At 35.7% G+C, this 72,089-nt stretch overlaps 4 protein-coding genes, 1 long non-coding RNA gene and 1 pseudogene across 6 annotated transcripts; 3 read left to right on the top strand and 3 right to left on the bottom strand.

Annotated features, from left to right (window-relative positions):
- The first annotated feature begins 2,464 nt into the window (after window positions 1-2,464).
- On the top strand, window positions 2,465-2,912 carry LOC143549033 (uncharacterized). The gene is made up of 3 exons (XR_013138063.1): window positions 2,465-2,535; window positions 2,623-2,716; window positions 2,795-2,912. It is a non-coding gene; the product is annotated as an uncharacterized LOC143549033 (long non-coding RNA).
- Window positions 2,913-3,470: 558 nt separating this feature from the next.
- Window positions 3,471-4,507, bottom strand: LOC143549043 (uncharacterized). The gene is made up of 2 exons (XM_077040056.1): window positions 4,175-4,507; window positions 3,471-4,085 (listed from the first exon to the last, which is right to left on the bottom strand). Exons 1-2 carry the CDS (start codon window positions 4,505-4,507, stop codon window positions 3,471-3,473), a joined length of 948 nt encoding a protein of 315 aa, XP_076896171.1.
- Window positions 4,508-38,420: 33,913 nt separating this feature from the next.
- On the bottom strand, window positions 38,421-43,861 carry LOC143549053 (protein IQ-DOMAIN 33-like; annotated as a pseudogene). The gene is made up of 6 exons (XR_013138069.1): window positions 43,363-43,861; window positions 42,194-42,547; window positions 40,776-40,958; window positions 39,179-39,295; window positions 38,725-39,103; window positions 38,421-38,646 (listed from the first exon to the last, which is right to left on the bottom strand). The product of XR_013138069.1 is annotated as a protein IQ-DOMAIN 33-like (transcript).
- A 3,657-nt stretch (window positions 43,862-47,518) lies between these two features.
- LOC143549042 (uncharacterized) lies at window positions 47,519-47,944 on the bottom strand. Its single transcript, XM_077040055.1, has one exon. The coding sequence runs from the start codon at window positions 47,942-47,944 to the stop codon at window positions 47,519-47,521; it is 426 nt and encodes a 141-aa protein (XP_076896170.1).
- A 6,808-nt stretch (window positions 47,945-54,752) lies between these two features.
- Window positions 54,753-55,983, top strand: LOC143549032 (uncharacterized). The gene is made up of 2 exons (XM_077040049.1): window positions 54,753-55,064; window positions 55,551-55,983. The coding sequence occupies exons 1-2, from the start codon at window positions 54,962-54,964 to the stop codon at window positions 55,820-55,822; spliced, it is 375 nt and encodes a 124-aa protein (XP_076896164.1). The 5' UTR covers window positions 54,753-54,961; the 3' UTR covers window positions 55,823-55,983.
- An 8,640-nt stretch (window positions 55,984-64,623) lies between these two features.
- LOC143549031 (uncharacterized) lies at window positions 64,624-65,811 on the top strand. Its single transcript, XM_077040048.1, has 2 exons — window positions 64,624-64,770; window positions 65,335-65,811. The coding sequence occupies exons 1-2, from the start codon at window positions 64,671-64,673 to the stop codon at window positions 65,655-65,657; spliced, it is 423 nt and encodes a 140-aa protein (XP_076896163.1). The 5' UTR covers window positions 64,624-64,670; the 3' UTR covers window positions 65,658-65,811.
- The last annotated feature ends 6,278 nt before the right edge of the window (window positions 65,812-72,089 follow it).

Below are 72,089 nucleotides of genomic sequence, written 5' to 3'. Positions count from 1 at the left end.
GGGCGAATTATAGATGCTATGAAGGAGTTCTTGGCATCTCAGGGAGAGACAGGCTGTAGAAGCGACGAGTTAAGGACGAAGAAGAGAAATGACAGAGACGATGATCCCAATGCACCGAAAGGTGCAGGTGGTGAGTTGCCAAGAACTACTCAAGCTCTTGGGACTTCCACAGCTCAGGGGGAGTCTGCGGGTGCAGTTGGTGGTGATGAGGTGGTGATGGTTGATGATGATGTGATAGATGCGTTGAAAGAATTGAATGATGATATGCTAGAAGATGATGATATGTTTGATGATGATGTGCTGCCGATTGAGGAGATTGAGAAGATTGGCGCACAAATTGTGATTGAAGATGAGATTGAAGAGGGTGAGATAGTAGAAGAAAATGTTGAACACGAGATCCCAGATGTTGAGAAAGCCGATATTGGTACTGAGATGGAGAATGATGAGACAGAGTGGGAGGAGCAGCCTAGGTGGAAAGAAGGATATGCTCATTGGTTTATTAAGACTAAAAAGCCTGCTGTTCCAACCATGTTCAAGAAGAATTATAATATCAAAGGCTATGCTGAAGCGAAGAAAGGGATTATTTGCTGGATCTATGATGAGCAGTTGAAGCTCTTTGTGCTCAAACGGTATGACGGCGTTCAGTATTTTAAAAGAATGTTAAGGTCGTTGAATACACTGCCGGAATGTGAAGTGAAAGACTTAGCCAGATTGGGGTTAATCAATCGAAGTGACGATAATATGGCTAGAGTCATTGAGAAAATTGTTTGGAGAGAGAGTATAAAAGAGAAGAAGTTTGAGCTGTTGAAGCCACAAAAGGGAAAACTTGTTGAGGACAAGGATAGAGGTCTAAGAACTGATGGAAAACCTTGGATGGTAATGAAGTATAAACCGATCTGGTGCCTGAAAGAAGTACCGATGAAGCTAATGCCCAAGGATGTGCTTAAAGACCTAAAGTGGTGGTACGTGGATTGTGAGACAGCAGAGGCGGTGATGGAAGACGAGGATGAACAAGAGCTCCTTAGAGTTTACGATCCGATGCATTTGGTAAACTTATCGCAAGCTGATCTGAAGGTGCTTAATGAGAAGAAAATCTTTTATATTCCTGCTTGGAAGGATGAAGCGAGGAAGTATCAAAGAGTCGTGTCAGTTTGTGTTAGAGAAGGAGTGCATGCGTGAAGATACAGGATTACAAGACAAGAGCTTAAAGATCAAGATATGAAGCTACTGCCAAGGGGGAGTCTGTTGGTGCATAAATGTCAGTAGTTCATAGTCTAGTGTCTGTAATCGAGTCTGTAATGTTATTTATGTTTTTGTTTAAGCGAAGTTGTTAACAAGTTCGCCTAGGCGAACTTGTTGAACAAGCGAAGTTATGGACAACTTCGCCTGAATATATCAGGCGAAGTTGTCGTGTATTTATATTAGATGTTACGGCTTGATAGTGGTTAATCGAGTTGATAGTTGTTAGCAGTTTTGGTTAACGAGTTTGTTCGGTAACGTGAGTCTGTAATAGTGATATCGTATCACGTGTTCGGTTATCAATATAACGTGTTCGTTTATCGTATCGTGTTTGTTTGATTTGCTTTCTACACTCGTAACGATCTACGCAGGGATTCCGCACCTGAGTAGACCGCGATATCTCGTGTGATCCGTCCAGGGAACCTACACTCCTTACACATTGTTAGATAAAAAAAAGAAGCCGATAACCTCATCTTACATTTTCGATATTGCGAATGTCACATTTGATTTTCAAGAAGCAAAAGTAGAATCTTACTTCAAGATTGTTATTTAAAACTGTTAATATGCATATTGTGTTACTTTTTACGTTGTATGAGATAGTTACTTTAAAATAAGCGTTGCTTAACATATGGCTGTTACTTTAAAATAAACGTTGGACAAATTAAACAGTCGGATCCGATTGTTCAGAGTTTGTTTTCGTCGGAGTTGACTGTCTTCTACTCCGACGGTTCTTCAAGCTAATAGGTCGGCCGGAAGGTTAAATTGACGGATCCTACCGAACATGAGGCTACGTGGCGCGTCATGACTGGTTAATAATTCCGTCGGATTAGTTTATGCTTTGGTCGGATCTGACCGGAAAATATGGCTAGTTTGGGAATTTTTTTGGGTCTCCGACTATAATTGGAAAAGGTTGGTCAAAATTGGTTATTTTGGGAATTTTTCCCTAAAAGAATCTACAAATTTGAGAAATGAAAAAAAAATTGTTAGGCTATGTGTAGTGGTTTTTAAGCAAAGTCAATTTTAGTCACTGAACAAAAACTTGAACTGTTTTACTCCCTGTGGTTTTTAAGCGGGGTCACTTTTAGTCTCTTCGTCAATTTCAAGTTATTTTTTCCATCCAAATATGTCTGCATTTACAATTTTGCCCCCTGTTCAATAAAGTATACCATGTTAGTGAACTTTTAATCTTTTTCATAGTTACTAATTATGGGGGCGTGAATCTTTCAGGAATCGAGTTCTGGTCTTCGTTTTGTACAAGAAAGAAGCGTCCTGAGTGGAGAATATGCTACAAAGAAGGTGACTTTAAAAATTTTTGAACAACAGTTTCTTTTTAATAGTTGATATCAAGTTATCAATAATCTAATATCAATCTTGAATTTGTAGGGGTTGGAAGGTTGTTTCCATTAGTGGTGACAAACAACAAAAGGCACGAACAGATGCACTTCAATTATTCAAGGACGGTACTTCACCTCTATTGGTAAGTGAATTGTAAATTGTTTAATATTTGGATCAAAATCAAACCATGATTATTCATCACTTTTATCTGTTTGTGCAGATAGCAACAGATGTGGCTGCTCGAGGGCTGGATATTCCCGATGTGGAAGTTGTAATAAATTACAGCTTCCCATTGACCATAGAGGATTATGCTCACAGAATTGGAAGAACGGGCCCTGAAAAAGATTAAGCGGGGGCAAAATTGTAAATGCAGGCATATTTGGATGGAAAAAAGAACTTGAAATTGACGGAGGGACTAAAAGTGACTCCCGCTTAAAAAACACATGGAGTAAAACAGTTCAAGTTTTTGTTCAGGGACTAAAAGTGACTCCGCTTAAAAACCACGGGGACTAAAACAGTAATTTTCTCTCTATATATATATATCACACACACACAACAATAATATAATAATATTTTCTTAAACCTCGCAGGCGACATATATTCATCGCCCCCCCCCCCCCCCTAATTTCCCCAATTATCGCGCCGGGGGGTGGGGCTGGGGAGTGTCGGCCCCATCGCCTTTCATTGTCGCCCCACTACGCATAACCTTAGAAGAAGATAGATTAATTAAATGTAACTAACATTTTGCATCAAACAAAATAGCAAATACATTAACATCCCGTGAGCAAAATAATCAATATTAAGCTTACAAAGCAGTGCGTACCACCTAGAAAGAGAGGCCAGATGCTTAAATCCGGTGAAACATGTTCAACACAACATGATTATTACACAACAATTTACATACCAAAATCGAATACCCCCGCACGCCTAAAGATTGCACTTTCCCGATAAATTTTACAAGACTCGAGATAACTTTTCTTACCAAATATGGGGAAATATGTTGATCGGATCAAGTCTATGAGTAGGGGGAGCTTTATAGTAACAATGACTGAAATCGGCAAACAGGCAAATCCACATATTAGTGCCACAATCATCGTAGTTGTAGAGAGGAATAGCATGAAAAGACCAAATATCAACCTTTGTGGTAAGGTAACCAGAAAATCTCTTTCCGAAAACCTTGCAGTGAGGATTGATAAGAATAGCAATAGTGCTGTAGCTGCTGTAAATAGTGAGAATGCATTAGATATCGCAAAGATAGTGAAGGCAATTTCATTTTTGAACAAAGGGACGCCGGATTCTTGATTGCTTCCACCAGGTACAGTAATTGCTGCTGCAAATACGACGGTAACAGTTAATGCAGCGGTGATGCTACATGATTCCGCTGTTATCTTCATCCAATTTTCTCCTTGCTTTATTAAGTCCTGGTGCTCCCTTGTGAACAAAATTGCTGGTGTCTCCTTGTACATATTCTCTTTTTCAAGTTCCAAAGGTGACATAAGCTTCTCCATTTGCTGTAATATACAATCGAGTTAATTATAATTTTATGCAATTAGAGAGCAAAGAGAACAACATGATGTTTGGTATTTTATTTGTGACATACCTCACGCCATAAAAGCTCTTGTTGCAGTTGCAATGCTGCACCATTAGTGCGTTCGAGTACAAATGAAGGTGCCAATCTTCCGGCCAAGTGTACAAGATTATTCTTATAAGAATCTGTCATTGTTCTATAACGCTCCGATTGCACAATTATGCGATGAATTAGGTTGTATACTCTTTCGGAACGGGTTATTACAGCTAACTGAATAACATTATGCCCTTCTTCATTTTGGCAGTTGATTGTATTAGGTGCCCTACATAGAATCTCATCAACAACTTCATAAGCATCAAGACGCGCAGCTGCAAGAATTGATTCACTGTAAAAAGAAGACGCCATTAAGCCTTTATCACATATCAAGCTCAAAACCTTCCTTGCGTCTTTGTAGTCTTTTCTTCTCTATGTTTTTGATTGGACGCACTGAAATATAGGTAGTTAAAAAAATATCACGGTGACTAGACTTTCAGTGAAAATTAATTCAACTTCGTGTAATGCCTTACCGATAAATGCTAAAAACTTCCAAGAAAGGAAATACAACATCGAGAAGGGTAAACGAAGCATCAGAATGAGGAGACAAATCAATTGATATATTGGATATAGTGTGGCTATTGGGACTGCACATGAAGTAACCACAATTAAATACATACAAATTAAACTAGTTTCAACTGCATATATAGCTGAGTGCTCACCAAGTAATATCACGGAAATTTTCTCCAAGTGGTTGTAAAAAGTGTTATTACGGATATGCATTACGCGTGAGATGTCATCCGCACATTTATCCAAAAAACTAGAGTGAAATAGCAAAGAACCCCTCACGACTATTTTCTCACGCACATTGGAGAAAGCTGCAAGATGAACATATAATAGTAGCAGTACATGAGTGAAATTAAATATGTGTAAATTAATGTATCTACAAGGTACAAAGATATGTTTTTGAAAAATACATGGATAGATAAAAGATTCCGTGAAGCCAAGATCATCTGGGAAGGTTATTGTTATTGATTTCAATATCAATATACTTCTATAATCATATTTGGGAAATCTCTCGAGCAACGTCACTGCTAAATCTGCATAACTCAATTTGGCAAAGTATGAGAACATTTTAAATTATTCTAACGTCTACTCACACGAGTAAAAACCACGAGTTGTGAGTATTAATTATCTTACAATAAAGCAATCAGGTTTTGTTTATCGTTGTAATGCCAAATCCGTTTAATAAACACACACATTCAGATTGACATGTTTAAACACATTGATCCTTAAACCCAAAATCGTGGAGAACTAGGAACCATTTTGAAACCAATCCTGCTTAAACTCATTCCGGCAGCGTTTGAACCCGCTTGTCGAACACCAAAACCTGAAATCGTAAACCAAAAACCCTAACCCTAAAACTAAATTCTAAAACTAAACCCTATATACATATATACACACACACATTTAAGTTTCGACGACTCGGTTCATTGCTACTAGAATGAGTTAATCAAAGTTCGTTAGGTCTATGGTTTACGACTTTTTTTGTGGCTCCACACTGAATCTCTCTCTCTCTCTCTCAAGGTCGCAAAAGTCGCTAGACGAACCATAGATGACCAACTAGGGAGTTGGTGTACTTGGAGTACTCGAAGAGTACTCGGACATTGTAAATATAGAGAAAATTAATAAGTTTACTACTCTCCCCGTCCCATTATAAGCGTCCACATTTTCTTTTTATTTGACCCATTACAAGTGTCTAGTTTCAAAATTTCGTAGTCAATTTCCAGTTTACCCGTAAACATACACAACTAACATTAATAAACAATATTGATGGGCCCACTTTTCAAGGGCATTATTGTCATTTGGTAAGAAAAGAAAGTAATCATTCAATCCATCTTAAAATTTGTATTTTTCAAAATTTCGTAGTCAATTTCCAGTTTACCCGTAAACATACACAACTAACATTAATAAACAATATTGATGGACCCACTTTTCAAGAGTATTATTGTCATTTGGTAAGAAAAGAAAGTAATCATTCAATTCATCTTAAAATTTGTATTTTTCAAAATTTCGTAGTCAATTTCCAGTTTACCCGTAAACATACACAACTAACATTAATAAACAATATTGATGGACCCACTTTTCAAGAGTATTATTATCATTTGGTAAGAAAAGAAAGTAATCATTCAATCCATCTTAAAATTTGTATTTTTCAAACTTGTACACTTATAATGAGACGGATGGGGTAATATTTATAACCAAATATGTGAATAACAATATAAGTAAGGGAAATACATTATTTTTATATAATAAATTATTCTAAAAATTGTTAATCAATAAGAAAAAAAAATGATATTTATTCTTTATTATTATAGAAATACGAATTATGTTTTATTTTTTTAAGTCAAAATCAGCCCAAGTTCACTAACAATATGCGATTCTGGCTGAGGTTGAAAATCTTTGATCTTTTGATCGATTCTTAGTAACTAGGCGGAGTTATATATGCGTGTGTGTGTGTTAAAAAATAATTATATTTCTTAAGCTTAATATGCCAATTCATTTACAACGTGTTCAACTACTTGTAACTCAGTTTGATATTTTTGACACGAATAAATATATGGGTTATGTGAGATTCATCAATTCAACCCGCAAATCGAAACAGGTAAACCCAACACACTATTACCACTTCTATTATAAGTTCTCACCGTATTGTTTTGCATAAATAGCAGAAGCGATAGCAGTTTGCTGATAGTCAACCGAATTACTGCCTGAGTCAGAAGGCGATGCCGATTTTAGCAAATATGCAGATACTTTGAACTTCATATTGGCATACGCGATATCCAATGCTGACTTTCTACCATGGTCTAGAATCGTCAACAGTTCTATCCTCTTCAGAACCAAGAGTTGCGCCGCATATTCATTGCCAACCATTGAGGCAATGTGTAGGGCTGTTCGACCACTACGATTTCTCGTTTCAATTTGTTTTCCATCTTTTACAAACTCCAACAGTTTCTTAACGAAATAGTTCTGAACCATTTCAACTGCTAAGTGAAGGATGTTGTTGCCATCGACAGTAATGGCCTCTGTGGCTGCATTTGCATGGGTTTTCAATATGGATTTCGCTTTCCACCAACACCCTTCAACAACAGCATCAAACAAACTCTTCCTTGGAATGCTGTCTATATTTTTCATTACTGGATCGTCTTTTATTAATTCTTTATGTTGCATAAATACCAATGTTACTGTTAAGACATGCATTTCATTATTTAGAAAAGGAAATAAATTCAAGTAAAATAAACACGGTCATTTATATTGGAAAAATTCAAAGCAGGATTATTTAGAGAAAATTCCCGTTAAGAACAGGAGCATTCTCAATCCATTCATCAAATTATGTGAGTGAGATTTATATAATATATGAAGTGGTTTAGTATGTTGTGAGTGAATGCGAAAGAAAATATTTTGAATTTTCATTGAAAAGTTTCTGTAGCACCTCATAAATTTTTTAATATTTGTTAAAAGTGGTTGTGAGTATTGGAGATAGAAAATGTAATGATAAAGATATACAAAGTATTATTTAATTGAATAGTAAAGAAAAAATGTATTGATTTTTAGTGTAATTTTGAATTTGAAAACATAGGAAATGATGAGAGAATGCTATGAGGATTTCAAGGAAAAAAATATGGATGGCGTGGGAGATACTTGGGCATATTTTGCTTCTCTATTTTCCAACGATTTTAAGGGGGTGTTTGGCCTAGCTTTTTTATCAAAGCTTATAGTTTTTTTAGTTTTTTTTATAAAATAAGCTTCATTTGGTGTTTGGTTTAGCTTTTTTAGCTTACGCTTATAGCTTATATAAGCTAATTTGTAGAAGCTTATTTGAAGATGGTTATTTAGCTTATTTGAATAAGCTTATTTGTTTAAAGGGGTAAATTACTCATTTGTCTTCATATGGTGATGAATTAATAATATTGAAGTAACTTATTACTATAACAAATTAAAAATGATGGATTTAACAACTTACTAAGATGTATAATCAACTTGTAGAATATAAGCTAATCCAAACACTTAATAAAATGATATAAAATAAGCTATAAGTTTCAAAAAATATATAAGCATAAGCACAAAAATATAAGCTAGGCCAAACACCCCCTAAGTATATACGGGAAATCAAATACGTGATAGTTAATAGAGTACGTACGTTCTGTGTCCATGATGATCAATTTTGGTGGACAAAATAAAATTTCTAGTCGCTGCCATACATCTTGTGCGGAATTGAAGTTTAAGGCATCTTGACCTTTACTTTCTTCAAGTAAATCTTTGAGCACTTTTTCATTCATAGAACCGAAAATCCAACCTTTGACAAGTTTGTCATATCGTGAAATCATGTGGACACCCTTATCCTCTGGAAAACGATTTGTGGCATCAATCATATGAAGCAACACCTGACTCTCTAGAAGGCAGAGCATCTGAGCCTTCCAAATAGGATAGTCGTCGTTGTGGCTGGAAAGCTTCACTGATACAAAGTTGGAGACGTTAACATTTGATGTCTGTATAAATTGTATGTCTTCTGTCACATTCGGTGCCTAACCTCTATTTAAATTCAATATTTCAGAAGGGTATAAATTCAAAAGTTCAATAAAACCGAAATTACTTCACTCCCATTTCTACAATGGGAATCAAATACTAGGGTCGTCTCTGAGAATTTAAATACCTCGGCCAAGTAAAAAAAGGCCCATAAACAAAAGTTTTTTATTCGCTAATATACATGGATAAAACTTTTATCGACCGATTTATTATAAACAGAAACCATTCTGAGCATGTAATTATCTTATAAACATTGTAGATAACCTTATTTTTAACAAAAAAAAAACATATATATGTAATATGTATAAAAACTTATGTGCCCCCCGAAACTTATGTGTCCCGGCCGATGGTGCGTCTCCGCACCCTCAAAGCCCTCCCCTGTCAAATACGTGGTGATTAACGGAGTACATACCTTGTGTAATGTCTGATTCTAGTTTTGCCAGTATACCTCGGGCGGAAGTGATGTATACATAATTCTTGAGTAATATTTCCTTCATAGAACCGAAAATCCAACCTTTGACAAGGCTGTCATAGTTTTGAATCATGTCCTTTATCCGGCGGAAATGGATATTCATCACCAAGAATGTGAAGCAACCCCTGACTCTCCAAGACGGAATACATCTGAGCCTTCCAGATGTCATAGTTGTGGCGACCGGAAAGCTTCACCAAAACAAAGTTGGAGACGTTAACCGTTGATGCCTGAAGAAACTTCAGGTCTTCTCTTAGTGCAGAAACATCAAGTGCACTCAATGAACCAGCCATCTCAGTTGGAATTTGTTTCAACTATGCAAACACAAGTTCTTTAAAAAAAACAACAAACGTACGTATGTACTTGAAGGTTATTCAGATTTCACAGCTCTATATATATAAGCTATCACCTGCTCATTGGTTCATATCCTCCCCAGATCCACCGATTCAGGGAGCCTTGAGATGGATGCATAATTTAAAACTCAGGGTCGGTGATAGTGAATAAAAAAGGACGCTAGACCAAGTAAACGTAAACAATAATGCACTTGCTTATGTAAGCAATCTTGCATCATAGATTCATAATATAATTGTTGAAAAAATCATATTTAATACGATTATTTTGTGTGGTAATGACTCTGACTTAAAAACTATTGTTAGTTTGGATGTTTAGGGTATCGTTGGTGATATATTGAATTTACTTACCCATTTTATCCATCTGTTGAATAATAATTATATAAAAAAAAGGGAAAAAGAAAAATGGTTTTAGAATATTGTATGTGATTAAGGTGTTTTAAGATAGTTAAGATTATAAATGACATGATAGTGTAAGATTAGTAGAATTTGGGGTTTATAATTGAAGCATCCGTTCCGGCCCCTAACTCAAGTCTGGATTTGTCAAGTCGATGATTCCCAAAACGCCACTTTTAAAAGTCAAATCTATCAAAATGTATATAGCTGACTTTTTCATCTGCAAAGTGTCCCCTAAATATGAGGGTCCACACCTTTAATTACCAGCGTTTGGCATTTCAAAAATCAACCACTAAACTCGAAAACCGGCCTCCAAATTCTAAATAGTGTTTTTAATTGTGCAATATCCTACATCAATGTAGTGAAGGGGAATGAAAGCTTCCTTATAAGAGGCTTAATAAATTCACTATTATGACGCATTTTAAATCCATGATATGATGGTGGTGTGTACCGGTTAAAGCAGGCAATATCATGATGCAGTTACACTGGACTGTAATAAATGGTATTAAATCTAGGGTCCGAATTGGTGTGCCAATGAGGACATTGGGCTCCGTAAGGGGTGAATTGTAATATCCCTGATGGTTGGGTAAAAGTCATGTATATTATTATATTATTTTTTTACTTTTAATTTAAATATTATGTGAACTTTGGTACTTCAAGCGTGTTTATGAGTTTCAGGATACTTGACGTTAAGTACGCTTAGCGGGAGGAATTACGGGCTTGGAACGAAGATGTAGAAGACTCATGATGATTGACACGCTTTCCTATGCAAAATAAAAGAAGAAAATAAAGAAAATTGTGTCAGACACCCTTAGCGCGGCGCTAAGGGGTCCTGAGGGTGATGTTAGAGATACTCTAAGATTATCAGACAAATGAGTCTTTAGCGCGGCGTTAAAGGCTCACCCCCTGGATGTTAGCGCTGCGCTAACATCTCTTCTACGGGAAAATTACCCTAACTTTGATATAATCCGTTTTGAGCCCGTATTTCGACCTATCCTTTATTCTAGCAACCAAGTACAAGCCCTAGGATGATTTTGCACCATCCCAAAGCCTCTGGTTCATCCGTTCATTGCATGCTTTCATCCTCTCATCAGATAAGCGAATCCTTCGTGATGCCGATGTCAGGCTAAACCATTGTATTCACTTTAGGCTAGGGTTTTGTGTAAACTAACTTTGATCAGATTCTATGTTTTGAATGAATATGAACTTGATTGAATGTCTTTAATCTTGTTTTACATTATAATTGATTGTATAAACAGTTTATGATTTTGATTATCAAACTTTGCATCACTTTCTGGTTGTGTTAATCACATCTAGGGTTTGCACTTATGTCATTGAACCAATAATCGTTAGTCATTGCTTATAACTGATTTTTATATTTTAAAATGGCAATTGGGTAAACCGGGGTTCAGCTGTGTCAACAATTCGGTTAGGGTATCGTTTGTCCTCACAACCCAACTGTTATGTTTAGTAATTACTGTGCAATTAATCTTATGAATCCGTGACTGGTCGGTCATCACATTACCTTAACCTGAAGTGGATCGTTTGTCATTATTGTTTATAGTTCACTTAAATTAATCGTGTTTTACTAAATCATCTTTTATAAACCGCTTGACATCGTTTGTCAGCGTAGTTAATTACTCCCTCCGTCCCATTATAAGTGTCATAGTTTGACTTTTCAAGTCTTTCTTTTGCAACCTTGACGGTAAATATTTTTGTTCGTGTCATATAATACTTGATGAAAATTATATCAATGTAAAATACATTTAAAACCCAATCCATTCATTATATTTTACATCAAGTGTTATATAACACAAACAAAAATATTGTCGGTCAAAGTTAAACAAGAAAGACTTGAAAAATCAAACTAGGACACTTATAATGGGACGGAGGGAGTAATTAATAATTATGAACTTTACTTGCACTTTCCATTGATTCCCTGTAGAGACGACCTTACTTACCCATACTAGTTATAAGTATTTAAGTCTTATAAATACTTGTTTTTTTATTAGAGCATGACATCTACGTCAATCCCACATTGGTTGTGAGGGGGAACGGATGCTTCTTTATAAGAAGCTTAATGGTGGTACGTACGGGTCAAAGCGGACAATATGATGGTGTGGTTACACTGGGCTGTTATAATTTGGACACCAAGGGTCTTATCTCAACACCCACTCATGGTCTACACATGGCGTATAGATCTATACATCACGTATATACGGAAACCATGGTTGCAGAAGTCGTTAGGCGTTGCCAACTTGATCGACTGGGAGTTGCGGGTACTCGACCTTATTCAGAAAAGTACCCGACCTAAGTTGGTGAGTACTTGTGACACCACACATTTTCAAGTTAACTCCTAACACATACTATCTTACACATTCATGTATATTAATTACATGAGTCAGTGACAACTCACACACACGAGTCTATTCAAACAAGTTGGTGATTAATTTCAAGCCCGATCACGTTAAATAACTTAGATAATTTAATTGTGACGTGCTATATGATAATGTGTTACATAAGTTGTTATTATACTTGCTTATTACAAGATTAGTTATAATAATAATAATAATAACAACAATAAAACAACTTTTACACTTGTCGTGTACCGCGATGGGGAAGGAGATCAACCGTCGAGATACATGACCGACCTTTGAGATTTTTGTTTGAAAATCGTTTTGAAACCTTAAACGCCTCATAATCACTCTTGACCGTTTTTGACCAAACCTATGAGCTTCTTGGCCAATTTTGGGGTCTTGGGGGGGGGGGTATTAGAGGTGTTAGAGTTCATCCATATCACTAATCAAACATTCTTGTAAGTGCATAATCGTTTAATTATTGTTTACTTGCTTATCACTTGATTTCTTGATGTTAAACCCTACGTGATATGAAAGTTTTCCGTATTATGGATGATATATGATGTATCTTATGATATGTAATCGTTACTTGATGGATTAAAACCCTAGGCATGTTGTAAATATGATTATTGCATGAGTTTTGGTGACATCAAAATTGTAACAGATTCGTTCTTATTTATTATCGAGGTTGTAACTTGATGATAACTACATGTTTTTGACCAATTCTTGATTCAATGATGTATTAGTTTGAATCTAGTTTCCAGAAAGACAGAGTTTGTAAATTTTAGACGAATATTTGATAGTTATTATGAATTTACAAGATTGCATATGAAGAGTGTTATGGGAATGGTTTCACTTACCTTGATTCCTGATGCCAAAACTTCTTATTTAGAAGTCCAAATGGGTTGACTCCACTTAATAAACTTCATACTTTGAGTTAGGAATCTTGCTCAATTTGGCATTGCTTGGTTTGATTGAGTATTTTCATTTAACCAAATGAAAACTTTATGTTGCGCATTGAAATAATTAGCTGCATGTACCTTGCTGAGACAGTTGAATTTTCATGTTCTTCGTGTACATTTAAAATATATAAATAGTTTGAAAAACCTAAATCATACATCTTAATGTGGTAATATTTTCATAATTTACCTCTAGGGTTCCCTTAGTTAATAATATACATCTTTGCATGTTAAAATCTGTCTTCTGAATTCAGAATATGTATATATGTTATGTGATGAGATGCTCGATTATTTGGCCAACACTTGATGTATGAAAACGTTAGAACTTCAACTCACTTATGATAATAATATAATCACCAGCAAATAATCGGGTCAAATTGTGTGTGTCTTTACCTGAACCTTAGGATCGTGTATTAATAGGTGTTTAAGTCTTATAAATACTTGTTTTTTATTAGAGCACGACACCTTTTCCGAGGAATCAACGCGCACAGTGCTAGTTCAGTGTTTTGGTTACTTTTAGTTTTATTTTATTTTATGCTTGTTAGTTTTACACGTGGTATTCTTGTGTTGTATGTGTGCAGGTAACTCCTAATGACAAAAGAGATGGGTTTATGACCCATATGAGGGATATGAGGTCATGGAAGATGTTGACCCATATATTTCATCTCCTTATTAAGAACCACTTCCACCAAATCCTCAAGGCTACTACAAGTTTGATAACCAAAGGAGTTTCAACCAACAGGGTCACAACAAGCAGTACCAATATTATTCACCGCCTCCACCTAATGAGCCAATTGTCGGTAATCGAGAGAATTGTGACTTATTAATTGTTGTTATAAATGCTAAATATAGGTCCTTGGTCATGGTCAGTTTTTAAGCTTCTCACAAGTTTTCTCATCAACTGTTTTTTAGGGAAAATTAAAATGGACCGTTTAGACAAGGAAAATTAAAATGGATCGTTTAGACGAGGATAACAAGTCAAGGGGACGGGTACACATGTTTCATATCCGCGACCCATTTCCTCCCGTGTGTGTGTGAGTGAGCCTTATATATAATACACATATTATATATATATATATATATGTATTGAATCATTTCTGAAGTTTTTTTATAGCGAGAAGTGAATGTGTAACTCCATTAATCCATAATTTCACTCACTTTCTTATGTGTAGGTGTGTTGTGTAGGTGCATATGTATGTGTGTAGGTACGTATCTTTGTATATGTGTACGTATGTTTGTATATGTGTATATATGTTTGTATGTGTGTAGGTACATAGGTTTGAATGTGGCTCGGTGCATTTATATGTTTGTAGGTAGGTTTGTATGTGTAATTAAGACATAAATACAACCAACTTACATATATGTATATAACATCATATGAAAGGGAGTGAAATTAGGGATTAATGGAGTTATACCTTCACTTCTCGCACTTCTCACTATAATATCACTTCTCGCAAGATCCATCCCATATATATATATATATATATATATATATATATATATAAACATGTCATATGAGTGATTGAGAGTGTAACCAGTTTGTTCATGACATCTAGAACTTGTTTATTATATGCATGTCAAGATCTTAATACCACCATATGTTTGCAGAATTAAGATTGTAGAAACCACATATATTGGCCTTTACATAAATAATACTCCTTACCCTAAATTATCTCATAGGAGCCAAGTTTGTGCATTTTCCCTTTCATTTACCTAACCCTACATTACAAGCCTTATTAGCCTTAGCATATTATTTTTTACCTTGTGTGATGAAACCCGGTATATTCGAGTTGTATATAATTTGTAAGCATAGTACACAATGTACGTATGTATCGAGTCAGTTGTTTGTATATATTTATCTGGTTCAGTTAATAATAATAATAATAAATTAATGAAAAATAAAAAAATTTGAAAAATCAGAAGAAAAAAAAACTCAAAAAGAGTCAATGTTTGAAGTCAGTATTGGGTGTAAATAAGAGTCAGATTATTAGTTCGATTGTTTGTTTGTTTAGTTTTATGAATAAATTGGATTTCATCCACCATAAGTCACTAAATAATTCTTAGCCCATACCCGAGCCCAAACCACAGCAACCCTTAATCCTAGTCTTAATACAACTGGTAGTTAATGAGTGCAGATATGACTGGCTTGCAAGTTTATTACTTTATGTTCATACTTGGCATTGAAGACAGAGAGATACTAACACCCTTTAGATATTAAACCGAGATGTGATATATATTTGTGAGGGGTGTGATCATGTGTGCCTTAACCGGAAACAAAGCACACTTGTTTGGGCGGTTCCATTGTTTTAGATGCATCATTCAAATTGTTTGTTGAGTTGTCAATCTTGACAGTATTAGTCTGGGGAATTGGGTATGACCTTAGACCTTATTAGTATTATTGAAGATAATTGATGAACCATCGATCGAGGTGTATGTGTTGCATGAGAGTTTGCTTGAGGGCATACAATTGATAAGTGTGGAGATGTGATGTGTAGATAAAAGAACGTGTTTTAAGTGTCTAATTTCGTGTGTGTTATTGTTATTATATATCAGATACGAATACTTTGAGTGGTTTTATGATTACAGGTGCTCGGAGCTTAACAGAGCTAATACGAATACTTTGAGTGGTTTTATGATTACAGGTGCTCGGAGCTTAACAGAGCTAATTTGAAGTATTTATAATGACAATTGACAAGGAATCAAGTTATGGTTAAAGAATGCAAACCGGGGCACAGAAAGGCGAACGAGTGTCAAGAAAATGAGAAAATGAAGTTTTGGTACTATAGCCATCGTAGGCTAAAGTAGCTCCACTGTAGCTTACGGTGGAGTTGGGAACAATAAAGTAGAGATCAGAGACCGTAAGCCACGGTCAGGCCGTAGCTTACGGTCTGGTCTGACGGGAAAAACGTTTTTTATTAGTTTTATTTCATATTTAAGTCTGGTTAAACCCTAGAACGACTATTCTTGATATCTTATCATTATTGGGCGAAGCTTGGGCTTAGTCACGGGGTGACCGAAGTCACAGACTCAAAACCTTCGGGTCGACGATTCGGTTCGTGTCGGTGATTCGGGTCGGGTCGGGTCAGATCAAACAATATGACATCTATATATCTAATTTTTCTTCATTTATTTAAACAATTGTTTTTATAATAAAAAAAACAAATGTATTTTTTAACCAACAAATGCCTAAAATATTCATGATAAAGCAAGATGAATGGTAAGTAAGGATAAGCAAAATATGGTGTCGGTACCGAATAGATACCAAAGTTTTGAGTTTCGGTACCGGTATATCTCAAATTTTACCTTAAATACTGGTACCGAATCAAATATTTTGGTATCGGTACCGGTACCGATACGGTACCGATCTCATCCATAAGGGTGAATACCTAGAAGAAGAATTGCAAAGACCTAAAATATTTATAAAAACAAATATTTTACTATTCGACTACAATGTTGTAACTTTTGTTATAAATACTGCGAGGTATTAGAAAAAAAAACAAATGATGGGGTATTGTATTTAAAGAAACAATCAGTGGTGACCGGTAGCATTTTAAAAAAATACATTAGGGGTGACCGCGCGTAATACCTATTAAATTTTTTAAGAAAAATCGCGAATTTACCCTACTAACGGAGAAAACGGCAGTGGCCTGGGCCACCCCCGGTCCCCTAAGAGCTTCGCCCCTAGAGTCACCATAATCATCCATGTTTTCAACATTCCACTCCATAATTAAGCTTATCAAAATAGATATGCAAGGCTAAACCATTTGTAACCATCTCCGGGAGTAGGGTGGTGATTGTGTCTAAAATTTTGATGTTTTAAACCTCAGTATTGGATTTGGATTTGATTAACCGTTCGGTTGGTTAGTTAACTTTTGATGTTTGTTTGTGCAATTAAATAGTTTTTCGTAATTGAATGCTTTGAAGTTTTATCAGTTAATTGATTTGTGGACATCAACTTTTAGGATTAGGTTCTTAGAGTCATTGACCTGTTTATCTTTAACCATTAAGCCGATTGCATTTATCAAACCCTAAAACTAGTAATCAATTAGGTTAGTATTCATTCAAACCAATTGTTCGGATTAATTATGTCAATCAGTAAGGTCAAATATTTAGTCTTTTTAATCAACTGGTCTAGTCTGCTTCGCAACCTGAAACCTGGAGATTGGTTATCTTTCTCTCAATTGTTTTACAACCAAATAATATTTAAAAATGTTGACATTGGTTGTCCGCTTAGTTAATTAATTGATAAGTCATGTGTTTGATTAGCACTTTTCATTGATTCTCTGTAGATTTGACACGTTATTTGCCTTTACTAGTAAATGTGTTTTATAAATGTTTTTGATTGACTTTCGACATCGATCAATAGGTCCGCCACACTGAACATAGGCACACGTTTTGAGACTATCTGTAAACATTATTTAAGTTCTGATTAATTTTGACAATAGGTGAAAGTTGAGGTTAATAAAATCCCTTAATTCTTTTAATGTAGGTTATATATATATATATATACATTAAATTTGTTTCTTTTGTGTTGTTCATTGTTTTTCGTTAATTAAATATATTTTTATATATTTATTTACTTTTAATTTATATTTTCATTTAAAATTAATAAATATGTGTTTTTTTTTTGTTTTTTTTTAATTTTGTGTAGTTTAAACAGCAAAAGATAAAAGGTGCAAAGGAAAAAAAGAAATTTGAGTATAAAATATGTGTTAACTAACTTCTAAGTAAATTATTTATATATTTATTAAATATATTGAGGATGTTTTATTGTTGGATATTAATTAAAGAATAGTTGTATTTAGTGAGAGTTGTTGTGCATTATGCTTGAGCTTGACTCATTTAATTTATATAGAGCTTGAGTTCTAGCGTGACTCGTTTCGATCTTTATTTTAAAAGCTCGAGTTTGGTTTGTTTACTAAATGTTAATTAATTTTTATATATTTATAATATAATTTTATATATAAGTATATATTTTTAGTTATTTTGTTCATAACATCATATATATATTAATTAACAGTTATTATTATTACTATCTTTATACATATAATAAAAGTTTTAAAATCTACAGACTTGTTTAGACTCGCGAGCTGACTCAAACTCGATAAGTGAAGCTCTGACTCATTTATTAAATGAGCTTACGTTTAAGTTCTAACTCGGGCCCGAGATCGTTTAAGCTCGGTTCAATAGTTTTTTCACGAGCTGTTCTCAAGTAGCTCTTGAACGGCTCGGCTTGTTTGCCTAGAGTACGGTGCAAACAGCAACCCCCAATGTAAAATGGACATCATTAATCATCGTCGTAATCTGCAAATTGCAGTTGTCTTTACTATAATTGAGCGATCTTTTTTGGGTTCGAATTTGTGCATTTAATCAAATACACTTGTTGAAATAATTAAGATTGATATAACAATATTAATCGTAATTTTAGTTAAACATTAAACAATCATCATCAAGCCTGTGGTTTGGTGGTCAAGTTTTTCCTTAAAGGTTTCCTAGAGAGCTCTCGAGTTATATTGAAAACTTAGGACAGTTAAAATCCCGTTACAAGATACAAACTAGAATGTTGCTAGCCCAACAGATGCAACAATCTTCTATTTTGCAAAAGTTTATTTTGGATTTAAAAGTCAATGTGTGTTATTAAAATCGAGTTAGTAAATCCCATCTTTGATATTATTATTTAAGTTTAGTATATATTACTATATAAAGATAAGATTAATAAACTAGTTGATTAGCTAGGTACAGCTATGATGATTTTCTTATTCCACTTGATGGCATTGACTCTTGACTTAGTCCTTAAATGATGGATATTGAAATATGATATTATGTTAATAAGAAGAAATTTTAATGTAAAAATTAAATTAGCGCGTTAAATGTATAAATCAAATAGTGTAATAATATTTTCAAGTAGTGTAAAATTATATATAATTACACTATAATTACATTACACTAATATATAATAATTATTATTTGATTCGTACTGTTATCATTATTGTATAAAGATAAGATTAATAAACTAGTTGATTAGCTAGGTACAACTATAATGATTTTCTTATTCCACTTGATGGTATTGACACTCTTGACTTAGTCCTTACATGATGGATACTGATATATGATATTATGTTAATAAGAGGAAATTTAAACGTATAAATTAAATTATTGTGTTAATAGTATAAATAAAATAGTGTAATTATATTCACAAGTGGTGTAATTATGTAAGTAATTACACTATTGATGCTATAACTACATTACACTATAATTACACTATATATGTTGTATATAGTTACAATATTATTAGCATATTAATTTAATTTTTATTTGATTCAAATCCATTGTAATAAAATGCAATATAAGGCTAGAATTTAATGAAACTAGTTTATATAAAAGGAATATTTTAAACATGTATAATAAAGGGAGTGGTTGGGCTGATGAATAAATTTATATTTTTTTCACCTTTAAGATACAAGTTATAGGTGTGAACAATCTTGAACTACCAACATACGATTTATTAAGGTGTAAACAATCAATATCACGTCACTCAGCATGTAATGGTGATGGTGGAATCGTTGAAAGTATTGCAATAATACAAGAGTTTAGTCATTGTTTACAAATATGGTTATGAAGTATAATCGGCTCTATATATAGAGTGACGAACTTAAAAGTTCAGTATAATTTTATTGTTAACGAGAGTCAATAGATAGATCTCAACAACAATCATACTCGGTAAAACACAGACCTAAAAGAAACTTTGTTTGACAAAAATAAAGTGAAAGTTCGACCTTGATCTAGAGGTACTGGTCGATTGTAGAGGTGCACCGGTCAATGTAAGTCAAAACCACTTGACATTCATCATCTGAGCCTCTTAAAATGCAACAAATGCTCATCTTTTAAAAACAAAAAATTGAAGATTAGAGTGATATTTCAAATTTCAATGTAGTTTTTGTGTGCATGGAAAATGCATTGATTCCATAATGTTGATTTCTGAAAATCATAGGCGTCAAGAAGTGACCTGTAAAATAATGAAAACCCCGTAAGGTTAATATAGAGTTAATGGTCATTTTCGTCCCTATGGTTTGCTACTTTCGCCACTTCAATCCAAAGTTTGAAATTTTGTCAAGTTAGTCCTCATAGTTTTAAATATTAGCCAATTACGTCTCATCCGTCTTACGGCATCCAGCTATACAGTTAGTTTAAGGGTACTTTTGTTTTTCTCCTTTTTAAATTGAGTTAATGGTCATTATAGTCCCTATGGTTTGATACGTTTGCCACTTCAGTCCAAAGTTTGACAATTTGTCAATTTAATGTTCAGTTTAATTCAATTTTTTTTGTCTATAACCCTGAAGAGCATAATCCAAGCCCAAAACCATTGAGCAATCTCCAATACATGTATGCATTTACTCTATTGACAACTGTAATCATACCCCCCTCGTATTTAGGTTCTAGACATTTCTTAATGTAACAATTCGGGTTTTACCACATTTCATTTGTAACTGTTACCTGACCCATTTGCGGGTTCAGGCTTGCTCATTAATAATATTTCCACATTTATCGAGTTCGTTTGATTATTTTATTAATAATTGAATCTTTTATGTTTTTACATATTAGCCCAATATATAAAGTTTATCTCATTTGTGTCCATACTCAAACCCAGGGTCCAAATTGTAATTATTGTTATCACCTAACTGGATATCCATTTACCAAACCCGTATCCATTTCAGTTTTCTTGAACTCGAATTCAATAACTGTTTACTTGGACCTTAATTATCGTTTATTAGTTGTAATTGATCTTGGAAATCGTCTATTAATGGTATATTCGGCCTGGCCGACACTCCTAACATGTTAATTGTATCATTCTTGATCCGTTTTTCCTTATTAACCTAGCCGACAACCTAATAACCTTGCTGGACACGAAAACAGTCGTAATATCTCAATTAAAGCACAAGATACGACCTTTAATACATGGTCGACATTAACCCCCTATTTAATTAGATTACTTTGGTTTGTATGTTCGTTCATAACTGCTCATCGCCGGCTATTGTCAAGTTCAATTAACCCACTTCCGGTCATCATACGAGGTATATAATTAGTGAGTTTTGATCGCGAGATCATGCTGAACAAAAGCCCTATGGTTGATTTGATTAATTGTATCGTGTTTGATCAAATCGATTTTCTAGGGTTTATGTTCAAACTGGTTTAACCTGTTTATGTATTTAAATGATAGTTTCTAAACTTAGTTGCACGTCGCTGGTAGCCCAGCTGGTTAAACATCATGAGTCACAGAGGCAGGTCGCGGGTTTGACCCCTGCCACCCCGGGTTTTTAGCATTTTTATTTTAATTATCTTTTAAATCATTTAATAAATATATTATTAATAATAATAATTAATTAAAACTATTTTTTTGAAAACCGACTTTATAGTACTTGTTTTTCTCACGTTTTTATTCGTGTATATACGTATATGTAAGCATATATATATATATAATAGTTCAAATAAGAATAAGGAGTTTTCTAAGAATTGTAAGAACCAACAATTTTTTGACATTTGGCATTACAAATGATGGTGAAAGAACAATTCTATGAAACTATGTCGGTTATAATGATGAAAGAGTTATTCTAGGAAACTATGTCGGTTATTTGTAATTTTAAATCTCAACCATTGATTAACATGATTCAATGACTATGATTTATTCCTAGTCTTCCTAGGATACTACTTATTAGGATAACCCTCCTATATATATATATATATATATATATATATATATATAGGTAGGTTGTTCGGGCGACACTGATTCAGAAATAGTAGTTTCTGATCGGAGTGTTGCAAAGTGTTGTTTGGTTTTATGAAGATGTTCATAGTTGATCAATTGGCTGTTACTTGTGGCCGTTCACGGTTGTGGTTGAATTTCAAGTTGGAAATCGGTCTCCATCGATGACAAGGATTTAATAAAAGAAAAATGAGTTTTTCAAACTTGCGTGGGAAGTTACGGTGCATAAAGTTCGTTCATTTTTTTGTTCTGTGTTTTCCGATTATACAAGGCGAAAAGGAGTTTTCTATATTGTGATTTGTTGTTTGGTTCAAAAAGTCAAAAGGAGATTCTTCAAATTATTTGTTTCTGCTCCGTAAGTCAAATTCAAGTTTGTTTCTATACGGGTTAAACATGTTAGGTTTTGACTAAGGGTTTGATTTATTAGATCGAAACGATTGGGAACAAAATAATATCAAAAGGATTGATGTTCGCTCGATTAGATGACAAGAATCGCAACCATATGTGTGGATATGCGAGTTCACACGGACGACGTAATGGTCGAGGACAAGCTCACAGAGGTAATCGAGTTCGGGGGAGCCGAAAGAACACAATTATGGATCAAGAAGGGTTCCTAGATAATTGAGACAAATGAGACATGCTCAAAGTTGAAGATCTACCTATTTCGAGTTGGTAATTAGGGGGTGATTGTTTGACTTAATTTCTGACTCTAAGTCACAAGTCAGTGAACTAGATGGACCAATAATGACAAGACGGTCATAGTTGGTTATGTTCCTAATTACAACATGTTTCCTATTTGTTATGTAATTATAATAGGTAATGCCTTGGCTATCAAGTTATGTTAGTCTATATAAACCGAGTTATGGTTATACATTATAAAAACGCGTGATATGCAACCAAGTTAGGGTTCATCAGAGTCAATCCGAGTTAGGATATGAGAGTTGTGGTCAGTTTTTTGAGTTAGATTTTCTGATTAATATAAAAGAGAGTTACTCGTTTAATTCTTGCTTGTTTATCATTCAGGACTTGTTGCTACACTTATTCACATATGATTTCAACTTCATACGATATACATATGTTTTATTGATGATACGCAACAAAAATGTGATGCGTGAGTTGTATATTAATAATAATAACCTTTAATATATATATATATATATAGGGGATGGATCTTGCGAGAAGTGATATTACAGAGAGAAGTGCGAGAAGTGAAGGCATAACTCCATTAATCCCTAATTTCACTCCTTTTCATATGATGTTACATACATATATGCAGGTTGATTGTATTTATGTCTTAATTACACATTCAAACCTACCTACAAACATATATATGTAACGAGCCACATTCAAACCTATGTACCTAGACACATACAAACATACATACACATATACAAACATACGTACACATATACAAGCATACGTACCTACACACATACATATGCACCTACACAACGCACCTACACATAAGAAATGAAGTGAAATTAGGGATTAATGGAGTTACACACTCACTTCTCGCACTTCTCGCTGTAAAAAACTTCTGAAATGATCCAATATACGCAACAAAAATGTTATGCGTGAGTTGTATATTAATAACTAGTAGTATGCCCGCGCGATGTTGCGGTGACAACAATACGTTTAAACAGATTTTTAGTAGTTACAATTACTATACGAATCATAAAAACCAAGTTTTATATGATCGAAACTCATTTTATTGAGGATTTGACCTGAACCAAATCTATTATGGTAGTCACGGTTATTTAGGGAGTCTTTTGAAAATTTCATGCACGACCAAGATTTAATGTTCACCCATAGGCAAAATTGATATTTCCTTTAAATGACCAACATTCACATTTTAACATATCAAAGTCCTCGATCGTTACCCCGGAAAAATAAAAATTTTAAAAAAATGCTCGAAACTCATTTTGCTGGGCATTTTGACCTTAACCAAATCTACTATGTTAGTCACGGTTATTTGGGAGTCTTTTGAAACCTTCATAAACAACCAAAGATTTAATGTCCACCCAGAGCCAAAATTGATTTTTTAAGGACATGGATTCATTTTGCATATAATTGTTTTGACGCAAACCAAAATCATTTTTTTTAAGATGACTCAAACTCATTATGCTTATAACGTGTTTTATCCAAAACCAAAATTGACAACTTTTTTTTTCTTAAATGACTCAAACTCATTTTACTTATGGCGTGCTTTGGCCTAAACAATATTTTAAACTTTTTTTATAATGACCTAAACTTATTTGGCTTACATCCAGTTATAACTCGAAGGCGTTTTGACCTGTCAAAGTCCTCAATCGTTGACCCAAAACAATAAAAGTATTTAAAAAAAATGATCAAAACTCATTTTGATGTCATTTTGACTTGAACCAAACTCATTTTGATGTCATTTTGACTTGAACCAAAATTGATATATTTTTTTAAATGACACGAAATCATTTTGGTTATAAGTTTATAACATGCGCACCAATATACTACATTGGAGCGTAGACAAAAATAAACACATTGTAATTGTATGTTTGAAATATATTAAAATGTATTATATTCAAAGATATGAATGAAAAACAAAGAAAAAGAATATATATAATTATATGGGTAAACTTAAGGGGATGGAAGAGTAATAATTAATTAAATTTACAAAAGTTGAACATAGTTGAATGGTTAAATTTGTAATTATATTTTAGGTTCATAATTGCATATTGAGTTGTACTTTTATGTTTAATTGACTTGTACATTATAATCAACACCTCAAAATAAAACAAAATTTACATTGAAACGTCAACAAAAATAAGCATATTGCAATGGTAAGTTCGTTTTTGTTTAAAACACAATATATTAAAAAATATTAAAGAAATAAATTGTTTTAATGAATTTGTCAATTAAATGGGTAAAGATAAAGGGTTTATGTGTAACTACTTTGCAAATTTACAAAGTTGTATTGAAGTTGAAGGATTATTTTTGAAACTATTTTCTAAAGTATACATTCTTAACCGTACATGATGTCAAAAATACAATATTGCCCTCAAATTTTAAAAATTGTATGCATGAGTGATTGTACCTCTTAAAATTCAAAAGGTCATTCACTCATGTTTTATATATAGTATAGATATAGATAATAATAACAATAATAATAATAACCTTTAATATATATATATATACTAGGTTATTAACCCGTGTACGACACAGGTGGAAATATAAAAACCGTCAATTAAACATATATTTTGCGAGTAAGCAAACTTATATAAAAAGAGATATAAATTTAATAACGAAAATGCAAAAGCAAATTTACCAAACCAAGTAAGCATTCGTTTACGTGTTTTGCGAGCGTAGAATGCTCACCATGGGTGCTCATGTCCGAAGTTGTCAACACTTTACAAAAAGAGAAACCTTTATTATCATCATCACATTGCATAAAATATGAATAATACCTTCGAGTAAATAAAAAAGAATTAGAAATGAACGCATGCTAATTGAGTACTAAGTGTCCCGATAAACCTAAGCTAACCAAACTTCTCATATTGAGCTGTATGTGTTTTATAAGTACATTTCATGAAATGAAGTGTAATTATGAAAATGGTTGAGAACCCTACACGTGTACGAGTAAAGTGTTGCGTTACAACTTGAATGTCATTTTGTAATAGGCATACAAAAACATATTTATAATATTTATGTCTACAAACAAAAGTCAACGTTACTACAAAAAGACAAAATTGACCTTATTAAATTTTGGTATAACTAAAGGCCTTGGGAATCCTGAGACATTTCCCCGTACAATCACCAACGTAAAAAAACAAACAGACAATGTTCAACACATGAACAACCTAAAGTCATAATCCTCTCCTACTCAAACTTCGCAACATACCCCAATTCTTGACAACTCATTGACCCGTGTATTAAACGAGTGAAAATTGTAATAATGTTAATTATAATATATATTTTTATATATGAACAATTTTAAAATTATGTATTTATATAAACGAACGGTTTTACATAAATGTAATGGTTTTTGTATTGAAAATAGATTGGAGACGTACAAAGTCATGAAAATAATAGTAACATTATTTAACAATCTAACATACCATTTGGTAGTAGATTTATTAACAGGTGTATAAGATTACAATATGAATGATCGTCTAAATAAACTAAAGCAACAAATGAGCAAGAAAATTGACAAAACTATATAAAGTTACAAATAATGAAATTACATATCAAATTTTAAATTTGATTCAAGAAATTAATGTAAACAAATCAAGAAATTACATTGCCGTTGTTAAGAAAATCAAGTTCTCTTCATGTATCATAAAGTTTCTAAACTGCAGTAACTTTCTTCTATCATTCTCTTCTTCTTCCTTTCACTTGTCATCTTCTTCATACCCATTTATCAAACTAACCAAAAAATTAACAAAAATTAATATCTCGGTGGGGACAAAAAACAATTAATTTCAGCTACATATAAACTTCATGGTATGATTGCGAAAAGTAAAGATTACCTTTATCATTGGCATCTCTATCCCATTTACCATATGTGTATCACTGATAAGCCCCAATGTTGAATATAAGAATTCTAATCCTTTTTGCAAGAAATAGTGTCTATATGGTTCTTTCTGTCAAGTGTCAATACCCAGTTTGGCACCAACCCAATCAATTGGTCAAAAGACAATATTAAAAAATTGTCAATGATGGACAAAAGACAAATAATTATAAAAATATTATATAAAAGTAATTTATAGAAAGCTTAATTAAAGATTTATGATTAGAAAATTTTACAAAAGTAGTTGACTAAATAAATACTTTTGAAACAGTATTACATTTAATTAAATTGAAACCGTATGCAAATAACTAGGTGAGTAAATAATTGAAACTTAAAATATGGATATCAACAATTACAGAAACTTCAATTAGTCACCAAATCTTTTACTTCAATTAGAAAACAATTTCCAATAACGTGTTCCAATTTTCATGGCCTTACTCTATTTTTAACTATCATCAAAGCTTATAACGGTATGTTGACAGATTTGCACCAAGTGAAGGTTTTCGAACAATCATTGACTGATTCTCACCTAGCTGTAACACCCCGACCAAAGGCGGATTATACATCGGGGCGCCACATATTGTTTCATTACTCGTGACACTATTGGGTGTCAATATTTAATAAATACATTCATTCGCGCACGCGCAAAGTAGACACAAGATAACATAAATCATCATAAATCAATATATTATAAATCATAATATTCGAACAGCAATAACTTGTCTTGATACATTTTAATCTAGGTCCAAAATAAAGAAAACTTCCTATGTGTCCACAAGCTCCAAAACAGCTACTGCAAACCTGAACACGTGTTAAAATAAACGTCAAACACTTGCGTGTTGGTGAGAAATCAAGTTTAATAGATAATAATAGATAACAATAAATCTGCGCGCAACATGTGTATGTCTGGTTTTCAACAAGGGTGTAATCTGATCGGGATCAACTCTAAGATTCATAGACTGCCAGTGCTCACAATTGAGCTCACAAACAAGACAACTGTGCATGTGCAAACAAAAGAGAAAATCATAAACGATTGTTCTCCCGTGTTCATCTAATGGATCCATGAAAACTGCGGAATAGGCCGACAAGACGGTTAATGATCCACACATACAAATAAACAGCCAAGTCTACGTCCATAACACATGGGGTTTTGCGCGACAAAAGTTTATAAACAAGTTTAAGACTCAAGTTTGTACGAACACATGAACATCCCAAAACATTAAAAATAAAAAGGGATTAGGTACGAGATTACTCACTTGATAAACGATGCGGTGTAAGATAAAACAAGAACCAACTTTAAACAAGCACAAGTTAACCTATAAATAAGATTATTGTTTTAATGATTGGTTTTAAGTCTTGATTATAAGTTAGCATAATTAATAAGTAAATTATTATATATAATATATATTACCGGAAAAGCAGGGCAGAACAGGGAGGAAGACGGAGGCAGAGAGGAAGACGGCAGAGAGAGCAAGGAGCAAGAGAGAACAGGAGAGATTAAGTGTTTTGTGTGTGTAGTGTTAGGAAAAATAAGATTATTATTTATAGGGAAACCCTAGGGAACACAATCCCTAGAAAAGGGGAAAAGATCTCAAAAAGCAAAAGATTCCAAAAGCAAAAGATATCAAAAAGCATAAGAAAACAAAAGCAAAAGATATGGAAAGATATGGCAGCTGCAGGGGGCAAGATACAGCTGTCAGGGAACAGTAAAAGCATGGGCGGGTCAGATAAAGGTACAGGTCAGGCATGGAAAAAGCAGATCTCAAAAGATAATGTCAGTCACTTTTTCTGCCAACCAATGGGGTTGGTGCGCATGCTGCGCCGAAAGTAACTTTTCAGACATAAAGCAGATTAGGTCAACAGCACAAAAGATAAGACAACACAAAAGCAAACGGCTAGATTAAACAGAAGAAAACTCAAAGGGTTTAGCGCGAGAAGGCTCGAGCGCGAAGGCAGACACAGAAGGTCAAGAGAGCGCGAGCGCGAAGGCAGACAGAACCAACCTTAACGCGTCGCGGAAAGAAATACATTTCTAAGCGCGCCGCGGGAAGAATCACATTTCTTAGCGCGCCGCGGGAGGAACTAAAATTCCTAGCGCGCCGCGGGAAGAACTATAATTCTTCGCGCGTCGAGGGATGAACTACGATTCTTAGCGCGCTGCGAGAAGAACTACAAATCCTTAGCGCGTCGCGGGAAGAACTACCGTTCTTAGCGCGCTGCGAGAAGAATTCGTCTCGCGTATCGCTGAAACAGGTGGTCTTCACGCAGGATTCCTTGTAAGGGGTCTGGCGCGTGGAGCTGCTCAGACAACCTTATGCGGGAAGGAACAAAGGACAAGCAAAGAGTTAGAAGAAAAGAGGGAAACAAGGCGTAAGGGTGGGACGGCGACAAGAGGGAAAAGAAGGCGGAAAGAGAGAAGGAGAGGGACGGGACGGCGGAAAGAAAGAGAGAGAAAGAGGCGGGAAGGAAAATATATATATTATTATTAAAAGTAAAATATAAGTATAAATATATATTAAATCATAAAAAAAGAGATCGGATCGGAGACACGGGTACCTGGGTCGGGTCGGATCGGGTCAGATGTCACAGTCTCCCCTACTTTAAGAAATTTCGTCCCGAAATTTATCTCGAAGTAGGTTGCGCAGAGAACTGGTGCGGGTACTTGATCTTCATTTGATCTTCCCTTTCCCATGTAAACTCGGCTCCGCGCTTGGACTCCCAGCGAACTTTCACGATAGGGATACGACTGCGCTTGGTTTGCTTTACCTCGCGATCCATAATCTCAACAGGCTTCTCAACGAAATGCATAGTTTCATCAACTTGAACTTCATCAAGTGGAATGTGAAGGTTCTCGTCAGCTAAACACTTCTTGAGATTGGATACATGGAACGTTGGATGCACATTACTGAGCGCGGGCGGCAGGTCAAGTCTGTAGGCAACTTTTCCCACACGCGCGAGAATCTTGAATGGACCAACATAACGAGGAGCAAGCTTACCTTTCTTCCCAAAGCGGACAACACCTTTCCAGGGCGACACTTTGAGGAGAACAAGATCACCAACTTGAAATTCGAGAGGCTTTCGCCTGCGATCTGCGTAACTCTTCTGTCGGCTTCTGGCAGTCAGCAGATGATCACGGATCTTGGCGATTTTATCGGTTGTCTCTTGAACAAGTTCGGGTCCTGTGATTTGAGCTTCTCCCACTTCGTTCCAACAAATCGGGGAGCGGCACTTACGACCGTAAAGTGCTTCAAATGGGGCCATACCGATACTGGAATGATAGCTGTTATTATAAGAGAACTCGATCAAAGGCAGGTGTGAATCCCAATTACCTCCAAAATCAAGAACACAAGATCGGAGCATATCCTCAAGAGTTTGAATAGTTCGCTCAGACTGACCGTCAGTCTGGGGATGATATGCCGTACTCATGTCCAAGCGAGTTCCTAGCGCAGATTGGAGAGATTTCCAAAAGCGGGATATAAAACGGCCATCGCGATCGGATATGATGCTCAAAGGAGTACCATGGCGGCAGACAATTTCCTTGACATAAAGCTGCGCGAGCTGCTCAACACGGTAGTTTTCACGAATGGGCAGAAAGTGAGCAGACTTAGTCAAACGATCCACTATTACCCAAATGCTATCATGTTTGCTTGCTGTCAAAGGTAACTTGGTAATAAAGTCCATCGCTACACATTCCCATTTCCACGTAGGAATTTCTGGTTGTTCGAGCAAACCAGATGGGCGTTGGTGTTCAGCTTTCACTTTAGAACAAGTCAGACATTTAGCTACGAACACAGCAATATCCTTCTTCATACCGGGCCACCAATAAGTAATGCGCAAATCCTTGTACATCTTATCAGCGCCGGGATGAATAGAATACCGAGATTTGTGCGCTTCACTCAGGATATCAGCGCGAAGATTCTCATCACAGGGAATCCAGATGCGATTAAGATAGCAGAGAATTCCACTCAGATTAGGGACAAAATGCGCTTCCGCGCCACACGCTAACTCGGCGCGAAGGTTACCATTACTGATGGATGCGCGCTGCGCGTCACGAATACGCGATTCAAGGTTGCTTTGAATCGGCGCGAAGTGAAGCTGGGTGCGCGGCAAGATACAGTTAAGCTGGCAGGGTTTTCGGCTGAGCGCATCGGCTACCACATTAGCCTTACCAGGATGATACCGGATCTCACAATCGTAATCGCTGATGAGTTCGTTCCATCGGCGTTGCCTCATGTTGAGTTCCTTTTGATCAAAGATATGCTGAAGGCTTTTATGATCAGTGTAAAGGATGCACTTAGTACCATAAAGGTAGTGTCTCCAGATCTTCAAGGCAAAAACAACTGCACCAAGTTCGAGGTCGTGAGTTGTATAATTCTTTTCGTGAACCTTAAGTTGCCTTGATGCGTAAGCGATAACCTTGCCTCGTTGCATAAGAACACAACCGAGACCTTGGTTGGAGGCATCGCAGTACACGACAAAATCATCATTACCCTCAGGTAGCGCAAGAACAGGAGCTTCACACAACAATCGCTTGAGCGATAGAAAGGCTTCTTCTTGCTTCGAGCCCCAAATATACGGTTTACCTTTGTGCGTTAGAGCTGTTAAAGGCAAAGCGATCTTTGAGAAGTTCGAAATGAAACGCCGGTAATAACCAGCTAAGCCTAGAAATGAACGGATCTCGGAAGGAGAGGATGGCGTAATCCAGTTCTTGATTGCTTCAATTTTGGATGGGTCGACATGAATACCCATCTTGTTCACAACATGGCCAAGAAACTGTACTTCATCAGACCAGAATTCACACTTGGAAAGCTTAGCATAGAGCTGCTCGGTTCGAAGCTTTTGCAACACCAACCGAAGATGTTGCTCATGCTCGACCTTGGTCTTAGAATACACCAGAACATCATCGATAAACACAATCACGAATTTATCCAAGAAAGGCCTACACACCCGATTCATTAGATCCATGAAAACGGCGGGTGCGTTGGTTAAACCGAAGGACATGACCAAGAATTCAAAATGGCCATAACGAGTTCGAAAAGCAGTCTTCGGAACATCTTCATCGCGGATGCGCAACTGGTGATAGCCAGAGCGGAGATCAATCTTGGAGAAACAAGAGGCACCTTGGAGTTGATCAAAGAGGTCGTCAATACGCGGTAAGGGATACCGGTTCTTAATGGTGAGTTTGTTCAACTCGCGGTAATCAATACACATGCGAAACGATCCATCTTTCTTTTTAACGAACAACACCGGAGCACCCCAGGGCGAAGAGCTAGGGCGGATGAATCCTTTAGCAGTCAACTCTTGAAGTTGGCTTGCCAATTCTTGCATCTCAGCGAGCGCAAGACGGTAAGGAGATTTAGCTACGGGGGAAGCACCAGGGACAAGATCAATACGGAACTCGACTTCACGAGCGGGAGGGATACCAGGAAGATCATCAGGAAAAACTTCAGGAAAATCACGCACAACAGGGATATCGCGAAGCTTCTTTTCTTCAGCAGGTTTAACCACATGGGCTAAGAATGCAATACACCTTTTCCGCATGAGTCTTCGGGCTTCGGCGCAAGACATAAGTTTAAGACCGCGGGAGGGTTTTTCGCCGTAGATGTGAAGATCACCATTTTCTCGAGGTATGCGAATCATCTTCTTGGCACAAATAACTTCGGCGCGATTCTTCGAGAGCCAGTCCATACCAATGATAACATCAAAGCTCCCAAGAGGCATGGGGATGAGGTCGATCAGAAAATCGTTTTCGTTAAGGTTAAGCGTGCAATCTTTAATCACAGAGTTAATTAAAACAGTTTCACCGTTAGCCAATTCAACTGAAAAATCTTCTTTTAAGTTATCGCGCGGTCGCGCAAGCTTCTGCTCGAAGGCGCGAGAAATAAAACTTCGATCGGCGCCAGTATCAAAAAGTATAGAAGCATAAAATCCGTTAAGCAAAAATGTACCATTAACTACGTCATTATTCGCTTGCGCTTGGTGCGCGGTTATGTTAAAAGCTCGTCCACGCGTTACTTGGTTTGAAATCTGGTTTACCGGATTCGCTTGCGTAATCTGAACTTGTAGTCTCGGGCACGCGTTCCGGAAATGACTGGGATCACCGCAGTTAAAGCACGATCTGGGTCGTGGGTTTTGGTAGGTTGGTTGAGGGTTTTGCGGGTAGACTGGTGGTGTTGGCACAATTGGATTGGCGGGAAGGACTCTATAGTTTTCTGCAAGGTGACCAGCGCGGACACATCGGTTACAAAGTCGACATGGGACTTGAGGTGGGTGGTGGAGTCTACAGGTTGGGCAAAAGGGATGGTTTCCTGTGTAAGGTTTCTTAGTTGGCGGGGCAGGGAGTGCTGGATTGGTTAAGGCATAGTTGTGAACTACAGGTGTTGGGTAGGCTGACAGAGGGTTAGGCGCGTAAACTGGGGGTTGGTAGATGGGTTGCTGGACAATGGGCGGGTTGGTAAGCGCGTAAGCTTTGCGCCTGCGCTTGAGGTTGTTACGGTTTGAGGGTTCTGATTTGGTCTCTGCTGGTTCAGGAACAGTCTTGGTGAGTTTGGTCTTCTCAGATCCCCGCAGGAACAGGGTTCCTGCTCTGACATGGTTGTCGCTGAGCACAGCGGCCAACTCGATGGCGTCAGAGAGGGTAACTGGGTTTCTAGCCCATACAGAATCTTGAATTTCCATGGGGAGACCCCCAAGGAATTTCTCTATGGCTCGGCGGGAAGGGGTAACAAGGTGAAGGACAAGCAGGCTTAGTTCATGGAAGCGCGTCGCGTACTCGCGCGCTTCACCGCTGTATTGCTTCAAGTTCCAGAATTCTTCCTCCAGGCGCTTAACTTCGTTGGGAGGGCAGAATTCTCGCGTCAGAATTTCCTTAAATTCCTCCCAGAGCATGCTGGAAGCAGCTTCTGCGCCACGCGCATGAGCTACTCCATTCCACCATGTAAGCGCTCTAGATTCCAGGACACTGGAAGCATATAGGGTTCGTCTGTCTGAGGGGCATTGGGTGTGGAGGAAAGTGTTTTCTATTTTCTCAAGCCACTGGAGCATCACGGTGGCTCCTTCAAGACCTGTGAACTTTGGAGGGTTACCCGCGTTAAAGGACTTAATGTTGTAACCAGAGGTGTTGGTATTGTTTTGGCTCAAAGCTTGGGCTATTGCGGCGGCCATTTCCTGGGAACGTTGCTGCGAGCGTCTGCGCGCGGCTTCTTTCTTCTTGAGATGGCGACGAGATAGCGGAGGCATTCTATAAAAATTTTAATTTTAGTTAATATCTTGATTTTAGCGCAAAGTTTTAATCTTATAAAGCTTGGTTTCGCGGAGTCAGTTACTGTCAAAAGTTAAAGTAAAATAAATGACCCTAAATGCAGACTTAATAAAGGTAACAAATTCGAATCAAGAATCGACAATTCATGTATCACCATGACTTTCCGAATTCCCAATTTAAAATATACGAGCAAACGAGTATTGGAGATTGACGATTCATGTATCACCATGACTTTTCAATCTTCAATATAAAATACACAAGAAAATGAGTATTGGAGGTTGACAATTCATGTATCACCATGACTTTTCAAGTCTCCAACCTCAGAACATAATCGTAAATGGAAATTGAAAATCAACTATTCATGTATCACCATGACTTTTCGGATTTTCAAACCCAACAAACGAATATGTAAGAAAAATCAATAAAAATCGAAATTCAACAAAAATCGAAATATCGCGAAATAAAACATAAAATCATATACTGCGCAAGCGCGAGCATATTCATAAATAACGAGTAATTAACAATAAGCGCGCAAACATGAGATTTCTCTCATGCGCGAGAAGGGACTCTTAGGTATTCTAGGCCGTTACGTCTAACCACCTATCCTAAAGTCAACGAGCTCTGATACCAATCTGTAACACCCCGACCAAAGGCGGATTATACATCGGGGCGCCACATATTGTTTCATTACTCGTGACACTATTGGGTGTCAATATTTAATAAATACATTCATTCGCGCACGCGCAAAGTAGACACAAGATAACATAAATCATCATAAATCAATATATTATAAATCATAATATTCGAACAGCAATAACTTGTCTTGATACATTTTAATCTAGGTCCAAAATAAAGAAAACTTCCTATGCGTCCACAAGCTCCAAAACAGCTACTGCAAACCTGAACATGTGTTAAAATAAACGTCAAACACTTGCGTGTTGGTGAGAAATCAAGTTTAATAGATAATAATAGATAACAATAAATCTGCGCGCAACATGTGTATGTCTGGTTTTCAACAAGGGTGTAATCTGATCGGGATCAACTCTAAGATTCATAGACTGCCAGTGCTCACAATTGAGCTCACAAACAAGACAACTGTGCATGTGCAAACAAAAGAGAAAATCATAAACGATTGTTCTCCCGTGTTCATCTAATGGATCCATGAAAACTGCGGAATAGGCCGACAAGACGGTTAATGATCCACACATACAAATAAACAGCCAAGTCTACGTCCATAACACATGGGGTTTTGCGCGACAAAAGTTTATAAACAAGTTTAAGACTCAAGTTTGTACGAACACATGAACATCCCAAAACATTAAAAATAAAAAGGGATTAGGTACGAGATTACTCACTTGATAAACGATGCGGTGTAAGATAAAGCAAGAACCAACTTTAAACAAGCACAAGTTAACCTATAAATAAGATTATTGTTTTAATGATTGGTTTTAAGTCTTGATTATAAGTTAGCATAATTAATAAGTAAATTATTATATACAATATATATTACCGGAAAAGCAGGGCAGAACAGGGAGGAAGACGGAGGCAGAGAGGAAGACGGCAGAGAGAGCAAGGAGCAAGAGAGAACAGGAGAGATTAAGTGTTTTGTGTGTGTAGTGTTAGGAAAAATAAGATTATTATTTATAGGGAAACCCTAGGGAACACAATCCCTAGAAAAGGGGAAAAGATCTCAAAAAGCAAAAGATTCCAAAAGCAAAAGATATCAAAAAGCATAAGAAAACAAAAGCAAAAGATATGGAAAGATATGGCAGCTGCAGGGGGCAAGATACAGCTGTCAGGGAACAGTAAAAGCATGGGCGGGTCAGATAAAGGTACAGGTCAGGCATGGAAAAAGCAGATCTCAAAAGATAATGTCAGTCACTTTTTCTGCCAACCAATGGGGTTGGTGCGCATGCTGCGCCGAAAGTAACTTTTCAGACATAAAGCAGATTAGGTCAACAGCACAAAAGATAAGACAACACAAAAGCAAACGGCTAGATTAAACAGAAGAAAACTCAAAGGGTTTAGCGCGAGAAGGCTCGAGCGCGAAGGCAGACACAGAAGGTCAAGAGAGCGCGAGCGCGAAGGCAGACAGAACCAACCTTAACGCGTCGCGGAAAGAAATACATTTCTAAGCGCGCCGCGGGAAGAATCACATTTCTTAGCGCGCCGCGGGAGGAACTAAAATTCCTAGCGCGCCGCGGGAAGAACTATAATTCTTCGCGCGTCGAGGGATGAACTACGATTCTTAGCGCGCTGCGAGAAGAACTACAAATCCTTAGCGCGTCGCGGGAAGAACTACCGTTCTTAGCGCGCTGCGAGAAGAATTCGTCTCGCGTATCGCTGAAACAGGTGGTCTTCACGCAGGATTCCTTGTAAGGGGTCTGGCGCGTGGAGCTGCGCAGACAACCTTAGGCGGGAAGGAACAAAGGACAAGCAAAGAGTTAGAAGAAAAGAGGGAAACAAGGCGTAAGGGTGGGACGGCGACAAGAGGGAAAAGAAGGCGGAAAGAGAGAAGGAGAGGGACGGGACGGCGGAAAGAAAGAGAGAGAAAGAGGCGGGAAGGAAAATATATATATTATTATTAAAAGTAAAATATAAGTATAAATATATATTAAATCATAAAGAAAGAGATCGGATCGGAGAAACGGGTACCTGGGTCGGGTCGGATCGGGTCAGATGTCACACTAGCCAAACATTATGTTTCGGTATGCAAGGTTTCCTTACATATGCTTGCATCCTGTCACCCTGTTACATTATTAATACGACAAACACTGTTTGTTATTAAATCTATCAAATGAGGAAGAAAAAAAAATTACTAAAAACAAATGTATTTCTATAGATTAATACCATCTCATCTTGTAAAATCATTTCAATGGACCAATCCTCTCCGGTTTTATTGTTGTCCTTCAAACGCCATAGTCTGAGAATACGAACCTTCAGTACACAGTCGGTGTTGGAAACATCCAAATCCTTGAACATTGTAATGTTTGATGCTTCTATGATGATGTGTCAGAAAAAATAAGATTAAAGCAAAGATTAAAGATTCAATAACTGATATTTATAATTTGAAGAAAATAAAAAAACCTTGAGAATGACACAAATATGAATGTTCAGTAAAGAAGTGAGAAATGTGAGATTTTCTTTATTCGGTTTTGTAGTATTTATAGATGAACATATTCTGTTACAAAATTTGATATGTTAAATTAAAAAGAAAGGTGTAAATATAGTAAATTTATGGAATAAAATTAGAGATTTAAAAAATGTAATTGATAATTCATATTGACTTAATTTGGTAGTAATAACCGAATGTAATTAGGGTTTGATTAATAACACAATAACAATAATAACAATAATAAGTCATAACTCATATCATACGAATATTGAATATTTTTTAGTTGATTTTAGAATCAGTTACACATTAAAAATTGAATATTTAATAAATACCATAATTGCCCGAAATAAACATAGGAAACATAGGAAACCTATCAATAAGATCAATATGAATAAATTAAATAAAATGGCCGATTCATGTTTACGAAATTAAACAAAGTAAGTTGAATATGAATTTAAATTGAAATCCGTAAAAAGTTGTAAACTTATAGTAATGATATGATTTAATAAAAATCAATTATTGTTAATGAAATTTGGAAACAGTTACGCATTAAACAATTTAAATTACTAATAAATACCATAATTTATTAGGAAACATATCAATTAACAATTACACATTCAAAATATAAGAAATACCATAATTTAAATTTTTTTTACATTACACATTAAACATTAAACATTACAAATCAAACAGAGGAAACATATAAATTTACATAAACAATTAACAATTCAACCTAATAACATAACAATGTAAAATACTAACCTAGGTTAATAATCTAAAATATAGGTTAAAAAAAATTTACATTAAACATTAACCATTCATAGCAAACTTATGAATTAAACATTAAACATAGTAAGCTAAGAATGTAAAATAATAACCTAGGTTAATATGTTAATGTAATACTAACCATAGATGTGAAGATACAAACCTAACAAATTAAAATACTAACCATCGATGTGAAAATTTGATTAACCATCGTCATGTATCTTCTGAAATCGATTCCAGGATTGAATCAAAGCAATCGTTATTATCAAATAACAGACAGGTCGTTTTACCGTCGATTGGCTGATTTATAATCCGATATCCGGTGTCGATTTTATATGAAGAACCAAATCAAATCTTTATCCAATTGATATACAATAATGAGCGATTGAATGGAGGCTTTGGTTGATTAGGTTTTTTAGGTTTGGTATGAAAGAGAGCGTGTACTCAATTGAGGATGAAAGATAACAAAATAGGAAACGGGGTTTCTCTTTCATGGTTACATAACTATTTTAATTAATTGTTTTAATTATTAATATTTTTGATTTATTTAATTGCTAAGAAAAATAGAGAAGTGGTAGTTATATTTGAAAAATAAGGAAATCGTCCAATAGGAAAGGGCCATGTAAAGGGAAACTAATTTGTTTTAATAGTATAGTAGGATATATATATATATATATATATATATATAGGATATATATATATCTTAATTAGTAACTTATTATTAATATTTTTTAACAACATAAACTCACAGTAACCTTTAACAAGATATCATTTCAAATTCAGATACACTTGGAAAACCCAACCTAGATGTAACCTTAACTTTTTTACAAATTTACCACACCATTAACAAACTCTTAGCACATAAAATTATTGATCGTTAAAAATCAAACCTATTAGTAGTTATTGTTGCTCTTCACGTTTAATTTCTTTTTCTTCTTGCTTTTTCACCTGTGAAGTTTTCACATTTAAATGACCATTTAACAAAAATATGACATGATCAAAGGCTTTTTTTTTAACTATTCTTACCTTGCTATACTGGTTACTGAACCCGTAACGTGTTGACCTTTTTCGCCTTGCGACACTTGTAGTCTTGACCTGATTCCCAACAGGCTTACGGGTAAGGTTTTTCAGCGGCTTTTGAGCTCAAAGAAACGTTGTCGAAATGCACAGAAACTTCATTTGATCCACAACTTTCCTTCTCTTCACACGCTAAATCCGATATTACTCTACTTTTTACCATTAGTTTTTGGTTTCCATTTAATTGCTCATATTGTTTGCTTATATCCCCAAAAGAAGTATCATGTTGTCGGGTGGCCATCCATCGCTCGAGCCAACTCCAACTCATGTTTGCTTCCGTTTCGTTCCCCGGTCTCACACTTTGCTTCTTTTTTGAGCATATCCTTAGCTATATAAACAAGTTACATAACTATTGTTAGAATGTAATAATAATTAGTTGTAATATTTACATGTCGAGCGTCACCTGTTGTGAGAAAGCATACGCGAGTGCCCTTTCGCGCCTTGTGGAAGCCTCTAGTCTGTGTTGAAGCCTCATTTTTGATATGTTGCTACTCACAGTGCTATCATCCCAATCTTTTGGCTAAAACAATCAAACATTTTATATATGAGCTAGATGTATGCTAGTTTTAACTCATTTACAAATTATAAGTATGTTGACTAGGGGGTATTATATCTCAAATGTGCTAAATCAAACAACAAAATAATTATCCTATATATTAAAGCAAAGTGTCGACGTTACTGTAGCAATCTACGGTAAAGAATTGGTCTTTCTTTGTTTAACCCTTGAAGTTTGTTTTTTTTACATATTGGCCCCTTATTTATTTAATTATTTAATTGCAAGCGAAGACGCATACATAATTATTTTAACGTAAGTGAAGATGCATACATAAAAACAAACAACGCACAAAAGTACAATATTTGGCTACTTTATTTGATATACTTTTGTGAATTTGTATCGAGTGTATGCTTTTCATGTCTATAGCAATCATATTTACAAAACTCATTCGCATATACATTTTGTTTTTGCGTCTTGACTTTTGTTAAGTTTTGACGTATCGCCGCAACGTGGTGTGTCAAACCTAGTTAGGGGCTGTTTGATTCATTTAGATCTTAATGAGCCCCTGTCCCATTCAGCAACAACAATAAGTCTGAATGATTCAGACCTAATTTTAACAATTCAGATGTTTTTTTGTTTGGAACCAAACAGTCTGAAGTCTAAATGAATCAGATGTTTATATTTGAATGGTTCCATTCAGATGTAAACAAACAGCCCCTTACTCAAGAAGTGAAATGGTATAGGGGCAGGTTGGTGATAAAGTTGAATCAAGATTTATGGGCTAAAAACATATGGGCTGAAAACGAGCCCAATTTAAAATAGACAAACCTTTTGATTCTATCTAGAGTCACAGGCTTGAGGGTTGTAAAACATGAACAAAAATGATGTACCTATATTTTATTTTTAATCACTTAACTGGTAAATCATTTTATCTAATACCTTTATGTTGTTGTTGTTGTTATTATTATTATTATTATTATAACAATATATAACAATTTACAGCCCATGAACACTATTCACTTCACTTAAATTCTGTCACATGTTTCATTATATTATTTACTTTTGCTATGAAACAAGTACTAAATCCTTGGTACCTTCCCATTCTTCGGTTAAAACTGAAAACCAAAATCCGCTATTTGAAAAACTTATTCGAAATTCGGATTGGTTTTAACTTATAAACTTAAAAGAAAGTTGTTTTAATTTGTTAAATGTTTTTAACGTTATTTATTATCAGATTGAATAGGGGTAAATAATACTAAACCATAAAAGTGAACTGGGTCAGCTCAGACTTTAAACTTAGTAACCACTATTTGTTATTTGACTCGAACCAGATATAGACTTCAGGAAACCGAATACCAAACAAAAGACGTACCAAATTACCAATTCGATTTCAGTTTAAAACCGAATATAAAATTAATTTAAACTCGCTTTTTACTCAACCAAACACATTTTGTCAAACTATACAAGGATAGATAAAGTTGAATTCTGTTTGATATATTTGTACCTTTAACTTTGATGTTCGTATTCTTGCACTCTTGTGATGTTTCACACGATGAGTACAACTTTCACTACCATCTTCAGCATTAACCTCCACCACTGAGTTACCGGTTAATACTTCCACCGATGTCGCAACCGATTCAAGATCCCGATCATCCATATCTTCAACTCTTTTAGTTTCATGTCTAGCCTGAAAATTAGTTTCCAAATGTTATAAAGATGTCAAATTGTCAACATATGAATATGTCCATTTTAAGATAGTTGACATGATCAACTTTAATCATTACCCGACGAGAATTTTAACCTACTAGATTATGCCACGTGTCATAAAAATCCTCGGGTCGTTAGTTTTTTTTTATTTTTTCAAATCGTCGGAGCCGAAGGTATTATCTAGCAAGGTATCCTATGAAATTTTTTGGGTTTCCAACGAGATTTATTTTGGCGTCCTAGTAGACTCATTTTGGCTTCCAACAAGATTTTTTTGGCTTTCGGCGACAAGACTGACCAAAAAATCTTGTTGGAAGCTAAAAAATCTTGTTGAAAACCAACAAAAATCTAGTCGGAAACCCAAATAAATCTCGTCGTACGACAAAATAAATCTCTTCAAAAGACAAAAAGATCTCATTAGTCGCCTAAATGTTGCCATTGGCTCCGGCATTTTTTTAATAAACTAGCAAACCGACGATTTTATGACGCATGGCAGAATCTGGTTGGTTAAAATTCTTGTTGAATAATGACTAAAAAGTAATCAAATCAACGAATTTTAGGATAGAAATTTTGGAAATTGGTTGGTCAAATTAACATTTTGTTGACATTGACCACTGAAATGGACATTACAAGTTCATGACTCTTATCCTAGAAAAAGAAACAAGAAAATCCTACTAGATTATGTCATGTGTCATAAAACCCTCGGGTTGTTAGTTTTTTCCTTTTTCAAATCGTTGGAGCCGAATGTATTATCTAGGCATCCTATGAATTTTTTGGAGTTTCCAACTAGATTTATTTTGGCGTCCTAGTAGACTCATTTTGGCTTCCAACAAGATTTTTTTGGCTTTCGGCGACACGACTGACCAAAAAATATCGTTGGAAGCAAAAAAAAACTCGTTGAAAACCAACAAAAATCTAGTCGGAAACAGAAATAAATCTCGTCGGTCGCCTAAATATTGCCATCGGCCACGATTTTTTTTTAAAAACAAGCAAACCGACGATTTTATGACGCATGACAGAATCTGATTGGTTAAAAATCCTGTTGAATAATGACTAAAAAGTAATTGAGTCAACGAGTTCTATGGTAGACATTTTGAAAACTAGTCGGTTAAATAGACATTTTATCGACATTGACCAGTCAAATAGATATTACGAGTTTACGACCATTAATTATCCTAGAAAAAGAAAACATGAAGAATTCGAGTTTCGTATAATTACCAGAAAACTCCTAAATGCTGACTGAATAACAAGTGCAGCTTCATCTTCTGAGGGTAATTTGATCTTTTCACTATCATCATCAACAGTCACATTGGAGTTTTGATCAGAAATAGGTTGTGTGACAGTGGTCTCGGAACCATCTTTGACAGATACTGACTCATCATCAATTCTTGAACTAAAAACAGTAGCTTTTGATGTTCTAGTAGAATAAGAATAATCTTCTAGAGCAACTGACTTTGATGTTCTTCTAGAACCTAAATCTTCCTCGGCCAACACCGAACTAAACTCATCACCACAAAGATATGATCTAACTGAAGCCCATCTCTTTCTTTCTGCATGGTTGTTTCTCATTACCTAATTATATAAAAATATATAAGAAAAAAATTATATAAAAAGTTCAATATCAAGATTAACATAATGGTCATGCTATAGCTACACCAATACGGCAATACTCCTATCTGATTTCACACTATGAAACTGAAATGCTCGTCCACGAAACACTCATATTGCCGCTCAGTGGCGAAGCTTGGACATATATGTCGAGGGGCCGAACTCATAATATATAAAAAAATTCATAAACTAGAGGCGGGTGGGCTCAAAATTTCGGCCGGAAACGAGTAAATTTACATTATGTATAAAAATTTTCGGCTGAAAAAGGATAAATTTACACTACCGAGCAAAAAACGGAGGGCCGGGCTCAAAATTTCGGTCGGAAACTAGTAAATTTACACAATGTATACAAATTTTCGGCTGAAAAAGGATAAATTTACACTACCGATTGAAAAAAACGGAGGGGGCCGGACTAAAAATTTCGGTCAGAAACGGGTAAATTTACACTATGTATAAAAATTTTCGAGTGTAAAAGGATAAATTTACACTACCTAGCAAAAAAACGAAGGGGGCCAACTAACTTACGCCCCTGTTGCCGCTCAAACAATATCTAAACGGCCGTTTTGACCATAGAGGAGTCAAACTTTGAAAATTATTGGTCTGGGCAGTCGTGCAGTCAATATCCGGGTGGTCATTTTGACAGAAGGTCAAACTTTGAAAATTGTTGGTCAAAATAAATGTCCGACTTTTATCTGGATGACCATTTAAAACGGTATAGGATTAGATGTTAAACAGTGTGTATAGCTGACCTCTTAATATAAACAACAAATAATACTCACATTGGTGTCATGGTTGGTTCCGAACGATCGATGTTTTGAGAATGCATTTCGCACGAGTTCTCCGGTGATGCCCATGGATATGATGATCTATAATTGATCAAATTCATCTAGGCTGTTTTGGTTATATCAGGGAAAAAAGGAAGGAAAAAGATACCACATATGCTTGTGGTACAAAAGAACAATAAGATATGGTCCACTTGTATTTACTTTTGATGGTAAATTTATTCAACAGTGTTATTCACTTCAAGATGAGTTGTAATCTTGAATATGAAGACAGTACTGTCACAAGAAAGCATTGAGATAAAACAAAACTGATTACTTCATGGTACGTTTTAGAGATTTTCAAGATTCACAAGTGGGATGTTAGGGGTGTTGGGATTGTTAAATCATAAATGAAATTGCTTTATCTATTTATTATGTTTTGTTTTCCGTAGAGATGTTAAAGATATTTATGTGCGTGATTACTATTTTTATGTGGTTTAGTTACATTCGGTTGTTATCGTAAACACTTCTATAAATACAGGTGTGTTTATTTTACAATACCTACAAAATACGATACACATCTAACATTTTTTTAATTTAATTTTCCTTAATCTCCTTAAACATTGTTAGATAAAAAAGAAGCCAATAACCTCATCTTACATTTTGGATATTGCGAGTGTCACATTTTATTTTCAAGAAGCACAAGTAGAATCTTATAAGGTCTTCAACTTGAAGATTGTTACTTAAAACTGTTAATAAGCATATTGTGTTACTTTTTACGTCGTATGAGATTCTTACTTTAAAATAAACATTGCTTAACATACGACTGTAACTTTAAAATAAGCATTCTTTAACATACGACTGTAACTTTAAAATAAACATTGCTTATTATTTGAAATAAACGTAAGCTTTAGTGTTAAACATTTGAGATTGTTATTATAATTAGCAAAGCCTAACATCTTAATGGTAATTAAAAAAAGTGAATAATAGCCTGGATTAGGTAAGAGTTAGAGAACTTTAGAGCTGGAAGTGTTGAACTTTAGATCAAGGAAGTGGTGACTAAAACTGGAAAGTAAAGAGAAGATAAGAGTTATCAAGTACTTTTCTTTTGTAACATGTTCTTTTATTATTCTTTTTTAATTATATTTTTATTATGGTGGTGCTATTGAGCACATGGTTGGTAGCAGATTGAGTTTCATAAAGTTTTCTTGCTAGTAGGGTTATGTCTATTCCATTATTTCCTTTTTTATGTTAGTGCATTTTTAGTTTTGGTCCCTCCGCAATTACAATCATGTTGCAATGCTTATAATTAATTTCTTTTTACCATGGGACAAGAATAGAAGATATTTAAATGGTGGTGAAACTATACTTTTTCAACTTGAGCAATAATGGAAGTGGAGTGTGAAAATGACATTGAATAAAATATTAGTAAAACTTAATATAGTAACAAAGCCACTATATCCTCACTTGTGGTCTCCTCTAGTTTCCAACGACCATGGTTTCGTCTAGTCTCAACTCTCAAAGCCCATGGATGAGTGTTACAAATAATATCTATCCCTAGCAATTTATTGTAATTGTTAAGATTTTTTGGTTAATAATCTCAAAAAATCATATAATCGTTCTTCATATTTGTACAATATAATAGATTAAGGATTTCGTTACATACCGTTTTTACATATCATTTTCATCTACTTTATCTATTTTTTTCCGCCTCTCTCACCCCCTCTTATTAAATACGTATTTATCTTTTTAATGATGATTTATTTATTTTTAAAATAGATATTAATTATACTAGTTAAAAGTAAAAAGACACTTATTTTAAAGTATCTCTTATTTTAGTAAATTTTGAAATCCAATTATGTAACTTTTGTTTTCAATCAAATAGTAAATGGAAATCTAGTTACGTTAAATAATAATTAACGAAGTTTCAAAACTTAATTATATATAAATTTATACATAATCGAACATGTCAGCCTATGTTTGTTAAGGAAACTGTCTCTGTTTTTGACAAAGGGCTTCGAGCGGCGATTGAGAATATTGTGGTATGTGGGGGTCCGTTTTTTGGGGATTTTCAATGGAGACTAGCCTCTCTCCCTATCCATTTCGGTGGTTTAGGGTTATATTCAGCTGAGGATGTTTCCACCTATGCTTTCGTCGTCTCGAGAGCACAATCTTGGAAGTTACATGACCACATTTTGCGTGATTGTGGTGGTGATGGGTTGGATTCCAATTTTGGGTGTGCGATGGATTATTTGCACAACTCTATTCCCGATTTTGATCTTGGCGGGTTCGCTAATAAGGACACCGCCCCCCCTAAAGCCCAAAATGCTTTGGCGAGTACCCTTTATAGTAAAACCGTCCAAAGTTTGGAGAAAAGTTTGGCATGTCCTCTCGTCAAAGAGCGGTATTAGAATGTCTTCAGGCTCCTCATGCTCAAGACTTTTTGACTGTCACCCCAATCGAAGGGTTAGGCCAGCACATGTCAGCAGTGGAGTACCGAGCCATTCTTAAATATCGTTTAATGATCCCACTGTTCCCAGTTGATGAGCCATGCCCGGTCTGTCGTAAGGTTTGTTTAGATAATTTTGGTGAATACGCGATTCATTGCAAAGAACTCCCTGGGTTCAAATATAGACATGATTTGGTCAGAGATGTCCTTTGTGATGTGTTAAAACGGGCGGGAATCTCGGCAAGAAAAGAAGAGGCTCCTTTGAATTTCTTGTCAGATCCACGTGAAGGAAGGTCTACTCTCCGACCAGCGGACATTTTTGTGTTTGGATGGCCAGGGGGGAAGCATGCTTGTGTGGACCTTACTGGGGTGTCCCCTCTTGTCGGGCTTAGGGACACCGGGTTTGTTGCTAGGCATGCCGTGCTAAAGGCAGAAGCAGGAAAAATTGCTAAGCACGAGAAGGCGTGTGTGGAGAATCAACACGCCTTCATTCATTTTGCTTTTGACACATTTGGGTCTCTTGCCCCCGATGCTGTTGCGTTTCTAAAAATAGTTCAGCGGGTCGTGCACAGTAACTCATCGACGCCGAAGAACGATAACTTTGTTTTCAGTAGGATCCGTTTTGCCATTCAAAAGGGGGTGGCGGCGCAGCTTGTTACCCGCTTACCTGCCTTTTTATTGTAATTGGAACTATTTTTAATATAATTTAACTCTTTAAAAAAAATTATCTTCAAAATCTTTAGTGTATGAAATATATGTTCCACTTAAGATGTATATAAAGATTTTGATATTTTACACCTCGTGTTCTATACAGGTTCTAAGCTAGTTATATTTTCTTAAACAATATTGAAAATAGTAATATTGATGCAGATCATTCAAGTGAATCCCCTTGATTTGGTCATTCTCTCACATAGGTGATCCAAGAGTTGATGAACTCTACAAGGACCATCTTTATAGAGCTGCTTAATGAGCTAGAATATGGTTCAAGCTGATTAAAGTAGATATAACTTTTATAAGGTTTTCAGGACCCGTAAATAATTAATAAACATGTCTCATATGTAGTCAGATCATTGACAAAGTTTGCCACAACTATTAGATTTGAGTTCCATTATCTTGATTCCTAATTTCAAACTTAACGATTTTTCCTAGTTTTAACAGATGACTTATTTGATAATTCGAGCATACATAATTGTATCAATCTTCGATCTCTTAAGAATCTTCCTTCATTTATTATCTAAAACGAATTATCTTTCTCAAAGGTGATTTTGGAAAATACTCCACTAACTCCTTTCTTAAACGATAAACAAAATTTTATCACCTTTGGTATAGTTTTTAATTGGTATAGTTTAAAAACATAATTGCTTTAAAGATAAAAACAATATCTAAAAAGATAAGTAAACTTTTTATCTGGTTGAACAGATTGTACGTGTTCATGTCAATGCACAAATATACATGTCATATTTAACCTTTAGGGTTTGTGCTGATTTTGACCTATCAACCCATAAACACGACTCATTTACGAGTATTACACTAAACACACTTTTAAAGTTTAAAACCCTCTCTTCTTTGTTATTCATAGGCATATATACACACACCATATTACATCACACATTCTTTTACTATTTTGTAAGCAAGTACATAACCATAGGTCCATACATATTTAAGACACTAAATCAAACACCAAAACTTTGAAAAACATACTCAAGTAAGGCATGCATCACCTAATTAAGCAGATACATTAGATTGCACCTTCATAACCTCCCTATCAACTGCTTTCTTCAAAAAACTATCTTCATCCAGTATCATTTGAACAGGCAAGAAACCGAGATCATTCGCCATAGCAAGCATCATCCTCTTCGTCTCGGATTTAAACTCCTCCAAATCCACCGTCCCATTCGAATCACGATCAAACAACAAAAACAAGGAATCATAAATATGAGAGAGCTCTTCAGGGTCGGGTTTCACATCAATCAAAAAATGGGTTTCAATCATTCTTAAAGACTGTAGTTCTTTCAACATCTCCGAATATGACAACAAGCCATCATGGTTTGTGTCTAGGTAAGCGAACCGATCTTGAACCGAACCGTTGAATGCTTCATCGTCTTCGATAAAGCCTAGAATGATGGCACCATCTAGTAACTCAACACTCATTTTTGTTTCTATGTATTTATTTTTTTTGTTATAACTTGTTGGTATTATGTAATAAGTTGTGATTTAAGGTGAGTAATATATAGATGTTAAAAAGTATATGTTCATTGGTATTGGTCTCATCATTCATGGGGCTATAATTAATTGATGCGTGCGTTTAAATAACGCGGGTCAAGTCTTGTGGTTTTTGACTTAATTTGATTATTTTATTCGTATTATTGTTGATGGATCATGGATTCTTACTCTTCGTGTCATACCTTCCTCTCCGAGTACGGTTGAGTGGAATAAAGTATTTATAAATAAACGAACGAATATGCCTTTGGTTATTAAATTAATGGAATCATGTTCCGTGTATCCTAGGCAATTGTTTTGCATATGTTACATATGCAACACTTTTATGTACAACAAATAGTTATTATGGTTAACAATCACCTCGGTCTGTACTCGGTAATTATTGACAGAATAATAAAAAAATCCGATATAAATTTTTCTTATAAATATTCCATAGGAATACAATGCCAGCAACTGAGGATATTATTTCTAGTAAGGCTACGTGTAGTGGGCTGCAAAATTGGGTGACAAGAGGCGAGAACACCGCCCCCCTATATGACAAAGGGGCGATAAGTGGGAGGCGACATACATTTGTTGCCTGGTTTGTTTATGATGATGATGATGTGGCGATCAACTATTGGTTTTTTTTTGGGGGGGGGGGATTTTTGGGCTACAACACCGCCCATGTATGGCTACATGTCGCCCATTTTACCTCGTATTAAAAATCCTCTTCATTTTGTAGCTTCTTTACTACACATAGCCTAAGATTACTGTCTTCACGCAAGTATACGCATGGCAAGTTTTGGAATCCCTATCTTTGTACGTGGTATCCCAATTGATGCATGGTAAGTCACATAATAAGTTATCTTGGTTTACCATTTTAGTTTTCTAATAAATATGAGGGCTTTGATTTGACGAGTTTCTTATACAAAACCCTACAATGGTGGTCTAATATATTGTTGCATTTATTTTGTGTGAGATGCTTTGGTGTGTCTCGGCTCAGTACGCAAAACCCTACATGATAATGTATAAGTCGAGTTACTGGTGCACGGGAAATTATTATAACTTGTATTATTTAAAAATGTAATTCATTATATTTTCAAAATGTGAAATTATAATGTAGTTAGTAATTGTTATTTCCTACTATGGTCAGTTGTTACTGTACTAGTTATAACAAGCATGTGTCTCTAGTACCAAAATAACATGCTATGGTTGTGTTATGGCTTCTTGAAACCTAAACGCCTCACTACCACATTCAGACTATTAAAAAAAACTAGTTATCGTACACACGTATCTCTTACATATTACAAAACTTGTTATGACTTAGAGCATCTCCAACAACAAGCCTCCACAAACCGCTATATCAACGCCACATCATATTCCAAACTTTTCTTAAAAACATAATATTTTTACACAGCAACAAACCCCCACAAACCTTATTAAATAATATTATAATAATACAATATACATATACATGCCAATATATATATATATATATATATATATATGTGTGTGTGTGTGTTTATGAGAGTAGGGCCCCACCTTTTATCCCCTATGTGGTTTGGATGAAGTTTGTGTATGCAAACTTTGTAACAAACTTTTAGTCCACAACAATAAAGTTTGCATCTTCTCAAGTTTGTAGATGACACATGTATTCAAGCCTAGGAATTTGATCCTTGTTATAGATGCTCTTATACGACTCGACAACACATTACAAGAACCTATCGTTAGTATAACCACACGTGTTTAACAACAAGATATGTTATGACCAAATATTCCTCTTTGTAACAAAAATCAACGCAATAGAACATCTTTTATATTTCTTGTAAACAATATATAGGACAATAAACCAACACTATGGAAAAGATACTTCAATAATGCATGCATGAACTAAGCAGATACATTGGACTTCAACTTCATAGCCTCCCTATCAACAGCTTTCTTTAATTTATGAGAAAGGCATAAATGGAAGTGATGCAGTTTCGGAAGCATTCAATGGCTCAAGACGATCATGATAATCAAAGACGATAAAATCGAACCAAAGGCTCAAAGAACAATGTTCTTATAATTCAAAACTTAATCAAAAGCTAATGAAAACATTTACAATCAATCCTATTTATACTAGACAGGAAAAGATAAACATAGAAACTAGATAAACATAAAATAATAAAAGATAATAAAAAATCAGAATTTAATATTTCCCCTAAAGTCAATAATATCATTATCATTACGAAAAGACAATTCCTTAAATAATTCCCCTAAAGTCAAACCAGTATCTTCAAATTGAATGTGTAAATCTGGAGATCCCGACCTGCGTGATTCAAGTTGCAATTTTCCCATAATCCGAGGCTTATTTGTTGATGACTCCACAAACGGTTCAACCCCTCCGTACAAGGAACAACCACTTTTAGCCATCGTCTTGCCACCCATGTCCACCATGTCACCACTTTTAGCCATCGTCTTGCCACCCATGTCCACCATGTCACCACCTGCAACACTTTTTCCAGCCACTAAAAACTCACTGAAAACACCGGCGGAAACCTTGTCATGTTCATACATAGACTCGGTTTCTATGGGTAACCCACTAAGAACATGTTTCACAAATAAACATTCATCTTCATCGAACACGGGGTTGTCTTCCGACACACTTTCTCGATAAATTGGTTCAAAAAACCGAGGTGGGTGACTGCCAAACGGCTGCTGCTCTCCGTCGCCACCTTCGTCCCAAACGATGGTGCTCGACTCGGTTTCCGCCTCGCGCATCTCCTGTTGTAACTCGAGATCACGGACTCGTTTACAGAGCCGTTCAATCTCTTCCAGATCGCGGACTCGTTTGATCTTCTTAAGATCTCGTGGGTCGGAACAGACTTCCTTGCAGCCCCGGTCGGCGACTCAGCGAGTAGGACATCGATCTTCTCCACGAGCACATGAATAGAAACTCCTCCTTTCGTTGCCTCTGTCGGCGAATCTACGAGCGAGAAAGTATTCATCTTCATGTCGAGCCATTTGAGAACCAAAAGCTTTGATACCAACTGATGCAGTTTTGGAAGCATTCAATGGCTCAAGACGCTCATGATAATCAAAGTCGATAAAATCGAACCAAAGGTTCAAAGAACAATGTTCTTATAATTCAAAACTTAATCAAAAGCTAATGAAAACGTTTACAATCAATCCTATATATACTAGACAGGAAAAAATAAACATGGAAACTAGATAAACATAAAATAATAAAAGATAATAAAAAATTAGAATTTAAATTAGGAGATGCTCCTGCATCAGGAAGCTAAAATACATAAATAGAAGCCCAACGAAGAAATGGTTACTAAAAGACATAAATGGAAGCCAAACTACATAAACGGGAACGAAACAAAGAAAAGGTAGTCTTTGTGCCTTTTAAACTCCATTTGTGCAATTTAGGCTCTTTTTGTGCCTTTTAAGCTCCTTTTTGCGTTTTGGGTTCCTTTAGTGCCTTTTAGGCTTCGTTTGTACATTTTGGGCTTTCTTGGAGCATTTTGGGCTCTTTTGTGCCTTTTGGGCTTCTTTGAGCATTTTGGGCTCTGTTTATGCTCTTTTGGGATCCCTTTGTGCCCGCTAGGCTCCCTTTATACCTTTTGGGCCTCTTTGTGTCTTTTGAGAATCATTTGTGTCTTTTGAGCTATGTTTATACCTTTTGGGCTGCGAGTTATGTCACTATGTGTTATAGGTGGCTTGATTTTTTGTGGTTTGCTTTGCAACTCGTGTCTTGCTTGTTACACTACGCATATATTGGTGTACCAGTTATAACAAGCATGCGTCTCTAGTACCAAAATAACCTGCTATGGCTATTTATGGCTTCATGAAACCTAAACAAGTCACTCACATTTTTCATGGTCCATTCATATTTTAGTAAGCATGTATCCCTAACATCAAAACAACTTATGATGATCTACTGTGGTTTCGTGCAAACTAGACATCTCGGTAACACATTACAAGAAGTAGCCATTAGTGTACCAGCAGATGATCTCCTCGCGCCCACGCTCGCAGAGACCTGTTGCGGTGTGCGTCATCTAGGTGGCCACACCGGTACCCCTCCTCGTGCCCTTCCTCGCCTACATCACAATAGATAATCTTACACATCTAAAAATGTATCACTTTAAGGGGTCTAAAAAGAATGAAAAAATGATTCTAAAAGTATCTAGTAACATTGGCTTCGTGCAGACCTATTTGACTCGATATTTGGAATCTAGCACAAACATAAAGAACATAATTTACTAAAATTTTAATTTAGCTTGAACTCTTAAAAAAATATAATTAAAAACTAGCATCATAACCAGAATAGTCTCAAATTAGCGCAAGTTCTTACACTAGTTAACTAGCTTGGGCTCGAACTGAGCTCAACATTTTTGTAAATATTTCTTTACTCTTTTTTTATCTTCATGATAATTATTATTCTATCTAGATTTTTGTAAATTATGTTGGTATTTATAAAAATTAATACATTTTAATTTTTAACAGTTATATATTTTTATTTTACCTTTGTAAAGCTACTTTGAGTTTATATCCAAATTTTAATACATTTTAATTTTTATCAATTATTTTTATTTTACCTTTGTAAAGATAAATTGAGTTTATATCCAAATTTTAATACATATTAATTTTTATCAGTTATTTTTATTTTACCTTTGCAAAGCTACATTGAGTTTTTATCCAGATTTTAATGCCCAAACTCACCAACCAAACACTAATTGAGGTAGCTAGGAAACATTTAAGTATTTAACGTGATGGAAGAAATATTAATAAAACAGAGAACCATGCTTGATGTTAAGAGCATCACGTGATGAATTACAGAAGATAAGTTTACACAACAATAAGGAGTTGAATTTTAAAAATCCAATGCGTTGACTTGCTATTTCCATTATTGTATAATGCGTGACAAAGAGCTTTTACACCACTATATGTGTGTGCTTGTGTTCTAAGAGCATCTCCAGTTTGGTAAACTGTTGTTCATGTTTCAAACCGTCACCTCAGCATGACACATCAGATTTCAAACTAACATTCAAAAACCTTTTTTTATCTTCCAGTGGGCATTATCCGTCCTTGTTTCAAACCGCCAGCTCACCATCCAACTCATCATCTACTATTTCCTTTAATTTAATTTATATCAGTTATATATTTTATAATTTGTTATTTTTATATTCTATATACATTAAATAACTTAAAATATAAAAAAAACAAAAATCAATAAAGAAAAGACAATTACTAGATATAAACACGGCTCAAAAATAATTTTAAAACATACTACAGTTTTAGAAAAAAACACCAAAAATCTTAAATATATATAATGAAACCTTTAAACGCTCTCTGTTTGTTATCTCACCTAATATTTGATATGAAATCATATAAAATATCGTTATATTAAAAATTAATATCCGATTCTTTTGAAAATACATAGTTTATAATGATATGAACAAAATTTTATAGTAAAAAAAATAAGCGGGTTATAGGTCTCACCAAACCTATATAGCTTTTAAACCGGATTATAACATCTCATTTATTTGTGAAACCTGTTTCATCATAAAACTCTAAGTATATTATTAATTTTCTTATAATAAATAAAATTAAAATTTAAAAAAAATCTAAATAGTATAATTGAATTACGTAAAAAACCTCCGTAATACAAGGATAAAAGCTAGTGAAAAATATAAAACTTACAACCCTTGTTATAGTAGATTAGGTTAAAAAATAAATAATTTAATAACTTCTATATCTCCATTATTAATGTGAATTATTATTGGGCCCCATGTGAAAGCTTCAAACGTCGCTCCGTATTTCCGATGCGTTCCAATACTGACAACCATCTCCAATGGTGAATTTTAAGTGTTTGAAATATGATACAACTCCATGTGGGATTCAATACAACCCATTGGAGATGCTCTAATAAAAAGAATATTGTATTCTTGTGTAGTAAGAGCGGACAAGTAAAGATCGAATCAATGATCAAAGAAAATCAATGGTTTAAATAAGTTGCATGATAACGAATTTTTTATACTTTAAAATGCGCGCATTTCACATTGGTAAAGGTATTTTTTCTAGTAGCGAGAATAATATTGAGGGCATACCACTATTAATTAAGCATGTGCACTATGTTAGGAGAAAAACATTGGAGTAATTAAAAAAGGTGATTAAAAAAAAATGCAGTTTTTCTTTATTTCATTACGCTTTACTAGCCTATACCACTTTTAACTAATTTATCCAATTATTTTGTAAAAAAAAAGAAGTTAAACTAGGGTTCTCTCAACTCAACATACACGACGGTTTAGTTTTGGCAAAACTCTAGTCCTAGAAACGAATAGCCAACCGTCTAACCTAATTCGTCAACCTCAATTAGTGGTGGAATCGAACACAAATAACCAATTAAATTATTGAGTTGAGCTGAAAAAGTACTTTAATCGACTACATAACATTTTCTAAAATGTGGAATTCATCACAAGTGTGTTCAATTTTTTTTCACAACATTTTAGCATAAACTTTTCTAATAACATTGATACTGGTACCAATATTATCGTAATTTATAACAACATTTTTTCTTATAGTTTTTGATCAATTAAAACATGTACTAATTATATCCTTTTGTGCTTATCACAATTTTAATTTTTAGCCTTTATGTATAGCGAGTGCTGATATCATAACAAACCACCAACCGACTTCATGACGTATCGTGTGAGAATCCAAATAGTTATATTTTCTTATATATAATTTTAATAATTGAAATTTAATAAAAAAAACAAGATAGGCACATAAAGTAAGATATGAATGGATTTATTATAATATCAAACAGTCAAAAGCGTTGAAAGCTTGCCCATCACCTCACCAAACAACCAAACTAAAATAAAATTTTATCCTTGAAAAACTCTTGTATAAATACACAGAAGTAGCCTCCTTCATTCTTCACCCTTCTTCCATATATTTCTTCTATAGAAACAAGTCAACATGGTTTCAAAGAGATTCCTTCTTGTTGCCCTTGCATTTGCAACTGTTCTCCTAGTTATTTCTGAAATAGCTTCTGCTAAGGAATTGGCCTCCAACCATGAGAGTGAGTTAATTATCTATATAACAAAAAGTAACATATATATAGTTTTTGATTGGATATATGCATAGGTTTGGTTATTTTCCTAATTTTATTTTATGTTTTATATATTCTTTAATTTTAATTTCACCTTTTATTTATAATTTTATATACTATAGTCTAATATAAGTAATCGTACCGTAACAAACATAGTTGTGTTCAGAATAATGTATCTCTTATGTCATAATTAACTATACCAATTATAGGTACCTAAACGGTAATGAATCAAACCGAAACAATACTGACCAAACATTGGTACCAATACCTATATAATTGGAACCGGTGTTAGAATCCATTTTTATGGTTTTCAATCAATGTAACATATTTTGTTTCTTCTCAAATAAAATAAGTTTTATAAAATTTCGAATATATTTCACGACTCCCTTATGTTTATCTACTTTTTGTACGTGTGCATGCATAATAATAATTACATGCATTCTTGAAATGATGTAGGTGAGGTAGAAGATGCCAAGTATCATCATGATGATCATGGATACTACAATGGTGGACGTGGCGGGTACTACAACGGTGGTGGACGTGGTGGATACAACAACGGTGGCGGCTACCACAACGGTGGCGGCTACCACAACGGTGGTAGTTACAGCGGCCGTGGATGCAGGCATGGTTGTTGTGGTCGTTACTACAATGGAGGGTGCAACTGCTGCCGCACTCTTGCAGAGGCAAATGCATACAAACAAGCTCATGAGACACAAACTCACAACTAATTATCTAAGTGTCTTGAACGAGTATTGCATCATCATGTTGTTACTTAATTATGTACTTTTTCAACATAGATATGTGCATTTAAAACGTTAGTGTTTAAATGTCACATATGATATAATAAGTCTATCACCATGTACTCGTTAACCTTTCTACTTTGAATAAAAGAAAACTTTTGACACACCATGTAGTTTACCTTCTTGCTTATTTTGTATATCTTTTATAGGGAAAATAACCAAAATGGCTATTTTGACACACCGAATTATCTTAATAGCCAATCTAACTAAAAAATAAAAATTCCCAAAATAGTCATTTTATTTTGTTGGCCGACCGTTTTATTCTATAGTACCAACAAATTACAAAAACAACCACCAATTTCTTAAAAGCATGCTGATTGAGCTACATTTTTGGCCGACAAAGCTATCATCGTGGCCGATTGAACTATATTTTCATCCCACAAATCTAACATACTCGTAAAATAATTTCCGAGACAAAAAAAGTTTTCAAAGAAGGTTGGTTGATCGACTGTGGTGTTTAATCTACTATTGTTTTTTTTATATTCGGTCGGTTTTTTAAAAAGTTGTTGGGGCCGATCGAATAGAAGTACACGTGTTAGATGGTGGGTGGTTAACGCAAAAGCGGTCAGCTGTCAGTCAAATATAGGTCGGGTGAGAGTTTTTTTGTCGGATCTAACAAATAGAAAATGACTAGTTTGAGAATAATTGAGTTGGATTGGCTAGTAAGGGAATTTATTGGGTAAAGATGGTCATTTTGATATTTTCTCTCTTTGAAAACTTTTATTGTTGTACGAAGAATGGTTAATTGTCTTGCATAGGTTATGCAATAATGGATCGTTGTGCACTTTCTTTTATGTGATTTGTTCAAAACAATAACAAATATTAAACTTGAAAAATTACAAAACAATATTGTTAACCAATTGCATATTGTAGCGAGTCTTTTCAACCAGTTTCTTTGATTTAATGGAGCATCTAGTAATACATTTGAGGCATGAAGCTATTTTGGAAGGTCTCGTCCAATGTCAATTAATGCATCTTTTCGAGAGTAGCCTTGATTTCTAACTAATTTTGCTAACTGCATATAGAACTAGTGGGGAAGTTAACGTACAAACTAAAAAAACGTGTTAATTGTGCAATCAATTAGTGTAATCATCATATTTTTTTTTTGAAAATTGACTTTCATTAAAAACAAACACAACCAACGACTCTCCCCAAGACGGAGAAAGACGCCGAAATCCAAAAACCAAAAACAACAATCACGTTACATCAAATAAACACCATCTTTTCCAATCCACTACCCCTATCTTAGATCTATTTTTGTACCAAAGAAAACCCAAAGATTTTATATCCGCAACCATTTCTACCACCTTAGTGTTCTTGCCCGAAAAAATCTTTTCATTCCTAGCCCGCCAAATCCTCCAACAAGTAATGATGACAATGCCATGAATAATCAATCTCTTGTTCCCCGTCGCACCACAAACCTTATGCACTTCCACCAAATCATTGACATGGAAAACAAAAGATCTAGGGATGTTGCACCATGAACCAATCGCATTCCAAACGGCCATAGAAATGAAACACCCGGTTTACAAGTGCTCGAGCGATTCCTCATTACTCTCACATAAAGCGCAACTATGATCATCACAATGCAAATGACGTCTAGCTAAAGCCTCCTTGGTTGGAAGACCATCCAGAACGGCCCTCCACATAAAAATATTACATTTTTTCGGAACCCAATCGCTCCATTGAAAACCGAAACTCCCAGCATCCACAACGGATCGCACCATCCATCTTTTAATCGACGAAACCTCGAACTCTTTGCAGCTACCAACCGCCCAAGACCATGAATCTTCACGGTCAACCATCACCACCCCTTGAAGGAGATCTTCCAACTCTTGCTTCTCGATCACCTCCTGTTGGGAGCAAGGAGCTCTAAGCCAATCCCACACAATGCGACGAGAGGATCCAGTGACCACCAACCGATCTGCTAACAAGACATTTTTATGATTTTCTACCGCATATAAGGACGGATACTTGTCCATAATCGGCGCCGAACCCAACCACAAATCCATCCAAAACCGAACTTGGCGACCATTCCCAACTGTGGCCCGGATCACTCTATTAAAACCCACACCATCAACCTTAAATTTGTTCCAAAACATAACACAATTCTTCCAAACCCCAGAAACCCCATTATTAACCGGAGCAAGCCCCCAACAGCGCGAGGACCCGTGAATAGACAACACTACTCTTCTCCACATCGCGTGATGATCATTAAGAATTCTCCCAAGCCATTTAGTAATCAGCGCTTGATTATTAACCTCTAAACGAGCGATACCTAAACCCCCTTCTTTTATAGGTTTGGTGACTACCTCCCAAGCCACCCATGACATCTTCCTCACTTCATCCGAACCACCCCATAAGAACCTTCTCATCAAAGCTTCTAAATCATTGGTAACCTTCTTTGGTGCCTTAAAAAGCGAAAAATAATAAGTGGGAAGACTATCCAGCACCGATTTAATAAGGGTTAACCGACCGGCAATAGATAACGAATTAACTTTCCATTTAGAAAGCCTCTTCTTGAACTTGGACACAACCGGTTCCCAATTAACCACCCTATTCATGTTAGCGCCAACCATAATCCCTAGATAAGAAAACGGGATTCTACCCGGCTTACAACCCATGAAACCAGCTTGGATATCGATCTCACCATCTTCTACACCTACTCCAAATAACACTGATTTATGGAGATTAATCTTTAGCCCCGAACACAAGTAAAATATGCGAAGAATACGTTTCAAGTTATCAAAGTTAAAAGAAGACCACTCTCCCATAATCATAGCATCATCCGCATAAAAAAGATGGGATAAAGTAGGACCTTCATTAGGAAGAGTAATACCATGAAACGCACCTATATCACAGGCTTGTTTCAACATACCTGAAAAAGCCTCCATAAGAATAATAAAAAGAAAAGGCGATAGCGGGTCACCTTGACGAATGCCTTTATGACACCCAAATTCGAATGTAGGAGATCCATTAACAAGAACAGATGATCTGGTCGCCAACAAAATACCACTAATCCAATCGCACCAGACCGAAGGAAAACCCATCTGAGAAAGAACCGACAACAAGAACTCCCAATTCACATTATCATAGGCTTTATCGAAGTCAATCTTGAACATAAAAATTCTTCTCTCCCTCTTCTTAGTCCAAGCAATAACCTCATTAGCCACCAAAGGGCCATCAAGAATATATCTCCCGGATAAGAAAGCCGACTGATGCTCTGAGACAATCTTATTCATAACCGTTTTGAGTCGATTCACTAACACCTTCGACACAGTCTTTAAAATACAACCAATGAGACTTATCGGTCTAAAATCCCCCAAAGATGACGGATTGTTTACCTTAGGAATTAAGGTGATAAAAGACGAACCAACCCCCGAGCAAAAACTTTTAACACTATGAAAATGATCAAGAATATCCGCAAAATCCTTCTCGAACAACTCCCAAAAAAACCGAATGAACCTAAAATTAAAACCATCCGGCCCAGGAGCTTTGTCATCACCGCATTCAAAAACCGCCTTCTTGATCTCATGCACGGAAAAATCACTTATCAAAAAATCCGCCTCCACCGAAGACAAGACCGAAAACCCATACCCAATCAACCGAGGCCGATGTGTAATAGATTCTTTAAACTTCCCAGCAAAGAAACGCAAAACTTCCTTTTTAATGAGAACCGGGTTTGTTTCCCACGCCCCATTCACTTCCAAACCCGGAAAATAATTTGAAGCTTTACGTTTATTAATAAAACCGTGAAAAAATCGAGAATTTTCGTCTCCATGAATCGCCCAATTACACCGAGCCTTTTGCTTCAAATCCCGGTAATAATGATTATCCAACTCGCCTAGCCGTCTTTTAATTTCGCTTAAAGACCATGTCTCTTCTTCCAACAAATCCCGAACCTCCATGGTTTGGTCCAAATCACGCAACTCTTGCTCCAATAAAACCCTTTCCTCCTTTTCTTTGGCTTTACAATCGATCGCCCATCTAGAGATAGCAACACGCAAAGCTTTAAATTTATACAACAATCTCGCGTCCGGAGAACCATGAAACGAGCCATCAACAAGCGTCTTCTTAACCAACGTCCCAAAATCCTCTCTACCAAGCCAAGAATTGAAAAACCTAAACGGTTTGGGACCATAGTTCTTGGAAGAACCAATTTTCAAAACCAACGGACTATAATCCGGATTATTCCTTTCGAGAGCAATATACTCCGCACACGGCCATTCCATAAAGAAATCCCAATTAACGAAGATTCTGTCAATACGGCTTAATTTATTTCCTGCAACAAAAGTAAAACGCCTCCCTTTCAAGGAGTACTCGTGAAGATTCGAATCATCAATGAAATCGTTAAACTCATTGGCCTCACCCACAATAAACAAAGAATTCCGCCTATCCTCGGCACACCGAACCGAGTTAAAATCTCCTGCCACAATCCACCTCCCATTACCCTCCCCGATCAAATCACGAATTTCCCCCCAAAGTGCTCGTTTAGTAACTAGATTTTGAGGAGAATAAACATTGAGAATATGAAACAAGCTACTCTTTCCTTTCACAGTGCCCGAAACTAAAAGCCAATTATTATTCTTGACCACCCTTTCCATACGAAAGACTTGGGAATCCCAGATCGATAATAACCCACCCGACCTTCCAGACGAAGGAACCCAATCAAATGAATACTCACCATAACCCCAAAACCGTCCCACATCCACAGAATCCAAGGAAACAAATTGCGACTCTTGTAAAACAATAAAACTAACCTCATGAAGGACTCGAAGACCTCGAATCCAATCGGCTTTGCTAGAACTCCCTAACCCACGAATGTTCAGAGAAAAAACATTCATTGAACACCTTCTTGATAGCCTTCGGAAACAAGAACCTCTTTAACATTAGAAACAAAATCTTGCAAATTCTCAACACCTAACGCCTTACTCAACTCAATGGTCTTCTCCAACTCCACCTCAATCGGACCTTGGTGTTGCACCGGATCAATACCTCTACCAATCATCGAGGGCTCCGCAGTCTCTCCCTCGATGTCTCGAACCACCTCCGTATTAGTAGACATCCCTTTGTTAAGATCCGGTGTTAAGAACATTCCTTCAACACCTGTCTCGATACCCCTAGTAACATCCGAAGGCACGTGCATAATACCGATAAACCTATCAAGATCAAACATATCTTTATCCTCCCTTGGTCTCTTCTTAGGACGCTCCCTAGAACCACTACCCCCACTCCGATTAGAAAATAAAGACTTCCGTCTGAACTTCTTATGTCCCTTGCCTTTCAACACAGAAACATTTGTACTATCAACGTTACCATTGTCGACCACCTCCTCATTAGAATGATCATAAGAGTTCGAACACTCACCGACCATCACGTTAGAATTATCGTTCACACAACCATCCAAACCATTAACAACATGTTCCCTGACAGAAAACTCATTAGCTTGAGAACATTCGCCCTCTTCACGATGCACATTATGAAACTCATCCTGCACAATATTATCATCACACTTATCCTCCTCCGGTAAAACGGAACCAACATCCTCTTCATACTCTACTACACATTCCGGTATCCATTCCCCAACATCTTCATCCACCCACACTTTAAAAATTTTTCCCCTCCAATTAATGTCCACCCGATCCACAATCCGTTTGCACTCTTTACTCAACACACCGATGAGAGTATACGATAAGTTGTTCTCTTCACCTGATAATGAAGCCGATTGAACCACCTTGCCAAATCTGCTTCCAATCAAATCGCATACCTCGTCTAACACCAACTGAGCCGGAACCCCATGAACTTGGAGCCAGGAGATCCGACCCTCCTCCACACTAGTTCTATCAGACTAAGGTTCTAAAAACTCAAACCAGTCTGACCATTTGCCTTTGTCATTCAGGAAGGCATCCCTATCCCCACTAACGTAGAATACCAACACCACTGAAAGCCCTCCCAGATACTTAATATCTAATGATCTCCAACCATGCTTCCGAACCAACTTTTTCAAAGAAGTTAACGTGTGAAGATTCACCACCCTCCCCGTAAGAGCACATCCCTTCCAATGAGAAAACCGTTCCACCGAATCATCCACCTTAATCTCATCTACTTTGTTCCGATTTAACAAAGAATCAACAAAAGAACGCCCATTACCAACTGATTCATAAGGAACCCCATTCCTATCGGATCCTTCGGAACTAGGGTTTGCTTGACCACTAGGTTTTGCATGGCTATTAACAGGAACCGAAGCCGTCTTCCTCCTATTACCAGAATCGGGTCTATCTAGATTCTCACCATCCACAAACCGAGCAATCGCAATAAACAACTTATACGAACCGATCCATACATCTGATAACTCATCTCCCAACTGTTTGACATCTTTCACCTCGGAAAACGATACGAAAGCAAACCTCTTGCCCCATTTATCCAGCTTCCTAGCTATATAGGAACCTTCGTAACGACCAAAGCTACCCATAACATCTTTTAATTCTTGCGAAGAACACTTTGGGGGAAGATTTGAGACAAAAAACTTCGATAAAACCTTGTTATTACCTTGAGCCTGATGATCATTCCGTTTCCCTTTCCGATTACGTGTTTGTTCCCATTCTTCTGAATCCATGCCGCCGTGGATCGCCCGAGATTTTTGGAGATTAATATTTCGATCAGATCGTTTGACAAGCTGCTTAGTCTGTGCTACATCTTCCAAGCGCCTAAAAAATAAGAAATCATGAGACTTGCAGCCGGAGATGGAGGGTCAGGGCCGGAGGTGCTGGGTGGCTGCCGGAGGTGGAGGTGGACGGGCAGCGGTCGGAGGTGGCGGTGGGGGGGGGGGGGGAGGGGGGTGACGAGAAGGGTGGGTTGAAGAGAGGGGGCTAGGGTTTTAGTACTCTGGTCTAGGTGATGGAGGTGACGGGTGACGGATGACGAAGGTGCTGGGTGACGGAGGTGCTGGGTGGGTTGACGGGTGACGGAGGTGCTGGGTGGCGGGTGACGGGTGACGGTTGACGGAGATGCTGGATGGCTGGTCTAGGTGGAGGTGGACGGGCGGCGGTCGGAGGAGGCGGTGAGGGGGAAGGGGGTGACGGGATTTAGGGTTTTTCAACAGGGTCCGGGTTTTCTTTATAGATACATGTGTAATCATCATATATACAAGTTTGTAATTATATAATTACATCGTAGTGTAATTATAGTATGTTGTAATTACATTACACTATAATTGTACTATGTTATATACATTACATTACTTGATTCGTGCTATTAACACATTTAGAACTAGATAACTTATAATGGATAAGCGTGTTGGAGGTAACTCGTTGGTGAGTGGCTTTCAATAATGCCAACTAAATTTAAAGTCTTTTCCAATTCTATAACTTCAACCTTTTTCTTGTCAGGTTTGGTCATATACTCCCCCGTTGCGACTTATATGGTTGTATATGTAAATAGCAAAACATCTTATTGATAAAAAAAAAGAAGAAGAAGAAATATCATAATACATACACATGTACACATATATAGTTACGCATGTGTATCTATAATAATATATATAAACGAAAACTTAAAAATTCTATGTGTCGCGATGTGGTCGCTCCCTCTCCTTTTCTGGAAGCCACCAGATTGCTTGATATTTAAATGGAGGCGTCTCATGCATTTAACACGAATTCACGGGTATGGATCTTACCAAACCCAGATATTCCTTAAACGGGTTATAACATCCCATTAAATTAAAAATCAATCTCACCAAATTATTGATGTGAAAATCCTATAAAATAGGGATATACTATAAATTATTATATGTTTTTTTAAAAGATATTATTTATAATTAAGAAACAATTTTATAGCAAAAAAATAAGCGGGTCTTAGATCTCACCAAACCCAGATAACTTTTACACCGGGTTATAACATCTTAGTTATTTGTGAAACCTTTTATCATCAAACTCTAAGTATATTATTAATTTTCTTACAACAAAATAAAATTAAACTTTTAAGTAGTATATAAATATCATAAAAGAATAATGTAAAACAGCCCCCGTAATACGGGGGACACAAACTAGTGTTATATATATTAACAAAGAGATTAGTATAGATCATAAGTAAAATCACATTTTTATTACTTTATTTTATTTTGTTTTCTAATATTAGTCTTCCGCAAATTCCTCAGCGTACGCCTAACAGGCTAACACCAATAGGATCTATAAATACATAGATGAAAGAAAAACTGACCTCGCCACATAATTATGCATATGTCTAGAATCGTGTGTGGTTTCAAGTTGTCTTTATTACTTATCTTTTTAGAAACTAAATACAATTAATATTGGTACGTAAAATTGACCTTCTTGTCAAATGACATGAGAGTAATTATTAAGGATTAACATGTTAAGATCTTGAGTTAGAAACATGACTTAAAGAGGTTTTTCCACACTACTAGGTTTTCTCCTTGATGATGTTCGTGGATGAACTAGACATGAAGCGTCAAAATCAGTATAAACGGTTGACATATCGTTCGTCTCATTAAGAATCGTATAGTATTTGGGTAGTTATAAATGCAAAAGATATATAGATACGTAGACCACAATAGGATAAGAATGGCTTTAATGTTTTATTATTTAGAAATGTCAAAGGCAATGAAAGCTTGGCCCCATCTCCTCACCAGCCAACCAAATTGCAATAAAATTGCACCAATGCAAATTTTTGTATAAATACACAAGTGTAGTTCTTCATTCTTCATCCTTCATCCTTCTTCTATCTTCCATATACTTCGTTTCACATAAACAAGTCAAACATGGCTTCAAAGAAATTCCTTCTTGCCGCCCTTGCTTTTGCAACTGTTCTCCTTGTTATATCTGAAATCGCCGCAGCTAAGGAAGTGGCCTCCAACGAGAGTGAGTAAATCGTTGTTTCGCATATTTATGTAATATAGGCTGAGATCCGGTGCAAATGAAATTAATATACTAAACATATAAATAAATAGAGTAATTATTTTTACTCTATAGATTTAAACTAAAGTAATTACACAACAAAAAATAAAATGTATTTCAAACACCGTAGAATGCGAAATAATATGTTTTCAGATGTTAGCATAATTATTCTAGTTATTTATACGTTTCTAATTATCATAAAAACGGTTTATTTGATCTTAAAACTATTAAATATTATATATAACATGCGTTAGATTTAAACTATTAAATATAATTAGAGTAATTATTTTTACTCTACATATGTGAACTAGAGTAATCACACTTTCAAAAATAAAGTGTATTTTAAAACAGTAGAATACGTAATAATATGGTTTCTGATGTTAGCATAATTATTCTAGTTATTTATATGTTTCTAATTATCTTAAAAACGGTTTATTTGATCTTAGCACTATTAAATATTATATATAACATGCATTAGTATTAATAACATATGATCATGCATGATGATGCATGCAATCAATGATGCAGGTGAGGTAAAAGATGCAAAGTATGATCATGATGACCGCGGGTACTACAATGGTGGACGAGGCGGCTACTACAACGGTGGTGGACGTGGAGGCTACAACAACGGTGGTGGACGTGGAGGCTACAACAACGGTGGTGGCCGTGGGGGGTACAACAACGGTGGTGGACGTGGTGGATACAACAACGGTGGAGGCCATGGAGGAGGATATTGTAGGTATGGTTGTTGTGGCGGACGAGGTTACTACAATGGTGGATGTAGGTGTTGCAACACTCTTGCAGAGGCAACTGCGTATAAACAAGCTCATGCGGCACAAACTCACAATTGATCTAAGCATCTTGATGGAGCCATAATTCGTCATGTTAGTTGTTACGTACGTACCGCTTTCGACATATATATACGTGCAATATAATGTCTTAGTAAAATGAATCTTGTACTTAAACGAATACGTTAAATAAATAAAAGTTGATGTGTGTGTTCTCGCTTTTGTATTCATTTTAGTGTATTTACAATTACAAACATTATCATCATCAATATCTCACCAATAGTAAAGCTATAGTAGAGTCTGATAAGAGTAAGATATAGGCAGCCTTATAACCTCTATCATTTAGAAATAGAGAGGCTGTTTCTGGTGAGACCCCCGGTTCGATAGTAGTTTTGCATCAAGCCTTTGACATAAGGCACATAACACTCAACCATCGGGACACCGCCGATTGGTGCGTGTACCTTTGTCTTTCGGTTATCAATGTCATCACATGATGTGTGATTAACCTTCCACCATTTTTAACGCTATTTCATGAGAATAGTAGAATAACATCAAAATTAATGCAATTTCACTTTTGCCCACCCGTGGGTTCACACATATTTACAAATACAAACGAATACAATATATTGCTAATCTGTGGATGGTAGAAAGGATTGCTAGACTAGCTTATAGAGCTGATTCGAGAAGGTTAGTCTTCCAAACAATCATACAAGTAAATGATTCACAAAAAAATATTGGTACTCAATTCATAATCTCCTTCTATAGTTCTATAGGCTACAACGCAAAACAACTAAAAAACCCACTATGACACTAACCCACTACTAATGAGCGTGGCTACATGGCATGAATTTTGGTCCTCTACATCATGTGGAACCCGTATATGGATGGTGCAAGAAATAACCAACATAACTTCCTTAATATTAGATATATAGCTAGTGGCCTTTAGTTCTTTTGATGTTTGCATCGTTATGTTACTATGTTGGTATTGTTACTCCAATACATAGTCCGATATTATTCATGACAGACGTAGTTTCCAAGATTCGTTGGATAATATATCTGTACGTTTTACAAGAGTTACTTATTATTGTTCTGGGTCCACCTACACTCCGGTGTGGCAATATCAATGCCAAATATTTAGCTGTCAAATATGTATTTCATTAGTGTATGAAACACCATATTATTCATATGCATTTCATCAAACTTATGGTTATAGCTATTAGTTTCTTCGTGTTCAATATGTACCTACTAATATTTAACTTGCCGATAGTATTTGACAAAAGGTAATTTTTGACTTTCACTTTAATGTCGAATGATTCTTCATGTTTTAAGTCACATGAATAGCTAAAACAGCCTATCCATACCTTCAAGTAAGGACAAGTCAAATGTTATGGTAAAGTCAAATGTACAGATTTAAGTTCATCAAAATCGAGTGTTGCTTTGGTTCTGGTGTACACAGTTACACACCATGTGTTCGATTCGATGAAATGTTGTTTGTGTTAATGGTGTCATGATGTCTAATCTCCCCCACATGTGCACCGAACCATATGCGTGGCAATTGACCCCCACCCATTTCAAACTCGGCATGTGCGTAAATTCAAACTTATAATACAAAGCAAGGTTGAATTAGAAGCAAAATAGTGACATCTGATCTAGCAGATATTATGTACAAGAAGACTTTAAAGATGGAAACAAAACACCGGCACCGGACCAGGTGAATGCCTATAGATATTAACTGAATTATATTTGTGTTTCAGTTTTCATATTCATGTATCATAATTCAATGCAAATGTGACCCGGAAAAAAAGGAACGTTTCGATGTTTAACAATTAACAGTCTTAGATCCAAGCTTCATGTTGTTGTGCTTGTTTAGATTAAAAGAGTTTATTTAAGCTTAGTTAATGGTGGTTGTTGGTTCTTTTCTATATTTCTGTTATGTTAATTAATTGTGATTTAGACATGGCTCACTTACGTATTGGAGGCGGTCTATTTTTTTTTTTTTTTTGGATTAGATTATTGAGCATATTACACACAATTGTATTTTTATACTTAATTATTAAATGCATAGGAATTTTTTTTATTGTCATCATTTACGTTGTTTATAAACATCAGACACCTTATGTGACACGTTTGGTTTCACGCCCGCTTGCAAATTTCATGAGAAATCATCCATATGTAACAAATTTCGTACATCAATAGTAACAAAAATAATAAGTTGTATATTTTTTTTGGTAACAATATATGAGAACTTATCATACTTTTATCATTACAATTTCTCTTTCCTTCATTTACAACCACTTTCAAAATATAATAAAAAATTAAAGAGAATGAACAGTAACTTTTCAAACATACAAAAAAAATTACTGTATTTCTCTCTCCTCCACTTATAACACCTTAAATCACTCTATATATTAAAAAAATTCCACTCACATATTTTATTGAATTGAATATAAATGCCGTAAGAAGTGATACAAACCCTGTGAGAGCAACATTCAAAATAAAGAAACATAAAAAAATTAATTAATTAGTCATGGCTCCATTGTCATGTGTTTTTGCTAAACATATAATATTCTAGATCCCTTAACACAATGTGTTGTGGACCTTCTGCTATTTTTTTTTCTAGTAAATTAACTAATTGTAGATGCTTTGATATCAGATTACTGGACATAAAAATTTTCTGGTTGGTTTATTTATATAGGTCAGGTAAGGTTAATCACTTAATATAGATACAATACAATAACTAAAATAAAAACGCCTGCATTAAAAAACAAACAGAAGATAATTCACATGCGTTTGCCATTGGTGCAACCAAACTAGTGAGCTGGTGACCTCTTTTTTCCTACCGTTAAAACATTTTTTTAACTGCCAATAAACACTTTAAATGGGCTACTGGCTAAATTCACCACATCGGTATTCACTCGTCTTTCGATCCTGGAAAATCCCCCACCTAAGGCCAACGCCCGTGAACACTCGCATGAAGGCACGACATTGCGGTGAGATAAAACCCATTCAGTTCAAGTTTCCAATTTAGTGAAAACCACCTACTCACCTAGTCTTCCATCATCACCCTGATGTCTTTGATGGTACATGGCTTAACATTTGCTTGAATCTAGCACTTAACGTATACAGCATAGCTTATGGCTAGAGGGTGGAGGCTGTGATGACTAATGGAGAGTGTGGGCTATAGAGTAAATGAAGAAAACCATAATTATGTTTTGAATAAAAAAATTTAGAAAACACACAAGAAGGGAGAATAAAACCCGGGTATCTTTAATGATAAAGCAGAGACTTAACCATTAGCACCTTTGGTCATTTTATATGTACGTTCACAGCGTATTTTATATGTTGATTCACTCTGGATTTTTTTATATGGACGTTATACTAAAAATTGGAAACTTAATGAATTCTTGTGAACTAGGCAAACCCATAGTGGAACCGCCCGTGCCAACCACCTCATCATTTTTTTGGTTGTTAAACCTGTGACATCTGCCCAATCCGACCCGACCCAGGTACCCGTTTTCGAATCCGATTCTTTTTATGATTTAAAATTTGTTTATTAATCTTTGTAAATTTAACATTAAATAAATTATATATATATATATATATATTTTTATATTACTTACTAATAATAATTTTCCTTCCCGCCGTCCCGCCTCTTTCTCTTTCTTGTCGCCGTCCCGCCTCTTTTCTCTCTTGTCGCCGTCCCGCCTCTTTTCTCTTTCTTGTCGCCGTCCCGCCTCTTTCTCTCTCTTGTCGCCGTCCCGCCTCTTTTCTCTCTTTTTGTCGCCGTCCCGTCCCTTTGCTTAACCCTTAAGTCTGGAAACCCCCTTTTTTCTCTTCTCTTTGTTTGTCCTTTGGTTCTTCCCGCCTAAGGTTGTCTGCGCAGCTCCACGCGCCAGACTCCTTACAAGGAAGCCTGCGTGAAGACCAGTTGTTCCTGCGATACGCGAGGCGAGCTGTTCTCGCAGCGCGCTAAGAATTGTAGTTCTTCTCGCAGCGCGCTAAGAACGGTAGTTCTTCCCGCGACGCGCTAAGAATTGTAGTTCTTCTCGCAGCGCGCTAAGAATGGTAGTTCTTCCCGCGGCGCGCTAAGGATTTAGTTCTTCCCACGGCGCGCTAAGGATTGTCCTCTGTCTGCCTTCGCCCTCGCGCGTGCGCTCGAATCTTCTCGCGCTAGACCTTAAGTCTTTTCTTCTGTTTAGGTCAGCCTGTATTCTTTTAAGATATCTTATCTTTTGTTGAGCTCTTTAGGTCAGTTCCGACATCTGTCCGAAAAGCCACTTTCGGCGCAGCATGCGCACCAATCCTATTGGTTGACAGAAAAAGTGACTGACATAATCTTTTGAAATCTGCTTTTCCCATGCCTTGACCAGTACCTTTATCTGACTCCTCCCATGCTTTATTCTGTAACCTGTCAGCCCTTTTTCCTGTTCCCCGGCTGCCATATCTTTTGATATCTTTTGCTTTTGGCTTCTTGTGCTTTTTAATATCTTTTGCTTGATTTGATAAGATCTTTTTCCTCTTTTTAAGGGACTGTGTTCCCTAGGGTTTCCCTATATATAATACTATTTTCTTGTTATTTAACACTACACACACAAACACTCAAACTCTCCTCTGCTCTCTTCTCCTTGCCCTCTGCCGTTGTTCCTCAGCCGCCTCCTCTCTCTGCCTTCGTCTTTTCCCTTGTCCTGCCCAGATTTCCGGTAATATATAATATATAATAATTTGTTAAAGATGCATATTACTATGCTAACATATATTCAAGGCATAAAACAAATCATTAAACCAATAACCTCTTATTTATAGGTTAACTTGTGCTTGTTTAAAAGTTGATTCTTGCATTATCTTTCAACACACCTTTTTCAGGTGAGTAATCTCGTACCTAATCCCTTTTTTATTTTTAATGTTTTGGGATGTTCATGTGTTCGTACAAACTTGAGTCTTAAACTTGTTTATAAACTTTTGTCGCGCAAAACCCCATGTGTTATGGACGTAGACTTGGCTGTTTATTTGTATGTGTGGATCATTAACCGTCTTGTCGGCCTATTCCGCAGTTTTCATGGATCCATTAGATGAACACGGGAGAACTATCGTTTATGATTTCTCTTTTGTTTACACTTGCACAGTTTTCTTGTTTTTGTGCTCAATTGGGAGCACGGATTGAACTATGAGCTATGATCTAAGGCTTGATCACAATCTGATTACACCCTTGTTGAACACCAGTTATACACATGATGCGCGCAGATATTGTTATCTATTTATATCTATTAAACTTGATTTCTCACCGACACGCAAGTGTTGACGTTTTATTTTAACACATGTTCAGGTTTGCTGTAGCAGCTTTTGGGAATCTCTTGGACGCGTAGGATGTTTTCTTTTGTTTGGACCTAGATTAAAATGTAACAAGACGTATTATGTTATTTGAATATTTTAAGTTATGATATGATTTATGTTACTTTATGTCATGTTCTGCGCGTGCGCAAGGAAATGTATTTATTAAATATTGACACCCAAATAGTGTCGCGAGTAATGAAACAATACGTGGCGCCCCGATGTATAATCCGCCATCGGTCGGGGTGTTACAAAACCAATTTCATTAAGGCGCCAAACAGAAATTTTCCTACTGGCGCCACGCGATAAGAAATGTGAGAGCTCAAAGTGTAGTTCCAACAAAAAGTTCCAACCAATCAAATGAACTAAAAATTCACATATTTACATATAAAAAAGGATTAAATAATAATAGCGGTTGGTTAAACCTCTTCACTACACATGTTTAATAAGTTAGTTACTGCTCCACTGTCTATATGATAGTGACGCGACATCATTTTTTTTCGCTAACAAACCATGGCCCACGATATAGTCTAATAATCGGTTTGTGTTGTGTTTATTTTTGCTGAACGATCGACCGATCGTTTGATGACATGTATTTATGTTAATAGGACTACACCAATTTATTATATGAATGTCTGACCAAATCAATTTGGCTGTATGTACATATGTCAAAAACATCTCACGGGTTGGTACATAAAATTAATTAGTAGTAAATACATTTTTGACTTATATCTCCACATTAAATACCGTTCATACTCGATTCTTTACATAAAAAAGCAAATATATCTAACTTGAATTGCGTGACAGAATTATTTTATATTTAATAACATTATCCTCGCTTCTACTTGTGCACAATTACATTTTCTTTTTTTCAATTTTTCACTGTTTAAAGAAAAGTTTATATATTAGTTTACTAATATTGTTTTACACAGCAGATTTAATAAATATTGTATTGCATTTTTAAGGTGTACAAAAAATATATATGTCTGGGTTTGACGTAGTTCACTATAAATCACATGTTTTTCAACGACTAATGTGTCGGTAGTTTTCAAATCCATGAAGGTTATGAAACCAAAGGGGCTTGGACTATGTTATGATAATCGATTGTTAGACTGTGTGTTGTGAAATAATTAGCAAGAACTAGTTATCGCGTCACGTCACTATCAT

Source organism: Bidens hawaiensis, unplaced genomic scaffold, assembly GCF_021521415.1.
Source record: "Bidens hawaiensis isolate Kalapana, Puna unplaced genomic scaffold, B.hawaiensis_p1.1 tig00015384_1, whole genome shotgun sequence".
Taxonomy (NCBI): Eukaryota; Viridiplantae; Streptophyta; class Magnoliopsida; order Asterales; family Asteraceae; genus Bidens; species Bidens hawaiensis.
This window is presented reverse-complemented; position numbering and strand designations above follow the sequence as displayed.

Coding starts and splice junctions, on each gene's coding strand:
- LOC143549043 (XM_077040056.1), bottom strand. CDS start 4,507: ATGGCGTCTTCTTTTTACAGTGAATCAATTCTTGCAGCTGCGCGTCTT. Junction 4,086..4,174: donor AAGAGCTTTTATGGCGTGAG/GTATGTCACAAA, acceptor TGTATATTACAG/CAAATGGAGAAGCTTATGTC.
- LOC143549042 (XM_077040055.1), bottom strand. CDS start 47,944: ATGAGTGTTGAGTTACTAGATGGTGCCATCATTCTAGGCTTTATCGAA.
- LOC143549032 (XM_077040049.1), top strand. CDS start 54,962: ATGGTTTCAAAGAGATTCCTTCTTGTTGCCCTTGCATTTGCAACTGTT. Junction 55,065..55,550: donor ATTGGCCTCCAACCATGAGA/GTGAGTTAATTA, acceptor GAAATGATGTAG/GTGAGGTAGAAGATGCCAAG.
- LOC143549031 (XM_077040048.1), top strand. CDS start 64,671: ATGGCTTCAAAGAAATTCCTTCTTGCCGCCCTTGCTTTTGCAACTGTT. Junction 64,771..65,334: donor GGAAGTGGCCTCCAACGAGA/GTGAGTAAATCG, acceptor TCAATGATGCAG/GTGAGGTAAAAGATGCAAAG.